This window comes from Neolamprologus brichardi, chromosome 7 (assembly GCF_056152115.1).
Source record: "Neolamprologus brichardi isolate AB-2024 chromosome 7, ASM5615211v1, whole genome shotgun sequence".
In the NCBI taxonomy this organism is placed as follows: domain Eukaryota; kingdom Metazoa; phylum Chordata; class Actinopteri; order Cichliformes; family Cichlidae; genus Neolamprologus; species Neolamprologus brichardi.
The window spans coordinates 44534848-44603529 of record NC_142110.1 but is presented as its reverse complement, the minus strand read 5'-3'; the positions used below and the strand labels follow the sequence as shown (position 1 = coordinate 44603529).

The 68682-nt window shown below is 40.4% G+C and overlaps 7 protein-coding genes across 13 annotated transcripts in view; 4 read left to right on the top strand and 3 right to left on the bottom strand.

The window, feature by feature from the left end:
- Positions 1-3417, top strand: part of snx24 (sorting nexin 24) — an 8210-nt gene extending 4793 nt beyond the window's left edge. Inside the window, exons 3-7 of the mRNA XM_006788805.3 lie at positions 707-811; positions 949-1043; positions 1159-1188; positions 1335-1399; positions 1516-3417. Coding sequence (XP_006788868.1) covers positions 707-811; positions 949-1043; positions 1159-1188; positions 1335-1399; positions 1516-1586 — 366 coding nt within the window. The 3' untranslated portion in view covers positions 1587-3417. The remainder of the gene's footprint in view (positions 1-706; positions 812-948; positions 1044-1158; positions 1189-1334; positions 1400-1515) is intronic.
- A 20-nt stretch (positions 3418-3437) lies between these two features.
- ggcx (gamma-glutamyl carboxylase) lies at positions 3438-10272 on the bottom strand. Its single transcript, XM_006788804.3, has 15 exons — positions 10084-10272; positions 9662-9865; positions 9418-9576; positions 7874-8039; positions 7710-7788; positions 7514-7620; positions 7273-7436; positions 6897-7198; positions 6514-6645; positions 6061-6212; positions 5809-5978; positions 5577-5707; positions 5348-5495; positions 4320-4524; positions 3438-4225 (listed from the first exon to the last, which is right to left on the bottom strand). Exons 1-15 carry the CDS (start codon positions 10106-10108, stop codon positions 4066-4068), a joined length of 2304 nt encoding a protein of 767 aa, XP_006788867.2. The 5' UTR covers positions 10109-10272; the 3' UTR covers positions 3438-4065.
- Positions 10273-16061: 5789 nt separating this feature from the next.
- Positions 16062-25411, top strand: gmcl1 (germ cell-less, spermatogenesis associated). 2 transcript variants are annotated; one of them, XM_006788803.3, is made up of 15 exons: positions 16062-16422; positions 17588-17765; positions 17872-17995; positions 18083-18179; positions 18263-18360; positions 18458-18570; positions 18673-18738; positions 19840-19924; positions 20009-20099; positions 20399-20539; positions 20648-20717; positions 20847-20922; positions 21003-21148; positions 22880-22967; positions 23049-25411. In XM_006788803.3, exons 2-15 carry the CDS (start codon positions 17590-17592, stop codon positions 23187-23189), a joined length of 1512 nt encoding a protein of 503 aa, XP_006788866.1. In that variant the 5' UTR covers positions 16062-16422; positions 17588-17589; the 3' UTR covers positions 23190-25411. The 2 variants fall into 2 exon arrangements, with proteins under 2 accessions (XP_006788866.1, XP_035762911.1); XM_035907018.2 differs by having other exon boundaries at positions 17583-17765.
- A 55-nt stretch (positions 25412-25466) lies between these two features.
- On the bottom strand, positions 25467-28185 carry timcc (TIM double twin CX3C motif chaperone). Its single transcript, XM_006788802.3, has 3 exons — positions 27775-28185; positions 27557-27697; positions 25467-26087 (listed from the first exon to the last, which is right to left on the bottom strand). Exons 1-3 carry the CDS (start codon positions 27859-27861, stop codon positions 25899-25901), a joined length of 417 nt encoding a protein of 138 aa, XP_006788865.1. The 5' UTR covers positions 27862-28185; the 3' UTR covers positions 25467-25898.
- Positions 28186-28489: 304 nt separating this feature from the next.
- pcyox1 (prenylcysteine oxidase 1) lies at positions 28490-35125 on the top strand. Its single transcript, XM_006788801.3, has 7 exons — positions 28490-28723; positions 28934-29078; positions 30172-30378; positions 30453-30627; positions 30714-30925; positions 31016-31168; positions 31267-35125. The coding sequence occupies exons 2-7, from the start codon at positions 28958-28960 to the stop codon at positions 31935-31937; spliced, it is 1539 nt and encodes a 512-aa protein (XP_006788864.1). The 5' UTR covers positions 28490-28723; positions 28934-28957; the 3' UTR covers positions 31938-35125.
- Positions 35126-37034: 1909 nt separating this feature from the next.
- LOC148102173 (uncharacterized) lies at positions 37035-40089 on the top strand. Of its 6 annotated transcripts, none has more exons than XM_087843650.1 (13): positions 37035-37167; positions 37319-37372; positions 37477-37503; positions 37704-37754; positions 37847-37882; positions 37966-37986; positions 38072-38107; positions 38213-38248; positions 38371-38403; positions 38495-38509; positions 38705-38743; positions 38837-38869; positions 39711-40089. In XM_087843650.1, the coding sequence occupies exons 1-13, from the start codon at positions 37113-37115 to the stop codon at positions 39722-39724; spliced, it is 450 nt and encodes a 149-aa protein (XP_087699776.1). In that variant the 5' UTR covers positions 37035-37112; the 3' UTR covers positions 39725-40089. The 6 variants fall into 6 exon arrangements, with proteins under 6 accessions (XP_087699776.1, XP_087699775.1, XP_087699778.1 ...); XM_087843649.1 differs by having other exon boundaries at positions 38210-38248; XM_087843652.1 differs by lacking the exon at positions 38495-38509.
- Positions 40090-41175: 1086 nt separating this feature from the next.
- slc20a1b (solute carrier family 20 member 1b) lies at positions 41176-52363 on the bottom strand. The gene is made up of 11 exons (XM_006788800.3): positions 52035-52363; positions 50297-51002; positions 49958-50098; positions 49253-49338; positions 48875-48971; positions 45456-45575; positions 43985-44242; positions 43223-43853; positions 42942-43127; positions 42727-42811; positions 41176-42541 (listed from the first exon to the last, which is right to left on the bottom strand). The coding sequence occupies exons 2-11, from the start codon at positions 50631-50633 to the stop codon at positions 42386-42388; spliced, it is 2097 nt and encodes a 698-aa protein (XP_006788863.1). The 5' UTR covers positions 50634-51002; positions 52035-52363; the 3' UTR covers positions 41176-42385.
- Positions 52364-68682: the final 16319 nt, after the last annotated feature.

The window sequence follows — 68682 nt, the reverse complement described above, 5'->3', positions numbered from 1 at the left end:
ATTTTTAAATGACTAATAATTACTTTATCATAGTAATAACCACACTATGGTCCCACTGTTTTGTTGGTGATTGTTCTATAATATCAGTAATCCAAAAAAGACATTTTTAAGGATTTTATTTTAAATTACTAAATATTTTCAGTTTTAAAATAACATGAAAAAGTCTAGCCACAAGTTTTCCCTTAACAAGTTGCCTTCAGCTCTGCCTTTATCTACAAACGATCAGAGGCTGATAAACCACAATAAGCCCAGGAAACACCCAAAAACGGTTGCATTTGCAGCTGCAAGGAGAGTAAGGAGTTGCAGAGAGGGCATAACATACAAAAGTTTATTAGCTGAAATGTTCCAAATCAGTTAACTATGAACAGCTTCTCAGAGCTAAACGTTTGTTCTTCTGTTTTCGGTGTGGTTTGTTTGGTGACCCCAAAAATATTTTGGCATTTTGAGTAATTTAAAATATGTGAAATCAATTAAATAAATGTCTAAACATCCGGCTTAAGTGCTTTTGCGTAAAGAAATGTTATACTAGCACTTTTGTTGAGCAAAATCCTCTGCAAAGGTAAATTTGTTAGGTGAGAGAGGGTATGTAGAAGGTCTTCTTATTTTTATTTCATTGAATGAGTTGACACTGCGTCAGACAGGAACTCTGTGAGAATAACTTTGAAGCAACTGTACACATTTGTGTAACACTTTTAAATCCCTCCAGCTGAAGAAGACCATAAAGCCACCCGAGATCCCCTCGAAGCATGTGAGAAACTGGGTTCCCAAGGTCCTGGAGCAGAGGAGACATGGCTTGGAGCTTTACCTGCAGGTATTTGGACTCACATTCCCTCCACTTGTCAGGGCTGTTTGTCTCAGATATAAAGAAGTTAAATGGATTCAAACTCGCCTCTAGAGTGCTTCGTTTTGGTGCTTCGTACACACTGAAATTTGCTTTTGTTCTGTTAGACTATAATTATGGAAAACGAGGTCCTTCCAAAGATATTCCTGGATTTCCTGAACATCCGCCATTTTCCTTCAGTGCCAAAAACAGAAAGTTGTGGGTGAGTGTAAACTGCTGGTTTACTTTAGAATAAAAGACCAGTTTGTGGCGTTTGTGCTTGTTCCCAGGGTCGTGGAGGGTTATGTGGCATAACTTTTATTTTTCTTTTCTTTAAGGTCGTTTGATACAGAATCACTGGAGTCGAGGTGAGTCGTTTTTTTCCTCCCATAGGTCACGTTCTTAATCTGCACTTTAACCAGTTAAAACATAAGTAACTATTTGCTCTACACTTGAACTTCACTCAGATTGATTGGCACAGACCTCCTGATTTCTCCTTCTTCCTCTCTTTTAGTAAACTTTCACATCAGCCGGTCATGCTGTTTCTGAGAGACCCCTACCTGCTGCCGGCTGGACACGGTGTGTTCAGGCCGCTTGCACATAACATTTTAAAAGGCTTTCCTTTCTTCTCCATTTAAAACAAAATGTACTCATTCTTTATTTGACCTATTTTTCTTTCTTCTGCGCCTTTTCAGATGAATTTTCTAACGTTGTGATCGAAGGCGTGGTGCACGGAGTTTACTACCCAGATCTTCAGCCAAGGTAGAGCCTCCAAGCCGAATCTGAGGGGACGTCACTACAAACGGGATGCTTCTTTTTTTTTTTCTGCACCATTTTAGGTGTGCTTCATGAAGAACATAACACGTTAGGACACACTGAGCCCTTCACATCTTCCAAAGCAAATAACAAGAGTCCATTCTTTTATTTTTGTAAGAAAGGATGCCAGGACTCAGCACATTTTAAAGCATAAACACTATATTATCCGTTTTCCACTAACAAACTCTCCACTGTAAAAATGAAGTGAAACTGTTTGACTGGTTACTAGGATGTGTTCAAGCACAAGCACATTTTCAGAAAAAATAGAGCTCGATACATTGTAACTAACTTTATTTTGTAAAAAAACATAACCAGCAAAATTAACAGGGAGGATCAACTGGAATTAGAAATGTGAGGCTCATAAGAGCAACGGACCTGATTGTATTCTTTTTTTGGTTTGTTTTAGTCACCCTACAGTGTATTCTGAATGACTCTTGCACTCTCATGAACTGAAAAAGGGTTAGTGTGCCAGACGCACAGCAGCATTTCTGGCATCTAAAGCACAGGGTTAGACTGAGGAGATTGATGGATCATGGCCTGCAAACAGGGAGGTGCCCTTCTCTAATTTATCTCCAGTGATGTGGTGTTTCTGTTTATTTCGAGCTGCCAAAAGGAGCCTGCTGTGGGAGTGCAGTGGGTGAATTTTGTTTTTTTAGGGACTGAAGAGGGTGTTTTTGCGTTTTGGTGGAGCCGACAGCGAGACGTTAGGGTGGAAATGATTGACTTTTTAAACAGACTCTGGCTGTGATATTGACGTCTTTCATGAAGTCTGTGAGAAGTACTGTAGTGTTGATATTCGTGCTAGTGAGCTCGCTATGATGAAGCGACAAAGATTGAAATATGTGCCACAGCTGACTGGTAGATGCAGATGGGAACGGTGCAATTACTTTGGCTTCACTTGCGTTTTCCGTTCCCTCAGCAGATCTTCCCACATTAAAAAAAAAAAAAAAACAAAAGAAAAAAAACAGGGAATCTCAGCCTTTTGAAATTAAGGGTTTGCTCTGTCGTCATCTTAAACGCACACCACCGACTTAGATGATAAGAGAGCCTCTAGTTCTCAACCCAGCAGAGAAAAAAATAAGAAATGTGTGTAAAAGCTGTAGGTACACGTAGATTTCTCACTTACTGTTTGTGCATGACTTTGCAGATCGTGTTCATTTGTTTTATGGGAACAATTTGTGACCCGTCTCTAACACTAACGCACTCGTATTAATGTTTAAATCACAAATATAATCGAGGGTCAGTTAAGTTGTGGTAACTGGTAACTGGAAGCATAGTTGGCGCCGCCGTGTAAAAGGGATGCAGAGTGTTTCATTTTACAGACAGATGGTGATTTAGCAGACTTACAGCCAGTAAAATAACAGTGCAATATGATATAAAACACAAAACTTTGTCTTTATCTTGCTGCCTGGAATTTATTTAAACTTTAAAATCTAACACCCTTCGATGACTGGTAGCTTTTGATGAAACTTTGTCACTGGACACTCTTCGGACAGCAATTAATAACCTAATAATTTTTTGGTTTCTTTTAACGTGACTGGACCTCCACTACACATTTATAGCCAAACAATGAATAATGAAGAGATTGTGATTGTGTGTCTTAGCAAATCATTGCCTGGAAATCCATGTTGTAGATTTATATGTATTTATATTGTGTGCCGTGTGTCATTCTGTGCCATAATGCCAGCCTACAGTGAACACTGGACGTCTGCTGTAGCACTTTATGAAGGGTAATGTGTACAATACTGACACCAATAAAAGGAAAAAGAATTCCCTATTTTCCGCAAGCTTGTCGTCAGACTTATTTCAATATCAAAATTTATTTTTATCAATAGATCTCCATAAGAAAAATGACAGAAAATACTTGCATCGTACCATAACTGGTTAGAACGTTAAACTGACTGAAGTATCATGAATATTTGTAAACGTAATTTATCTCAAATTGTTCTAATCTAGTTGGAGCTGGCAGATGAACAGAAAAGGAAGAGGAGCTTTTAATCACAAGGATCCTGTTTACTGAGATCTGTCCCTTTGAAACATAAAACCCTTCCTCCTTCAGTCACATGCTTCCACCTGCTTCACTTCTGTCATTCAAAACAGCATTAGCATTTTTGCACACACACATATGCTCCTCTAGCAAATAATGCCTGCTGTCTGTTTAAGCGCACTTATTTTTAAGAACAACCCTTTTTTTTTTAAACGCTCATCAACAAAAGCTCTAACCATGTAGTGACTTTACATTTGGACATAATCTGAAATGTTTCAGAAGTGAAAACGGAAAAAAAAAAGCGCTGTGATCTCCGGGCAGTGATGTCCCAGTGTAGTCCAGTAGTAATAGCGCGGACACACACACTCACTCACATTGATGGGAATGTGTGATTCAGCACCTACAGGCAGTTCACCGAGTATTTTTTTTGGCCTCAGTGGCATTAAAGTTCTGCATGACCGACTTCATCTTTGAGCCGTTCGTCTTGACTGGCTTCTGCTTGAGGTTCCTTCATGTTGGCGTAGGCAACTTCCCTCGTCAGCTGCTCGAGCGGAGGCAGACCCACCGCCAGGTTTCTCATTGCAATGGCTGTCATCAAGATTCTGGAAGACAAATGTGCAGAGTTCGCGTGTTTGTTTAGTTGGTTTTTCTACACTTTGTCTGCATCTGTGCGTTCTCAGAGAGCTCAGCACTCACCCTCTGCGTATTGTGTAATACTTCTTCACAGCAAAGCGCTGCAGTCGCTCCAGCATGCCGGCCTCCCTGCGTTTCTTAACTAACTTCATCCGTCGCTGCCTCTTCAGGAACAGTCGCACAATCGGGTCAGTGGCGTTGACCTCCGAACCCTCGTCATCATCTGCAGCCATGAGAGGCTGCAGCTCGGGAGGAAGTGGCTCAGTTTCTGTGGGGTGAGACGGACTCAAGTAAAGCAGGCACACCAGGGGAGAGCTGAATGGGATTTTTAGTGACATCCAGATCAGCCACCGACAGCTGAATGGAAATATATTGACTGTTTCATTAAAATGTAAAGTCACCTCGACTTTGTTATACACCACCAGGCTAAGCACACACCCCCACCCCACGAGTAGCATCATAAACTTTTATATATCTACTGTATTGTTTACAGTGTTGTCCTTCTTTACTGATTTTTTTTACTGCATTTTTTTTGTTTATGTATTGCTACATCCTGAATGAGCTAGAGAGGCCAGTTTGAGATAGTTTGGACATGAGAAGCTGTCAGGCACGAGGAACAGAGGAGTGTGAAGTGAAGGAGGACATGCAGAGGAGGAGGCAGATGATCTGCTATAGCGACCTCTAAAGGGAGCAGCTGAAAGAAAAAAAGAAGGCCTCCAGCACGTACAGACATCTGCGGTTGTAACTGGAGTAACAACTTTTGAAAGTATTCCAGCAGGAAGTTGTGTGCCTCACCACAAGGCAAAAACTACTCTGAAACGGCTCAGGGATCTAAGGGAACAACTTTAACTTGTGCCTCCAAATTCCAAAGATCCAAACCCAATTGAGCATCCATGGAAAGAAAGGGGAGAACAAAAGCAAGCCACAACCTAAAGAATCCTCTGCCCTGTTTTGTGGGTACATGGGTAACCTGCACAGCACTGAGCATGTAGGTTTTCAGATCTTTTTCAGGAACCTTACCACTATTCTGTAACCCCCTAAAATAATCCACTAAAAGCTAAGCAATGTGTTATTTTTGAAAGCATCTTCACCTGTTCCATTGCGAACACGCTCCTGGATTTCATACAGCTTGGTGAAGTTCTTCTGTAGTGCCGCCTCTGTGGTGTTTACATAGACGTACATGTAGCAAGAGGGGCCCTCGGACACTGTGTACACCTTATGATAAGCCCCGGCAGCTACCTACACAAAGCCACAGTAAGTTAAGTACTAAAACAAGATAAAGAGCAAAGCATGAACAGTGACAATGGTGAGCAGCTGTACCTTTATCTGCTCACCGGGCTGCAGAGTGTAGTTCTTCTTCTCCTCCACTATCTCTACATTCACCTGGCCCTGCAACACCTGGATGCTGGTGTTGCCCAAATCTTCACTTACAAAGTTTTCCAAATGGAGACCTAAAAAGGGAAGATAACAATAACACATAATGAGGAACAAAACAACACACATACATGGCTTTTTCATCCAAAAGAGAAATTGTAAAAGTGAGGTTTGTAACCTGGGAAATCTGCAATAAAGACGATTTCGGTCTGATTGTCCAAACTTCCCTCGATCTCCTGGAACTTGGTCCTCCAAGGCGAGAGGTCCACCAGCAGAGGCATGAGCCATTTGTTTGGTTTGAAAGGTGACCATTCAGCACTCACAATGTCCACACGAGGATCAAAGATCCTTAGAAAAGCATCCAGAGCAGATTTAAACCTCATCCTTTTACAATTCTGACTGAAGGCTAAAAAACAAAAAGCTCTCGTACCTTTGCTGGAAGCGTTCATTGATTGACACCCAGATGTCAAAGTAGATTTCAGGATCGGAGATGTTATAACGAGGCAGGTACTGATGGAGGCATGTAGCATACTGCTTCAGCATGTCTCCGTGGTCCTTCCAGCGACGGCTCTGTGTGAACACCTACAGCAGGCAGATTGTGAATTGGAAGAGCAAGAATTTAGGAAAGACTACAATCTAAAAAGGTCAAGGAAAAGCAGTTTTGTTTATTAAAGAAACATCCATATACAGATGGAGACACTGTCGGGTGAAATTAAAGGAATTCCAAACATCACAGATTACAGTTATAACTAATGCATAACATTAATAATAACAATATAGTCAAAGCACTTCTATAAGCACTAATTTTTGTTTTGTTTTGGGTTTTTTTTTAGCTCAGATAGCAAACGTTATCGAGTCTGACAGTGTTTCCCCTGTAACTCACCCCTGGGTTCAGATATCCAGTTTCACCCGTTTTCCTGTCTTTGTAGGTGATTTTAACGTGCTGATGGCTGCGAGAGTGAACCATCATGTCCCACGAATATCCGTACAGGCCATTAGTCCAGTTGTTATAACCCTTGACAAAAAAAAGAAGTTTAAGTAAAGTCATAAATCACATCACCATTTTCACACTTTCAATTCACCACTGAGTGTAGTGGGGACTTGTTGATGAGTAAGCTTTCAGCTCTCTGTTGACAACAGACGTCAGAGCTGCTCTTTGCTGTTGACTCTGATTGAGCAACCATTGGTCTCAGCAGATAACTCAACGAGGGCTTCATGGATGAATGTGTTATCTGTGCAAGCATTTCAAAACAAAGATCTTAGTACCTGTGTGATGAAGTGAGAGTAGGGCAAGAAGAACTGTTCCATTAAGTAAAGAACAGTAAAAATGGCTCCCAGCTTGTGTTTTAGTCTCAATTTGGATGATTTAGCAGCAGCTGGGGTTTGTCTTTGCTGAGTGCCACTGCCTTGGATTTCTTCGTAAACACAGGAAGGGCTGGGCTGGGACCCCGGTGAAGTGAGGGGCAGGACTGGCCTGAGGAATGATGGGAAATGGGCAAAAAAATTTCTTGGCCAGTCAGGGTAGCAGAAGAGAGGACTGGTGGCCAGCATTGCGTAGGGAAACATCCCTGTGGAGGATTAAGACGAAGGTAAAATGACAGCACAGAATTAAAAGTATTCCTTTAAAAAAAGAATAACTCACCAATGCTGAAGAGCTGCGAGTTCATACAGTGGAAGTAGCTGACAAAGAAAAATGCGTAAGGCCGAGTAATGTCAAAAAACAGCAGATAGCCAGCGGTCAAATCCAAAATGAGACCGCCTCCGTGCACCACCAACAGGCTTACTAACTCCACAGGAAGAATCAGTCTGATAAAGGAGGGGAAGGCATGATCAGAAACAAATTACTGGGATAATCACAGTTAAAGGCTTCAAAAAATACCTACTTGAAGGGGTCAAACAGCCAATGGTGAGCTAGGTATGACATTGAGTATCCTTCCACCCAATCAGCATCCAACTTCTTCACTCCGGCAATGAAGTATACTATAAATATCTTTGAGGAACAGCAGAGACGTCATTAGGTGACTTATGAATCCATAAGCTGAAAAACACGTATCATATGAATGAGCTAAATAAACAAACCTGAGCTCGCAGCAGTGTGTAATTCCACAGAGGCACATGAGCATTTCTTATAGAGGGTCTCCGCAGTCCATCAATAGACCTACAAAAACACACACACGGACATCAATGAAAGAAACAAACAAGCACAAACACACACTCAAGTAGATTACTAAACATCACCGTACCAGTATCTGTTGCCATCCATGAGTGTGAGCTGAAATCCAATGAGGCCATAGAGGTAGGAGTGATTGTTCCAGGCGGTTTTGTCCAGGAAGAAGATGTACCAGTACGTGGAGAGGAACATGAGGCAGGAGAGGCGGTAGAAGCAGCCGAGCATGATGCCCGAAGCACCTTAAGTCAAAAACAACAACCACAAAAATAAATAGATTCTTATAATGAGTTAATGAGTCTGTTTTTACACATCAATAGTATCTCCTAACTATCCTGACTCTATGGAAGCTTGTTTCCACCACTGAAAACAAAAATGCTTTTCATATCAGGTTATTTACTCAAAGTTTGAGTCAGTAAGTCAAGATTTCTGAGATAATAAGCTAAAATGTTGACTCATGGATGGCAAAACACTTTATTTTTCCAGTGGTGGAAACAAACTTTAAAACAACTCAGCTTGTGAAGACTTTTTTTAAAAGGGAACCTTTGAATTCACAGTGAAGCCATTGCAATTAACTTTGTTGTAAAGCGACATTTTGAATGGAAATGATTAGTTTAACTAGGCATCAAGGGTATAAAGATGCTAGTGTTGCATTATGGGAAATGTAGGGCCCAGCTTCTTTTTTTTAAACGGTAACTTTTGGCTTTTTACCAGACTGACCCACCGCTCAGTGACATCACAAGCAAACAGTGGATCGGACTGAATAACCGAGGGACACTGCAAGAGGCAACTTGTTAATGTCACAGTGTCGTGACTTTATCAAGACACTAATCATTAATAAAAGTCGTAAGTACAAAAGTGCATTAATGAAAAGTAATTTTATAAAAGTAAAAAGTTGTCAACACCACGTGTATACCCCGCTTTATCTTTCTTTGACTCTAATGGGATCATTCATCACTAAAAGAATATTATGTTGTATTTAGTAACTTAGTTACTTAAACTTATTTCTAAGTTATTAAATGGTTAAAAGCAGCAATGGCTGATGTTTTCTGATTTTCAGGATCTCATAACAGCAAAAACCCAAAAAATGCTCAACTCTGAGGGTGAGTGGTCAGGGTGCATGCTACGCAAATCTGGCCTCTAGTTTCATTCCTTTACTATCTCTCTCTCTGCAGCTTGTATCCAAACTCCTGGGTCCAAAAGAAACAGCCAACATTGAGCGACTACTCTGGGGGGAAAGAGGTCCAATTTTATAGAAATCTATGCAAAATTGCTCTTCCGCTCATTTAATCTAATAACTAGTAAACACTTTTAAACTTGTTGGTTATAGTGAAAAACATGTATAACTTTAATAAGGCTGATGTGTCCTAGCTTTGTATCTGCTGTCTGTTTGCTTTCTTGCTCAATCTTTAGTGAGCTCTACCTTTTCATTGATTTAAAACTTGCAAGAGTCGGCTGGCTTGGGGAGTAAAAATGTAAGTGGAAAAATGCAGGCATGTGTTTCCCACAGAGAGCACTTCCTATTTAAAAAAAGAGAGAGAGAGACTGCATCCACTCAGACTCAAAAACAGGTGTTCTCTCAAGTCGGGAATAAACCTGGAAACACTGAGCCTGACCCACCAAGGAACATCACCACGTACACCAGGTACATCCAGTCCAGCGGCAAGGGCTGTAAGAAGTTGAAGAGAGGAAAGCGACACACGGGGGCCCCATCTAGGTACTTGTAGTCCAGGTTACTGAGGCCACGTTCCTGTGTGATGTCTATGACCATCAGCAAACCTGCACAAAGTATCAAAAGCATCACAGCAGGTCTGAGACAGTCAGTATACCCAGCAGGCAGATTGTACAGGTGTGATTAGTTTACCAAACAAGCAGCGGAAGATGCCCAGAGATGCAGGATCCGTGGGGCGGTTCAGGAGAGCCACAAAGCTGTGCCAGGAAGTCAGGTCCTCCTTCTTGAAGCCAAATATTTGCTCCATCTTGCTTCTGGTGGGCGTTTGTTCACGTTTGGGAGCTTTGTGCTGGTCCTTTGCAGTTTCATCATCTCCCTGACGGCGCACAAAAGCGCCTGCAGGGCACAAATTAGAGTTTTTATGTACTAAACACAAAGTGAATTAACTCACTCACGCAGAGTCCCTGCGTGAGTTACAAACCTTCCAGCTCTCATTTAAACACTGAACACGACTCAGGCTTAGACGTTGTTTGCTACATGTTGGTCTAACTGGTTATTACGTTATTACATAAACAACAACCCCGCACGATGTGCCACTGCAACAATAACCTCACCTGCCGTAGCGTCTCTCGCCTCCATGTTAGAAAAATGCCGGGTTCTGGTTCGGGACAGGGGGGAGGAGGGTCTCTCTGCTCTCCCTGACCCAGGTGCGGGAGTTTTGTGCGGTCACGGACAAAGTTTACGTGTCACAGCTCCACACACAGTAGTGTGTCAGGCGGACAGGAGGAGCAGGAGGAGAGGAGGAGGATGGGACAGGAGCGATTGGAATGTTGTGAAAGAGGTGCTTTTCGTCTATTGGCTGATTCCCACTCTGGCCCCACCCACCAGAGGGCGTTTCTTAGACGTCACATCCTGGTTGAGACTCAGGAATTTCGACGTCCCTGAATTAGGTCAAATCTTGCTGTAGTACGTGACCGAGCCGAGCTACCTGAAAATGAGAAAACTCGGCGGTTACGTGTGTTAATGAAGTTACAAATTATAACATTTTCATGTTCTAATCTTTGCAAGGTACTAAATGTATGTATATAACTAAATGTATTTATTCAGGCAGACATGGTCAAGACCTGCTGAAGTTCAAATTGAGCATAAGAATGGACGAAAGATGATTCAAGTGACTGGTTATTTCAGAGACTGCTAGATTACTGGGCTTTTGCCACACAACTCTAGGGTTTACAGAGGATGGTCTGAAAATGAGAAAATATTCCACGAGCTGCAGTTCACTGGGTAAAAATGCTCTTGATGAAAGAGGTCAGAGGAGAACGGCCAGACTGCTTTGTTAGGAAAGCAACAGTAAGAGAAATAACAATTTGTTACATCAAAGGGGTGCAGAAGAGCATGTCTGAATGCACAATATGTCAAACCTTTAAGCAGATGGGTTACAGCAGCAAAAGAGCACACCAGGAGCCACTGCTGTCAGCTAAGAATGAGCCTCATTCTTAGCTGAAGCTAAAATTCAAATGGGCTTGTCAAAAATTAACAAGAGTGGATTGGGAAGACATTGCCTGCTCAGATTACTCTAAAATATGTGTACATGTGGATATTTTCATTTTGGGATGTGGCACCAATCCACATCCCAGAGTCTGGACTTGGGCCACTTCTCCAGCAATGTGGGCATTGTGGTGAAGCGAAAGCTGAACATGAAAGCAAAACCATCTATTTACTCTGGGGCAGAGTAAATAGATGTCTGTCCCCTGTGATGGACAGACAGGCAGGACTAACTTTGGGTTGTGGTGGAACAATAAATTCTCATCATGGATGTGCAGTCAACATTTCTGCACCAACTGTTTGATGCTATCATACCGATATAGACTAAATTATCTTGGGAATGTTTCCAGCACCTTATTGAATCTGTGCTGTCAAGCATTAAGACAGTTCTTAAAGCAAAAGGGGGTCCAGCCATTGACTGAAGAGGCCCGTGGCTTTATATTGTAGAGCTAAGTAGAAAGAGGGAGCTGCTGGTGATGGTGGGGAGAAGGGAGATATCTCTGGCAGACCCAAGCTTGGGGAGGGAGAGGCATCTCATCAAAGTGGAAAGCTAAGACAAGGGAAGACACCCCTGTAATTGTGCTTGCATTTTGTGCACTGGATCGCTTTAAATTCAAGTTCATCTAGGAAGGCTGTTCATCATAATCAATTCCATAAAACCTTATAGAAAGTTTTTATTTAAAAGTACTGTTAAGATAAACTTGTGTATGTAAATTTATCTCAGTATATTTAACACGTAATTTAGAACATGTAAATTACACGTAATAACACATTACACATCTTCCAGGAAACTGTACTCAGCTACACATAATAATAACTGCATTTGAAATGATTAAATCACAACGCGTCACTATTTCATTTACGTGTGTAATTCCGCCGTCTTACAGTAGATGGCGCCGTTGAGCTTAGCTGCTACATCAATGTGCTATATTGAACCGTTACCGTAAAACCGTTACTAGATACCACCGATAGACGAAGAAGAATAACAAAATGTACCCCTGGAATTTCATCCTGCCAGATAAAGTTAAAATAGGAAGCTTTCTGGTTAGAGTATATGTATCGCCGCCCCTCACGTGCTATAAATGCCAAAGATATGGGCACAACGCTGCAGTTTTCAAGGGGAAACAGAGGTGCCCCAAGTGTGGAGGTGAAAACAGATTTGAGGAATGTGGGGATGATGTACAGGATAAATGCAGTAATTGTGGGTGGCAGCATAGGGTAAGTTATGGGGGCTGTGAAGTCAGAAAGAAGGCCATGGAGGTCGAACAAGTCAAAGCAGCTCACAGCACAAGTTACGCAGAGACTGTCAAGAGGGTACAGAAGGCAAAGGATGGAACAGGACCGGTTTAACCAATGTCGACAGCAGATTTAGTACAGGCACATGGAACTCATACAGGACTGACAGTGGAGAAGATTATTTTGTTTATTGCCTATGTTATAAATTGCACAGATCAAGTGAAACACAAAACAGAGAAAATTAAAATAACTGTGAAAGGAGCAGAGAGGTTTTTTTGGTATTAAAGAATGTCTTGGGAACATATCCAATAAAAGACTTGGAGGGGAGGGGAAAGCAGGAGGACCAGGGGAGAGGGCAATATGATTATCTTACAGGGGAACACCAGAAGTTTGATTGCAAATGGACAAGAGTTTAAAGGATTCATCAAAAAATGCAAAAAGAAACCAGAAATAATCTGTATTCAGGTTATGATAGTGTCCGCAGAGACAGAAAGGAGGATAATGGAGGAGGATGTGCAACATTTGTGAAACAAGGGATCCAATATAGAGTTGTAGCTATAGAAACACAGTTAGAATATATTGTACTTGAAATCTGATCAAGAAATAGCAGCATCAGAGGGATCAATTTTTACAATCCGGCTAACAAACTGTTGTCAGTAGAGGAACTTGGCACATATTTAAAGGGAAACCTAATTTGGTGTGGGGACTTTAATGCACAAGGAACATTATGGGGTAATTATAATGATCGGAATGGAGCAGTGATTGAGGAATTGATAGAGCTAAAAAAGTATGATGGAATTGGTACAAGAGTTAATGTTAGAACAGGTGCAGAATCAGCAATTATCTCACATAGTGTCAGACTCGTTGGCAGGTATTTGTTCATGGCAGTTAAAAAAGAGACAACTGTAGGCAGTGAGCATTATCCTATAATGACTGAGATAGAGCTGAGTGTAGAGAACCAGGATATAGGTGTGTAGAAGTGGTGCTTCAGTAATGCTGATTGGGATACATTTAGAATCAGAATCAGAAAGGGTTTTATTGCCAAATGTTGAGCAGGTTTAAAACATTAGGTAATTGCTGCGGTACTTAGTGCAACACATCCTGTCAGACAACACTTAAATAAACATCAAAATACAAATTAAAAGTGCTAAGTAGATAGATATATACATGAATGCAGGTGGTGATCAGTGCGAAGATGGAATGATGCAGTGAACACAGTGTAGGGTCATGTGTTAGTGGTGCGAACAGTCATATGGTTATTGACTAGTATTAGAATAGTTAGTGATCAGGAAATGCAAAAGATGGATATGAATGCTGTGGTGGATGATTTCAATTATTCTATTTGTAAGGCAGTTTAGACGCAGCAAACTGGGAAATAAAGAAGAAAGAAGGTATAAGGAAAAGAAGGTCGTACCTTGGTGGACAAAGGAGTGTGATAAAGTGATTAAGCATCAAAATAAAGCTTTTAAGATATTACAGAGGAAACACAGTTTTCAGAATTTCATTGAATATAAAAGATTGCAAGCTGAGCTAAGAAGAACCATTCAAAATGCAAAGAGTGACTTCTGGAGGGGTTTTTGAAATTCAGTAGGGAGGGAGACAATAATACAGAGTGGTTGGTCAACGATTAGAAGGATGAATGGTATAAAAAGGGAGTATGGATATCCAATATTGAGGGATGGAGAAGCAACAGCTGTAAAAGATGAGGAAAAGGCAAATCTGTTCGCAAAACGTTTGTTAAAATCCATAGTTCAGGCAATGTTAGTGAAGAAGGGCAAAGAGGAAGAGAAACATAGAGAATAGGGAATTACTGAAACAGGAAGAAGATACAGACGATTTATTAAATATTCCTTTTACAAAGACAGAATTGAATTGAGTGCTTCAGAAATCCAAATGATCAGCACCGTGAAAAGATCAGGTTTGCTATAAACTATCAGTGAGTCAGCTAAAGATCTTTTATTAGAATTATATAACAGAGTTTGGGAGGGTGGGAAACTGCTGCAAAGCTGGGAGGAGGCAGTGGATGTGCCCATACGTAAACCAGGAAAGGATGATACAAATCCAGAAAGTTACAGGTTTTCGCTTTTTGCAGATGATGGTGTGATGTGGAAGAGAGGGAATAATGTAGAGTTCATTGTATTATTTATTGTATTGTATTGTAAAAAAAAAAAAAAAAAAAAAAAAAAAAAAAAACTGCAGAGAGCAACTGGAAAAGTTGAAGAGTGGTCATTTACGTGGGGTTTTAAATTTTCAGTTGATAAGACCAAGACCATGTTGTTTTTACAAGGAAAAGAATTGGTGAGGACGTCAAGCTTAGGTTATATGGTCAAGAATTAGAAAGAGTGAGTAAATTAAAGTTTCTTGGATTGTGGTTGAATGAAAGGGTAACATAGGCTGTACACATTCAGAAAATGGTGGATGAATGCAAAAATATATTAAATATAATGAGGTGGGGGGTTTGGGATGGATTGGGGAGCAGATAGAAAGTCTTTGAGGGCCATATACACTGGATTGGTCAGATCGGTGTTAGATTATGGATGTGTAGCATATAATTCAGCAGCAGACACGACTCTTTTGACGTTAGACTTCATTCAGTATCAGGCACTAAGACTCAGCACAGGTGCATTTAAAGCAACCCCAACAGCAACTTTACAGAGATGGGTGAGATGAGACTAGGAATCAGAAGAGAGCAGCTAACACTTAATTATTGGGCAAATCTGCAGGGCTGTGGACAGGATCACCCAACACAAGAGGTACTGAAACCTTGTTGGGAGAAAGAAAGGCAGGAAACAAAGAGCTTTGGGTGGATTGTGGGTATAAGAGCAATAGAACTTAAACTGGATCAGTTCAACATCAGTCAAAGAGTGCCGTTATCAGCAACACCACCATGGATACTTCCTGATGCCACAGTAGATTTTACATTATTAGAAAAGAAGAAGGGGATAGGGCAGTTAATTTAAACTCCCATACAGCACAGGCTTACATTGATCAGTATTATAATTATGTGCAAATATGGTTTAGCATTTGTCAACCTTATTTAAGGTCAACGTAGGGAAAGGCTCACTAATGGACTGTCAGCATACACTGGAGAAATGCTAGCAATACTGTTAGCTGTTCAATGGGTAGAAGACATGAGACCATTAAAAGCAGGAACTTGTTCAGACTCAAGCTGGTTATTGTTCAGTTTACAGTGTCGCCACTCAGAAAATAGAGCAGATATCCTAACAGAGGTTCAGCAAACACTTTACAGAATACACATGATGGGGCTTACAGTTGTGTTTTTATGGATTCCAGCTCATTACAAATTTCCCACGTGTGGGACTAATAAAGGTTACCTTTATCTTAACTTATCTTACTATGGAGTATAAGCAAATGAAATGGCAGATAGAGTTGCGAAGGAAGCCACAAAACATGGGGAATTTGACCTGGCTATTAGCTTCAGTCAGACAGAGATAAAGAGTATTGTAAGGCAAGAAATTAAGAAAAGATGGCAAAAACAGTGGGAGGAGGAAAGGAGGGGATGGTGGTTGTATAAAATTCAAAGGACAGGAGAAAGGGCAGGAGAAATGAGAAGCACAGGAAGGAGTAGGAGAATGAAGAAAATGAGAAAGAGAAAAATGAAACTAGATCTTATTGATTTACTGCAAAAGGGCCTTATTCCAGTTTTAAAAGAGAGTAAATTGCTTGGGAGGATTTGAATTTTTTGTTTATTTGTTTTTTGTTTTTTGAGAGACGTTCCAGTCACACTCCACACCAGTTGGTGGCGGTAATGCACCATTCAGTTGTTTGCAAACCGCCAATAAAATTTAGATGAAGAAGACGACGACGAAGAAGAAGAACAACAACAAAAAACAGCCTCAGAAAATTTTAGTTACACATCATCTGCTGTCTTTGACTTTACTTTCGCTATAATTTAGAAAAATGTAACTGGAAGCAGAGGCAGATGTGCTGTCTGAAGACCTGTACGGAGCAGCAGCCAGTCAGAATAAGCGCTGTTACTGTTTTTATACACGATTCTGGTCTGTGAATGTGGCGGCTAAGCTAGCTCTGAGGCTGGATCGCCTCTTATCTAGCTCGTCAACGTTTGAGCTGAGATAATCAGCCTGTGTTTACCGTCCACATTAACACGTCACACGTCTCCCTCTCAGTCTTCTCCCTGTCATAATCAGCAGGTGAGTCAGCCGAGTCGTTGTTTGGGTGATAAACATAACTCGCATCAGACTCTGTTGTGGACACTCTTAGCAAACATTCATTCAAGGCTTCGTTTTGTAAAATATTTTGTGCCTGTATTTTAAAATATAAAACAACAAGGCTACGTTTTGGGCTTATTTAAAATTAAGTCGAGATGTGATAGTGGCTTACTGTTAACCAAGGAGTGTGCCACTTGCTTTTTTCTGGATATCTAACTAGTTACATGAGGCCAATGTTGGTGAAAGCTACAAAGGCAAGTGTAGCACAAGGATAAGGAAAAGTGGTGTGGTGTATCAGTCTGTTGCTATCATAATAAATAATGATGTTCAAGCATGTGTATTCATTTCACTTCACAGTCATTCGAGTTATACAAGTTATGCGGGAAAGCGTTTCTTCCTTATTTGCCACAAAACCTGTTTTAGTTTCTACTTTTATTTAAGGTGATATTATTATTTATAATTTTATTTGTTGGGAATCTTTATTTTATTCACGTTTTTCTATTTAATTGAGCTCCTAGTCTTCAGGAATAGTTCTCCAGGCTTCTTGAAGGACATTCAAAGCTCTTCTTTGGATGTTGGCTGCTTACTTCAGTGATGTTGATGTCCGGGCTCTGGGGGGGCTGATCCATGACTGTGTGATTTTCTACCCAGGTATTTTTACTGCATTGACAGTGTGTTTCATTGTCATGCTGAAAAATGAAGCTGTTACCAGTCAGAAGCTTTTGAGATGGTATTGCATGGTGGATCAAAATCTGATGGTACTTTTCTGTGCTGGCATTTAATTTTCAGAAAACAGAACTTAGAAAGACATTTGTAAAGCCTGGAGAACTATTGCTCAGGACCACTTTAAAAATGCCGAGGTCGTCTGGCTCACTGAAAGCAAAGCATAAAGAAATGATGGTAGCTCAAGACTTTTGCACAGTACCATATCTGTGGATTTCTTTGAGTGTTGAGCAAAACAGGCAGTTTGTCTGGATGCAACCTGTGGTGTCTCGAAATTTAATGCGCTTGCACGACAATTAAACATTTACTTAATACAGTAGCTAAAGTACCACTCCAAAAGTATTGATTCTGATGAACTGTGAAACTACAGTATACATAACTGACTTGATATTTGTGATTGCTTTATGTCTCCTTGAAAGCACAGAAATGGGAATTCTGGGCAGCAGGTTTCAGCTGTCCTCTCAGGGACCAGAAGAGGCCACAGAGGGCACAAGTACCAACCGCAAACATAACTGCGAGTGTAAGAAGAGGAAACGAAATGCTCAGTGTGACTGTGACAGTGAGCAAGAGGAGGATGATGGCATACTCGATACACCTCGCAGGCAAGTCCAGCCAGTTCAGAATCAGATATCTTTAAGTTGTCTGTGTTTTGTCTTACTCTCGTTTTTTTCTGTTGTCTGGTTTTGTTTTTATGTTTTCCTTGAGCAGGAAGAAATTAAAAAGCACATCAAAGTACATTTATCAGACCTTGTTTCTGAATGGGGAAAACAGTGACATTCGTATCTGCGCTCTAGGACAGGAGTGGAACCTCCACAAAGTGTACCTCTGCCAGGTAAAACAAACACACACACCGAGGCATCTTCAAAGCAGCCAGTGTTACATTCTCTTGTATGAGTTATCATATTCCTGCACTTTACAGTCGGGGTATTTCTCCAGCATGTTCAGCGGATCCTGGAAGGAGTCCAGCATGATGGAAATCAACCTGGAGATCCCAGATCAGAACATTGATACTGAAGGTGAGAGTCACTGAAAACGGATGCTAACTGGCCTCCTTTGTACTTGTACTCATTGGCTGATGGCTTTGTACATCCCTGTGTAGCTCTACAAGTCGTGTTTGGGTCCCTGTACCGCGATGATGTTCTGATCAAACCCAGCAGAGTCGTCAGTATTCTTGCTGCTGCTTGTATGCTACAGCTGGTAAGTACGTGTAAAAACAAGTCACTGAAAGGTGAGACAGATATCTGTGTTTTAAATTATACTAAATCTTAATAAGTTTTATGGTCTGTGTTCACAGGATGATTTGATCCAGCAGTGTGGCGAAACCATGAAGGAAAACATCAGTGCAAAGACTGTGTGTGGCTACTATGCGTGTGCTAGCATCTATGGCCTGGATTCAGTCATTAAAAAGTGAGAATGTTGACATAATTGGGTTGTTTATGCCACATAAGAAAGTATGTACATGTTTGGAAATGTTTACATATGTGTGTATTTGTGTGTCTTTTTCTGCAGATGTCTCGAGTGGCTTCTAAACAACCTGATGACCCACCAAAATGTCGACCTGATGAAAGAACTTGGGTGTGTTTGACTGTCAGAGTAGCTTCTCTGTTCATGAAATAACAGAGTTAGATTTTAGAGTTAGATTTGTTTATGGAAACTATATTCAGAGTATTTAATGAATACTTGTAAATTTACCTTCATACTATACAAATTGTACCCGTTTCAGACTCTTTGATTACTTAAATATAAATTACTTAATCTAAGTACCAGATTTTACATCCTTTTTTTCCTGGCATTTTTTAGCCCTCATTACCAAGAACAGGTGATATCCACATGAAAAACACATTTAAGATTTGTTTGAAAACTGGAAACCCATCAATTTCACACCAGCTGGACGTGTTTTTACTGCCATTTTAAATATATTTCGGTACAGAACTTTAAAGTCACAGACAAAAGAGATTATAAAGAGGGAGATTTGCAACAATTTGAAAACATAAGACTATGTGGGGGGGGGACCCACTTGACAATGTCTTGGCTTCCGGTTTCGACTTCTTCTCTTCCTACATCAGCGCTGATGTGGCAGTATTGTCTGAGTGACGACACCTATCATTCAGGAGAACTGGCCTGCTCCAATGAATACCTGCACCTTAATGGCGAGCATAAAGAAAAGTGACTTTGTGATGATGTTGCAGCGGTGTGTTAAGTGACCAGTATAGAGGGTATACTAGCAATTTAAATGTCACAGTCTAAAGTTAAAAGCTAGTTTTGTCCAAGCTGATCTTAGTCTATTATCAGCTTGAAGCGTCAGTATCATGGGGTAAAAACTCCAATTGTAGCATGTATGATATGGAGAAATAGAAGCAAGTGTTGGTGCCCTGATGTTTAGTTTAATTTCTGTTGATTAAGTAGGGAAATCTTCAATATGTGCTTTTTGGGTTAACTTTCAAGGGTCATATCAACATGCAGGATAGGTGGCTGGTATGTGAAAGGTCCACTGTAACAGTAGTCACAGTTACTCATGGCTTCTCTCTGCACAAACACAGCCAGATGACAGTTCATGTAGTGGTCAAGCTTTTATTCAGTTTGCCACAAACTGTATGTGGACCTTGACTGTGCCTTTGGAAGTTTTTGCTCATTTCACTGTTTGCAATACATAAACTTGTTGCCATCTGTTTACAGGGTGGAGGTCATGGAGCAACTCATCCAGTCCTCTGACTTGTTTGTCATGCAGGTGGAGATGGACGTTTACACTGCTCTGAAAAAGGTAAAAGCACAGTCGTAGACATTTTTCCTGTCACAGTCACTGCACTCTGATGTGTATTTTAAGCGTTCTCACCTCTTTCTGCAGTGGATGTTTCTGCAGCTCAATCCACTGTGGGACGGCCCCATCAAGCAGCTTCTGGCTGATGCCGACGCCTGGCTTTGCAAGCGCAGGACAGGTACTGTAATGCACATTGGGTGAAATCACCAAGGTTATTATAGCTAAAATTAAATTACAAACCAAAAGAAACACTTTAGTTAAGTATTTGCCCACTTGATGAGGCTTGTTTGTTGAGGCCACTGTCACAAAGTGTTTTCACAGTAATGCTAATTTTTAGCTTTTTATATCTTGCTCCTATAAATAAACCCTATATCACAATAAAAGGCTAAAATGAACAATTAAACGAATGGAAATTAAAGCTAGTTAGATTAGCTGTGTTAATCACAGTCTGTCTTTCTAATTAACCTTTATCAACAGACCTTTGTGAGAAGGAACCCTTCTTGAACACAGATGAGGGCGTTCCTTTTCGGTCAGTGTTCAACTTTGTGCGCCTGCAGTACATCATCAATGACCTCGCGTCTGCACGCATCTTGGAGAGGGACAACATTTTGCCTCCTGGTAATTTATGGCTCCGGCTGATGCCATTTCGTCATAAATGTGCATCTTTTTTTTCGTGTGTGGTTATTTTAACATCTGTTTCTTGTGTTTATGTACTTTATGTTCCAGACTGGTTGACGTCCGTGTATAAAAACCAGTGGTTCGCCATGCTCCGGACAGAGTTTGAGAATGATAACGGGTAAGAACCTGAAACTTCAAACGAGTCAGTAGATTGAATTTGGACTGATTTAGTGGTGCTTTATGCTGCACATGGATCACATGCATTGCTTTTAATGCTGTTGTGATGACAAACACTTCTGTTTATTAGTCCTCAGGAGCCCAACAAAGACGAGTTTGAGCAGAGCAGCATGAGGTGTGGCAGGAAGCTCATTAAAGATGGAGATGTGAGTTTGTTTCCATACAGTTATTGTTTATGGATTCATTTCTCCAAAGGGAAAACACTGTGATATTCCCCTTTTCTCAGTACTGCTGGAGGTGGACGGGCTTTAACTTTGGTTTCGACCTGCTGGTGACCTACACAAATCGCTTCATCGTCTTCAAGAGGAATACTCTGAGTCAGCCATGTGGGGGCGCTGTCAGTCTACAAGCACGAAGACACTTGGCATACAGGTCAGTGGTGCAGGCAAACAGACTGTATGATCCCGCTTTAATTGTAGGATCTTTACCTTGAAAAATGCCTCAAGGTGACAGTTGTTGTGATTTGGTGCGATATAAATAAAATTTCATTGAATAGAAAAAAATTTAAATAGAGAAACTAAAATCATTATATTGAGATAAATGTGCAAACACATTCTTGAGCTAAGAAATATTTGCTCATGAAGCGTTTGCTAAAGTTGATTTATATACAGAGTGAAGTTCAGCATTTAAAATGATTAGTTGCTATACTTCTCAGTTGGCTATAGTTATTTTATTAGGATACAGTGATGAAGTTGTGGGCCAGCACTGACTGTGAACATGTGACTGATCAACATTGATCACTGTAATTGGTAGGTGTTATCATATTTGGCAATAGGCTGTCATTTACCCTTTTGACTGTTTAATTTTATACAGTAATGTAAAAAGGAAAGTAAACCTAAAATCTGTCGAGAGCTGATGTAAAGAGAGACAAGAGATAACTCTTTATTGTCATTGCAGTCATACCTGGTACAATAGTACAATGAAACTGTCCCACGTCGGCACCAAGCACAACACAATACAAACGAGACAACACAGTAACTTAACGTAATAAATAAAAAGAATGAGTGTATGTGTGTTTTTAAAGGGAGTGTCATGAGTTTGCGTTCCAGAATTTGTTAATAGTCTGGACCGCCGCATTTTTTAAAGTTTATAGACGGACAAAGAGATGATTTGTCCATGCCGGTAAATGGGGCATTGCAGTAATCACAATATGAATAAACACGATAACACAAGTGCATAAATGATCATTTCCAGCTTAGCTAAGGGGACTGTATGTCGCAATTTATCAAATTGTTCCTTAAATTAATGAAACGGGGACAAAGATTTTACTTGCAGGTCGAAGCCCAGAAAATAATCAAATATTACACCAACATTTCAAATGCTGGACTTAAAAGTTGAACAAAAATAAGGAAGAGCCCAGCTGATTTTAGGATATTCAAAAGTAGCTTTAATCATGATCTCAGTCATAGGACGATCCGGAGCACAGCAGCAAATTTACAATGGAGCAGAATCGATGTGTCGCAATAGTCCAGACAAAGTCCAGACCTCAACCTGAAGAAATGAAAGTTGTGTATAAATAAATGTCTGCAAACCTCAATGAACTGAAGCAAAGTTACAAAGACAAGTGGGTCAAAATTTCTCCACAACCATGTGAGACACTAATAAAGTCACACAGAAAAGGATTACTTGGTTATTGCTGCTAAAGTTGCTTCTACAAACTACTTTGCTTTTCACGTGACTTTGTCTGCATTTGTTGTGTTGTGTTAACCTACTTTAAACTTGGTAATGACTGGATCATTTTTATTATAGGGTGTATACTCTACTCTTTGACACGGATGTCTCATGTCTACTTCTATACATGTTTTTGTTATATATACTTTAATACATTATACCTAAATTGTGTATGTATACAAATTTACAATAGAAACTGATGTATAGTTTATAGTGTTCAGCTGATAATGTATTGACCCTGTGACAGTTACAGGTTACCTTTGTTTCCATCAATGTTTAGGCTTAGCTGTGTGCTAGTGGTGCCCTCATGTTTAAATTAGAGGCATGTGAATGCTGTTAAACTTCCTGTCACCTCTTTGCAACAGATTGAACTAACATGGTGGCAAGCTGTTGAAATGTTTGAAAGCTTTCTTCAAACATCTTTGTCTCCAGGTTACGTCTTGCCTCCTTTGACAGTCGTGGAAAGCTGGTCTGCAGTCGCTCAACAGGTTACCAGCTGCTCACTCTAGAGAAAGACCAGGTCAGTGAATACTCACTAGTCACCATTTCTAAAAGGAAATTGTAAACTTGGTATCATGCTTCAATTCCTTCAATCCTACAGGAGTATGTGGTGATGAATCTGGACAGCCGGTTGTTATCATTCCCCCTCTACGTGTGCTGTAACTTCCTGTATACATCACCTCAGTCAGATCACCGTCCAGACTCCTCAGACAAAGACAGGTCTGCTCACAGTGTGTCTTGATACCTGCTCACCAGCCATTAGCTGCTGCCATTCTTCTGTTACTGCAGAGACACTTGACACAAGCTTGTATGTACAATCTATGGCCTCATTTAACACATTTTGACACTGGACATACCGTCTGCATGCTCTCTAAACTCAGCGAGATGTTCTTGGGGAAAAAATGTTTTGTATATATGTCTACATGGGGTTTACAGTATAATGAAGCCCTATGCTAGTGGTCAAGAGGGATCAGACCACCTTTTGCTCTCAGAGAAGCTTCTCTCCACCTTGTACCTCTGCTGTTAACCATCTGCACTGGGATGCTGGACCATTCTTAAAGATGGGAAACCTCCAGGTGTTTGGAGAAGCTCATAGTCTGCTCGTGACTTATCACTTATGAACTTGTGGTCATTAAGCAGACTTTGTAGGGCTTGACTTTACACTTTGTTTTTTCACTGTGTACAGGACATCATCATCGGGAGCACAAACAAACAGTGAAACTGAATAGTTTCATCACATTTCAGAGCTTCTGACAATTTCCTAAGAGGAAACACACATCTGTTCTTAGAAGGAGAAATTGTGCATTAAGTAAGGACAAGAGTAAACTCACCTTTGAGTTGCTGCTGCATAAGAAGCCACACACTTGCTCAGTGCAATGTACGGCTGCTGGTCATAACAGTAGACAAAAAGATGAAGCGACAAATGCAGAGGCACAAAAAAAGCAGGATTTTATCAGCCTGTAGCTTCCATGGGTCACTCTGAGTTGGTCATTTCCACCACCTTGTATAAAATTCATAATCCACGATGTCCACCAGCATCACAAGTTTAAGACTCAGTAACCCTCCCCAGTTAAAGCTGAGGTTGCAGTAAATACTTGTGCTATCTGGTGCTCTCAGCATAATCTTATTTTTTTGGCTCACAAAATAAAAAAATTCCAGATTTCCTTTCTGCAGTTATTATCAGCTACACTCCCCACTGTGTGTTTGCTGGTATTAAGGCAGTCACCTGCTCACTCTTCTTTTACAGTGCAGCTGCTTCTTGTTTGGCACTCTACCATCTATACTCTAAGTCCCATTTCTGTTTTTGAATACTTATCATATTAATTTGGGAAATATTTGTTTGGCGGTTTTCTTAATCTGTTGTTACCTCATGTGGTTTTGATATCTAATGGAGGTGAAAGCTTTTATTTGGCCATTATTTATTATTTTGTACTTCATTTTTATTCGTATCGATGTACTTTTGAAAACAATTTCTCCACTGCCAATAAAATTGCCCTCTGACACGGGCTGTGGTGCTATCACGAAATCTCTGTATCTAGTGAAGGTCTTTATTGCAGCTGCAAGGTTATGTTTTAACTACAGATGATAGATAGGCATGTTATCAGTTTCATATGGCCAATTCAATAACGTAAGAAACTTGAAGCCTGATCAGTTGCTGTTTGTTTCTCTCTTTAGTCAAAAGGTTCAAAGGTCAGTGTGCTGTTGGCATATCTTTTGTTTTAGTTGGCTCATCTTCAGAGTCTGTTCTGGTCTCTGCAGTAATAAATGAATTTAAGGCTCAGAAGATAACGGCTAATAAGAGCCTGGCTCACCAAAGAGATTTTTATCTAATCTGGGTTCTCTTATCTCTCTGTTGTCAGCGTGCCTAATCTAGTGCTGAACACAGTCATTGTAATGGGGGAAAAAAGTGAAATTCTCAGAGGCAGGCCACATAAGGAGAAATTACCCCCAACTTCTGCTAACTAATGGTCGGTTCTCAGCCCTGTAGAAATATGGGCGGGTTCTCATGAGGTACCGAGGTAGAGCCAGCACCACATCACTGAAAGAAAGAGTTTAGAGAACACTCGTTTCCCAGCTGTACATTTATATGACGTAAGGACCAAAAGTAAGAGTCTTGTAAGTTGTGAGGTCACAAACACACAGTTACTCGTCGTCTCCTACCTGCTGACTACTTCTCGGGTTTGACTCGCTGTGCATTTTCCGGTCATTTGTACAAAAATGAGTTCATTTCCATTCTACCAGATAGGCTGCATAATTAGACGTGTGCAATTTAAACATTTTTTAAATAAACATATTAGATTTCAAGTAGTAAAATTATCTGTGTGGTTTACATCAGGTCTGCAGTGTGTTTATTGCTCCTTTTATATCATTTACTCAGGCTGAAAAGCTGACAGTGTTGCCTTTGTTGTACCACCATGTGTGTATATAAGAGTATACTCCACTGTTGTCATTAAAATATATGCAAAAGTGTTATTTGCTATCACTTTTTTTCAGTGTTGCTGGAGTAATGCATCCAAAGAAGGTTTGGGTTCTTTTTATTCAGATATATAAATTCACAATTGAATGTGAAACGAGAAAAAAAAATGAGGGATCATGATTTTAAGGAGTTTCATCAAGAATAAAAAAAAATCCTTCACGTGGATTACACAGGTTGGTTTTCTTTACATGTTGAAATGCAACACACAGATGTGCATTAAATACATTAACAGTGTTTAACAAATGCACACCTTAAGACTCCTTGTGCATTACTGGATTTCTTTCTCGCTGCAGGTAAAGTTGGATCTAACAGGCCAGAAACTTTCATTTCAAAGTTGAAATCTCTACACATCAGCATTAATAATCACAGTCTTTGAACTCTCCCTCCGCACTTCCAGCACTTCACTCCTTAGATGAATAAACTCAATGCCCCCGAGCTTTCCTCTGGATGGACTGCAGTCTTTTATCCTGCCCCTCACTGCCATATAGAGTCCAAGTTCTCTTTTAGTCGTCGGGTCATGCTGGGGATCAGGTTAACGTGGTCATCCACACAACTGCCCACGCAGCGGTCCATCAGCGATCGAACAGCTGGCTCCTTGGCGCCGGAGTCAAAGAGATCCTTTGCTTTATCGTTGCAGGTCATCGTACATCTAGTTAGACGGTCCTGAAGGTGGGCCAGGAAGGATTGGACATGGATTTTTTTAAAATGTTATTCATTTATTTATTTTTACAGATATCTACTGCAAATCTAACCAGCTGTAGATGTACTTTTTAAATATTAGGTATATTCTAGTTCATTATTACTAGAGATGGGTCACATGAGCCAAACATTACAACAACCAGAGTCATGAAGATCTTCAGCCACACTAAAAATGAGTTGAGCAACTGAGAGACTTAAAGGAGAGCAAAAAGTAATATTGTGGATTTAAGCAAGCCCTAAACCCACCGGACTTTAACAGCTTATCTGACTAGTGCTTTGAAAGGGTGTGCAAGTATAGCTTGAGAGACTGACATTTTAAACTGCTGTACTTTATTTTAAAATCAGTTACAAAGAGGTCAATTAAGGGTTCCAAACTGGAGATTGTATAGGAATGTCTTTCATTTAGGTATTAATCACATTATTTTATTGTATTAACATGTCTGACACTCATACTGTAAGACAAATGGTGGGGGGTCTAGTAAGGAAGCAGACAACTCCACAAGAAAGAGTCTTTTGTCTCTTCCAGGACTCTGGGAGGTAGCAAGGGAGTGTGAATCTTAAGGTGTGAAACAGCTGTGTACTGCCTTTTGTTCCTGGAGAAGGTATTTAACTGAGAGCCATGTTAGACTCATGGAGACTCTGCTGACCGTCTGCCCCGTGGTCATGCAGGCTCTCCATCAAGCTTGGTTGTATGTTCTTTGTGTGTTTGGATTAAAGAATGTTAGCTACCGCTCACCGCTCGTCTGCAGGCTTTATTTAAAGTGGAAAACTTCCACAACAAGATCCAACATGTCTTGCTTTATTTCCTATTACCTAAAGACCAATATCAAAAAGACTTAAATGAAAAGACAAACGGCACCACAGTTTCAGTTAGGAATATCAAAATAGTAAGCCATCTTCTTTACCACCAATGTAAAGGTGTAGTTTTTTTTTTTTTTGCCTAGACACCAAAACCCAGTACCCACAAGTCTATACATTATTTATGCTCAGTTAACACCCAAGTACCCTGTAACAGACATTTGATTTGTAACACTTGGAGAATAAATGGGGAAACTGCAAAAATATAAAAACATGCCCACTTATTTTTGCCTAGGATATAATTTACTACATCTATTCTTTAAGTTAAATATTCACTTATATTAATTTTATGTTTATACCATATGTCAGAATATAGGTTACATGTTGGATCACATGCTTCCATCTGTCCTTATCCCTTGCATCCTCCCTTTCACAACTCTCTTGATGTCCTCCCTCATTACATCCATGTGCCTCCCCGCCTGCCAGCTCCATCTTTAACATCCTTTGTCCAGTAAGCCCACTATCCCTCCTTTGCACATGTCCAAGTTATCTCAGCCTTGCCTTTCTAACTTTTCCAATCTTAGTTACCTGGCACAGACGAAGTGATGACAGGTGTTTGTTGCACGGTGATTTACCTGAAACTTCTCCAGCTCTGAAGTGACCAGGCCCTGAGCTTTGGCCAGGGGAGTGTGACACGTCTCGATGCACTGATGCACCTGAGCCATGCTGTCTGTGGAGCGATCGCAGCACTCTGCGCTGCACCTGAACATGCGCCCCTGCAGCGAGAACAAACAACCGGTTACCACCCGGACTCGAACCTGCATACACCACCGAGAACCCGCAGACACCCTACCTGCATTTTACGGATGTGGTCCTTCTCCAGGCTTTGGACCATGTCTTCGATCACATTCTGCACGCGTGCCTGATGAGCCTCTGCCATTTCTGCTCACTCTGGAAACACCTTCAAGGTCCGCTTAGATATTCACCACAAGTTTATTACACCCGGACCGGACTCACCTGCCCGCGGGGTCCCCAACTTTCTTTACTTTACAATTTGGTAAGTAAGTAAGTAAGTAAGGTCACCTCCATTCAAGCATGGTTCAAGAGGAGAAGTAATTGCATCACTTCCGATTTTCTTCCGTACTTGAAAAAATACGTTTTGTTACTTCAGAATTAGGGAACGGGGTTGAAAAGTGTCAACACTTTTAAATAAACACAAAAATTATTTTTAACTAACTCGTCTTTATCTATATTTATTTTGCCGTGATTAAGTAAATAACTACTTCCGCTGGTCTCTTTAAAAAAGGACATTTGAGCCCATTTCCTGTTCATACATCTTTCAAAATAAAACAAAATAAGTGTAGCGCAAGGACGCTAAAAAGCTGAGAAAACTATATGGATAACAATTGTGTTAGCTATTAGTCATTATTACAGACAAGATAAATCCTACAGTAGGCAGCTTTAAAATGTTTCGAAATTTCTGCGCACACATTTCTCATTAATCGCTTGAAACTAATTTCCTATGCTTTTATTATGACATTCATAGCAACCGTGCCCGGAAGTGTGTCTCAATAATTAGCGACGTTCAGGGTGGGCAGACGTGATTCAACCGTTAAACTAGTTTAGTTAGTTTTCGTGTGGGTTTTACAGGGGCCTCTGTGAATAGCTCAGTCTTGTATTTAAGCAGTCTGACAAAAGTTTTAGTGAGCTTTAAAACGAGTTTTTACACTTGTTTTGAAGCTTGACACCCTGAAGGCTACTTGTGGACCAACAGTAGTTCCCCACCATTGACTTCTGAAATTGTAAGTCCTCGAAAGGGCCCTGTACCCCTTAGTAATTTCTCTTTTAGGTTTAAAACGTTAAGTCGGGTGCGTGTGTTAATGCTAGTTTCACTTGTGTAAAAAGCTGCGCCATTATTTCCTTTGCTGTTCTATTTTTGAGGCCCTGAATGCAACCTTTGACCAAGGCTGATAGGCACTTTAAGTATCTCACGTTTTCGCCCTCCTTTGCAGATGCTTCTTAGTGCAGAGCTGTAGATGCCCACAATGAGACTACAAACCCTGTCACTGAGAGCGCTGCTATTCCTGGGGCTTTGGCACACAGGAAGGAGAAGTCTAGCCTCAGCCCCAGAGCTGCAGGAACAGCCTAAGAAGATAGGTAAGGCAATAAGGCAAAAAATAAATAAAAATAAACTCGTGCTTTCTGTCACTCTTCAGCTTCTTTAGAGGGCAGAGAAGTACTTTCATTCTGTCAGCCCTCTTAAACTTATCTTTGTGGCAGGTTTGTTGGTTGTTTCATCATCAGTTAGTTCCACGACTAACTGAACAATAATTTTGCCCCTGTATACCAGCACAGTGTTTTTTTTTTGTTTGTTTGTTTTTTGTTTTTGTTTTTTTTTTATCAAACAGTCAGGATATGATCTTTAATTTAAGGGGTTTAACAAACATATTTCATCTGCTGTTCACAAACAACAGCCAGTTTAATGCATAGTCATAGGATGTGAATGTGTTAATAAAAAGCTATGATAAAACTGCCTTTTTCTCTGTAATTACTAATCAAAAAATGCATTGGTCTACAATACACTGTATGCCACAGTGAGGTTATATTTATTTATAAGTCAAATATTCAAGGATTAGATTTAACTGCAAGGCTTACCCACCTCCTCCACATATTTTAAACTTGTTGACTTGTTTTTTAACATTGCATTCTAATCAACAGAAGACTAATCATAATATGTTTTACTATACCTTGATGGAACAAAATAAATATTGCAAAGATCTTTTGCAATAGACTGAAAGGTGACTCTTAATGACAGCATAATGATTCACTGCACTAGTGTTAGTGTACGTGCGCTTTCTTGTTAAATACATTGCACCCTTATCTGTCACTCTCTCCTCGTCTACATTTGAGACGAGGCTTCAAACTTCTCTTTTTTTTTGGTAAAGCTTGTAGTTAGGCCTGAATCAGGTGACCCTGAAGTATAACTTAGTTATGCTGTTATACTTACTTCAAGTTATTATTACTTACATTGTATACTCAGCCTACATTTGTTATGACACTTTTTCCACTACAGACAGTCAGAACGTGGATTATCCCTCTCCACTCTTTTTAGCTGTTGTACTTCTCATCTCTTCCAGCGCTGGTAGAACGGGAGGAGAAATAAACTTTCTGATTGTCCTCGAGCCCTCAATCTGAAAGATGTGCAGGTTAATTCATGTTAGCTCACGTTCCTGTCACTTCTCTTTTAAAGCTGTGGTTGGAGCAGGAATTGGCGGTGCAGCGACAGCATATTACCTGAGGCAAGAGTTTGGACCTGGGGTCAAGATTGACGTGTTCGAAGACGGCAGTGTTGGCGGGCGACTTGCGACGGTGAAGATTGGAGATTATGAATACGAAACGGGAGGCTCAGTTATCCATCCTCTGAACCTACATATGAAGCACTTTGTTGATAAATTAGGTAAATTTACCATCCCCTGAACCGCCTGGATTAAAGATAAGAAGTGCGTAAATTGTAGCTTTATGTTTTCACAGGTATTCCTCAGAGAAAAGACGTCCCCTCTAAAATGGCAATCTTTGATGGAAAGCACATCCTGTTCGAAGAGAGCGACTGGTTCATAGTAAATTTCTTCTGCATGCTCTGGCGATACGGGTTGAACTTTCTTCGAATGCAGATGTGGGTGGAGACTGTTCTGGATAAATTTATGAGGTGAGGATGCTGTTTTCTTTTTGGTGGCTTCTAAATTTCACTGCTGTTAGGTTGCCTTAATTATCTTTAAATCCTTTTCTGAACAGAATCTACCAGTACCAGCAGTTTGGCTACTCATTCTCCACCGTAGAGAGGCTGTTGCATGCCATGGGAGGTGATAGTTTCCTCACTCTGATGAATCAGACCCTGGAGGAAGCCATGATGGGAGAAGGATTTTCTCAGGTCTTCATCAATGACATTGTTGCACCGATCACACGTGTCAACTATGGGCAGAGTGTCCGCATCAATGGCTTTGTGGGTATGTTACAAAACCTGTGATTTAGCACAGATCTCACTGTTTTTTTTGGTTGTTGGTTGATGAAATGGAGTGGGCATGTCCTGTTTTTAGGGGCGGTGTCATTAGCAGGGGCAGATTCAGGCCTATGGGCAGTGGATGGAGGCAATAAGAAAGTTTGCTCTGGACTTCTTTACAACAGCAAAAGTGAGCTTATCCCTGCTAGAGTCACTTCCATTTCAGTGAAAGTTCGACCATCCAAGAGAGGTACTATTAACGTTCCTTCCTGTCATATAGATCCGGCCTTTATCTCTTTCTTGATTCTTCATATTTCATCCTGATATCCCTTCATGTCCCACTTTCAGGCACCCCTGTCAGTTTATACGAGATTAACTATGTTGACCAATCAGGAGCTGCACATTCCCTTTATGATATTGTGATAGTAGCAACGCCTCTTCACCGGGGGAAATCTGACGTCACATTTTCAGGCTTTTCCCCTCCAATCCCTTCTCACTACCCCGGGCACTACCACCAGACGGTCGCCACTCTTGTCCACGGCTTGCTCAACGTGTCTTACCTGGGGACCACTGAAGCTGCCTCAGAGTTCACCGTGTCTGATGTCCTCACCACAGACTCAAACGGTTCCATCATCAACAGCCTGAGCTCTCTGGATCCTGTGCACATCCCCAAAGGTTACAAGCGCCCCCCTGCTAGCCAAGCTAATGTCTGGAAGGTGTTCTCTAAAAAGCCACTGTCCCAGGAGCAGCTGGAGAACATGTTCCTCTCCTATGATTCGGTGTCTGAGACCAAATGGCTGGCATACCCCGCGTACCATCCGCCGCACCGCAAGACCCCTCCGTTCATCCTGCACAACCGGCTGTACTACCTTAATGCTGTGGAGTGGGCAGCAAGTGCCATGGAGATGAGCGCCATCGCTGCCAGGAACGTGGCCCTGCTGGCACACCACCACTGGCACGAACAAAAAAGCAAAATCGACCAGGAAGACCTGCACACGCGCCTGAGAGGAGAACTCTGAAAAGTGAGAACTACTTGAGAGTAGAATCAGAAGCAATAAAATAAGATCAATCGAGCCCATTTTTATATGTTAGATAACATCGTAGTCGCCAGAGGAAATGCTGATCTGTGGGAGCATGGTGACACTAAAGCTGCAACTTTAGTTGATCAGTGTTTCAGCTTTTCTAGTTTGGGAAATATTTGTCTTACATTATTGAAAAATTTTATACCTGTCTGTGTGGACAAATGAGGCATTTGATTATGCCAGTCTTTTTTTAAATTAATGTTTATATTTTGGATATATTTTATGCATGGGATCCCCAAAAAGATTCAGACACAGTAAAGTTTGGCACTGCAGTTGCTCCAATCCCCAGACATACACCTACCAATGGATAAACAGTGGACAAGATAGATGAAGCACACATACATACAGCGAGTCCTTCATTTATAGCGAGATACCAGTAGCAATTGATTAATATTGGCAATGGCAATTTCATTTATAAAGGACATTTCATTACACAATTCAATGCATTTAAGATAAAAAATAAAAAGCAGTGCAAGTCTACAGTGCCTTAAGGCAAAAACCCCCAACAAAACAAACTTTACAAAGAAATAAAATACAAGTTGACACACAGTCATTAAGTGTAAGTCTGTGAGACTAAAAAGGTTTTGAGTATAGACACAGTTGTAGTTGACCTCAGGTCAGCAGGCAGCTGTGAATGCTGTGCTGAGGTTGGAAGCACCCCCAGCACTCTTGGATCTAATTCAGTTAAAAGATCCACCACTGGTGACCTGAGAGGTCTGACTGGGTTATACACACTGAAGAAGTCAGACACGTACTGGGAGACCAAACCACTGTAAGCATTATGATCTATTGAAGAAAAAAGTTACTTCAGTACTGGACTAATATGTTTAAATTTCCACATGCATCTAAGGACACTGGCGGTCTGACTCTAGAAAGTAACATTTTCCTGCTTATGATTTGGATAATCCTGCAAATGTGGTGTTACAGTCTAACATGCTTGTTATGAATGCACAGACCAATTTCTTAAGTAATTTTGAAATAATTTTCTAAAATATTGAAAATAATCTTTAGTTGCAGGTAACATTGTCTAACAAAATCTGACAATAAACATGGAGTTAAACAAGCCAGCAGTTTACCCACATCACAATTCTATCATTATTTTAATCACTTATTGCACATGGATGATGTAACTACTTCAGATAATTGTAGGTTGGTATGGTATAACAAAGATGTTTTTACAAGATCTATTTACAGGCAGTCATAGAGTTCTCATTTGGTTTTCAAATTAGTTTACAAAAAAGGAAGAACAGTAGCTCTGGTAGAAGGACAAAAAAGCAAAATCTAGGGGTTTGCCTCTTTAGTTCAGTGTGCTCCACTGAACTGCTCGGCAACCACAGACTGGTAACTACATGCAACATGGCTGGAGAGCAGCGGTCCAGGTTTGAGTTTGACCCGTGGCCCTTGAAATGCAAAATCCAGGAAACTGTTACAATTATGTTATGTATACTTTATTGAAATTCCTCCCTGCATTTAACCCATTCACTCAGTGAAGCAGTGGGCAGCCATTGGGCACCCGGGGAGCAGTGTGTAGGGACGGTACCTTGCTCAGGGGTACCTCAGGGTAGCCGTTCAATGGATTCAAACCCCCGACCGATAATGGGGCCACCACTCTTACCTACTTAGCTATCCCTGTCCCTATATGGTGCTAGCATAGCCACAGAAACAAGTGAAGCACTCTGTCCTTAGGTAATGTGAATATATTCATGGTCTTAATCACTTATATCCAGTTCAGGGATGCAGGGAGCCAGCTTACATACAAACCTATGACCAATTTAGAATTGCCACTTAACCTAACATACAAACACACTATTACACAGAAGTAAGTGTAAAACTACTATAAAACTACTACCTGCAGTGTGATCTCTAACCCACAGGGGGCGTTAAAACTGAAAATGCAAACTCCACACATGCTAAAATTACTAAAAGGAAAATACTCAAAGAAAAGAAAAGCAGGACAAAATTATTGAAAATAACATCCATAAACAAAATATGAAATAAAAAATCTCTAAATTTTTTAATTTTCCTTTTAAAAATACTTCTTCAGATGCTTTCTGGCTGTTTTGACTACTTTTTTTTTTTTTTTTTTTTTTTTTAATGCGATGCTTTCCCAGATCACAGAAGTTAACTTGGGCAGTACACTGTTCTCATCACTGATGGGGGGGTGGGCAGAGAAAGAAAGAAAGATCAACTGCATCACAAGCCACAGGCATCACTAGCAACACAACACAAATCACATTAAATGTTAAAACAAAACTGCACTGTGCTGAATTGTGCAATCACTGTGAACCATGCTGCACTGCTGGCCAGACACACAAGTGTTTCTCTGTCATTTTCTTTAGTGTGTTGCTCCTGTTCTGTGTACTGTACAGAGAAAGAAGTCAGCTTGTCATTTCCCTTTAGCCAAATTCTTGCACTTGTTTGTTTACTAACATGCTGATGTCCCTTTGCTGATCTGTTTGTATGTCCTCGGATGGATTTCCAGTCTTTCTACCTCCTCAGCAGACTACTGTATGTTTTTTAGTGGGTACTGGCAGCTGTCAGCAACAAATGTGCCACCAAGACACTTTCTTTGTAGTAAATCACATTGATGTCAGTTGTGACTCATTGTTAGTCCCACAGTGACTACAATCGAACTGTCTAAACCCATTACACACTAGATAACGTGTGTAAGAATTAATCTAAACTATGATTGTGCCTTAAGCAGGGTAATTGGCGTATGTGTTTATTAAATTTTAGTTGCAGTTTAAGAGATGATTTGGTTCTTCCTGTGTGTTTTTAATGATTCTCTACCTGTGATTTGTAGGATGTCATGTTGTTTAGAAATACTGTATCTGCCTACGGCGCTTTCATGTTCTTTAACTACTTTGCGACAAAAAAAATGTAGTTTGCTAATTGTTTCCTAAGAACCTTTAGAGGCAAGTAGTTGAAATATTATTAGTATTATGCACTTTAACTGATTAAAAGAATTTTCTACTTTTATTTCAACAGTGCTGAAAACTCTCAAACTGAAACTGTATTTCTCTAAAGTGTTTCCAATGACGGTAAAGTGATCAGTGCGACTGGTACTGTTTTTGTGTGTGTGTGTGTTTGCTCTTCGGCTTCAAAATAAAAGTCTAATTAAATTATGTTTGTAGTATTTCTCAATAAATCTGTTTGTAAATACAAAGAAAGTTGGGGTGCTCTGAATATTGATGATAAAACACGTGGCAATGAGTTGGCTATCATTTAAATTTAAGTTGAAAAAAGTACAAAGTCAACATGTCATGCCACTTTATTAGCTAGATCTTGCTTGTTGGACCCCTTTTATATTCAGAAATTCTTTAATTCAGATTCAGAAACATTCCTCAGATTTTTCTAAGTGACCCTAAAAGTGTGAACAAAATATCTTCCATGTTACCAGCAGCAGCCTGACCTATTAATACAAGATGGATCCATGCTTTCTTGTTATTTATGCCAAATTCTGACCCTGCTATCTGAATGTCAGAGTAGAAATCGAGACTCATCAGACCAGGCAGCAATTTACTATTGCTAAGGTATAATGTGAGCTGCATTCAAAAATGCTCTTCTGCACATCTTGGGTTTAACAAGTTGTTATTTGAATTGGTGTTTCCTTCCTATCATCTTGAAGCAGTCTTTCTCCTCTGATCTCTGCCATAAACAAGGCATTTTCACTCAGAGCTCTGACCCTCACTGGCTATTTTCTCTTTTTCGGACCATTCTCCGTAAACCCTAGAGATGGTTATGCGGGAAAATCCCAGCAGATCGGAAAATCCCAGCAGATCAGCTGTTTCTAAAATACTCAGACAAGCTCATCTGGCACCAGCAAGTGTTTATTTCATTTTAAAAATGACTAGCTTATTTAGGTCAAAGACTGTTGATGCACTAATAAAGGTCATCTTTATCTGTTATTAGAAACTCAGAGTAAATAAAGGAACTTTGTTGGGCTGCTGGTGTAAAAGGAGCAGTAAATTCTTCCCCTTTTTCAGGGAATAGATTAGGCTGCACTTTGCTTTCATCCGCCACTACAATCATATGTCCTAACTGCCCGTAAACAAGTGAGTCATATAAAAACTATTAGAGGTGTGGTGCATTTCCAACGTGATGCTCGTGTAACACGATCTCTCCTGCCTGTCCCCATTTCATTAACTGCAGTGAGTGAGCACAGCAGCACATGCAGAGTGAGCTACAACGGGTAAACAAAAAGAGCGCCATCCCACCTGTCAGCATAAACTGTGTCTCCCTTGATTTCCTGTGATATGATAACCATCATTCTCTGTATTTGCTTAATCTTTTCTCCCGTTATTATTTATAAATATAATTATTGTTGCTTTTTGATCCACTTAAAGAAGCAACCCCTTCCCATCTTTACTTACAAAGAATCAGATTAGTTTTTTCACACCCAATCCCATTTGCACATCTTAGCTAATATTAATAGTATATTTTAAAATTGGCTTTGTCTTGTTTGCTATTTTCAGTTAAATGCAGGGTTTAAATAAGTAATTATAATTGTGTATGTCTTCCAACTTATTTTTGCTCTTATAAATCTTTAAAATTCATCATTTAAAATTCAGCTTTTCCTCTGATCTCGAGGTTTTGAAGAGCAGCTCATTTTTTTATGACAGATTAAGGATTAAAATGTTTAAAAGCTGCATCAGTTTGCATTGTAATCATGAGATTGGGATCGCTTTGATCTGTGTGAGATTAATTGAGGGATTGTCTTGCCGGGCTACATTGTGACCCATCATTTGTAAGCCAAGTATTCTCGATGAAATCATTTCCATTCGTAAAAAGGGAAACGAACATTGTTGTCAGCTCGGATACACGGAGTCCCTATATTTTTCCCCCTCGAACATCCCAAATAAAGGTCCGTGTGACTGAAGGGCCAACAATGGGTGGCATTGACGGACGGAATAAGGATACGTCTGTGCTGAGATGTGCCACCCAGCTGTCCCCTCAGGTAGGGAGGGACAATGGTACCAGAGCCGCCTGTCCAAGCGCAACATGTGATGGCACTGAAGATATAAAAGACTGCAAAGTGGCAACAACCCCATATACGATATTTGGAGTGACAAGCCCCCCTAAAAATCTTTCACAACCAGAGCAAAAAACAAGATGAGATTTCCAGTGCCGCTGTTTGTTTTCCTTGCTGTGGCAGCATTTCACACGGGTAAGAGGAATAAAGCGTTAAGATGCAGTTTTGTGTTATCATGTTTTTCTTAGATTTCATACTTGTATGTGTGAATGTGGCTCTTCAGAAACCTGAAGTTGCTGATGTTTATTAAGAGAGCAGATATCTGAAATGTTGTGATGGCTTCTAGTGCTCTCAGCATCTCTGGAGTCTGCAGAGAAAGAAGAAAAAGCTGCAAAGTATGGTGAGGGATTCATAATAAGAATAAGAATAATGATAATGATAACCAGTAAAGATGATGTTGGTAGCATATGCATTGCTGCAAACTTTTCTTGTCTTTTCATGCAGATGGGCTAGCTGAGCTGCAGAAAATAGGTACAGTATCCATAGAGCACCTCTGTGTTCACAGTGGACACTTGGTCATTAAAAGTGGCTTAAAAGTAATTAAGATCATGTAGTATATTCCACTAAATAACCCAGACTGGCTTGCCCTTGTCTTAGTTAACTGTTAATACGTTTCTGTGTGATGTTTCTCGGCTCTTACTTTTGTAATTTTGATTACTTCATGTCTTAAGATCAGATGGAGTTTGAGGCTGCTCAGAAAAACCAGGAAGCTCACATGAATGGTAAGTTTAATACAAAAAGTTGGCCTTGATGAATAAATGAGGAAATATTTATTCCCACTGTGATTACTCATTTTTCGCCTTTTTCCATCAAGCTACTGAAGATCAGAGTGGAGATTCCCGCTACCTCGGTGAGGGCAGACTAAAAATATTTAACTTAAACCTTTTAATGAGTGATCCAGTTCCAGGTGGTAATGCTGTCTTTCATTCTCAGAGGCCACTCAGGATCACTCTGGTAAGCTCCAGTTAATTACACAACGAACACCTGAACTGACCGCTAAGTTAAACGCCTTCATCACCTGTTAACATGTTTCCATCAGTGGAGGAGCGCGTGGACTCTCAGGATGCCAACGCAGGTGTGTAAAAAAAAACAACAACAACAAAAAGCACATCAAGCAGGTGATTCTTCTTTACCTGAGGGTCAACAAGCAGTACTTAACTGTGAAATCCTCCTCCAGCAGAAGGTGGTGGAAATTCTGATGCTGCCGGTCAAGGAGGTAAGAGAGGATTTACAGTTCAATCGTGAGCCTGCGGGTGGCAGCAAAGCAGAGGGCAGGCCTCCAGCTCAAAGCACAGTGACATGCAACACATAATTCAATCCCTGTCCCCTTTCACACAGAGGCAGAGTCTGAGTCCTCTGAGGACGCAGATGGTGAGTCTGTGACATATTTTTTTTTAGGCAGTGTAATTTAAGCTCCTGTCCTTACACTAGTGTTAAAGTCTGCTTTTATTAATGTGGACAGGGCCACAAAGGCAGGGTAAGTGTTGTAAATCTTTATTACACCACAACAGTTTGCACAAATACACTTTGAGCCTGGAGCTAATGAGTAGCTTGTGACTTTTCCACAAAGCCAAGACAATTTGTGTGCTTTTAGTGTCTTTTTAAAATGTATTTAAAGCTTGTTTAGAGGTAAATAAAAACAGGAAGTGTTTTTATTTGAATATTTTCCTAGAACACCATGAGGTTGTAACTGAGGCTGTGACCAGTTTGGGTAAGATCAAACTCAAAAGACTGAAAATTCGTTTGAATTAAACACCCCGACTACCTTCAGTCAATCTCCAATCCTGCTTTTTATCCTCTGTAGATGAAAACACTCAGGATTCAACCAAGGAGCAAGGTAACAGTGTGTAAAATGAATCACACAAAACAGTGAAAGTATCCTGAGCTGTTTAATGTTTATCATGCAGTAAATTGAGCCTGACTCAAAGACTATGAGCAACATTTTTTCTTCTTCTTTTGATTCAAAAGTACCTGCTGAGGCAAGATGTGGTAAACTGCTGTGTGCAACTTTAAATTTAAATTGCAGGTTGTGCAATAGAGTGGCGAGTGCAAAAACAAAGCCAGACAGAGCCAGTCTCAGCTGGATTTAAACAGTGTCACATAAAAAAAAAAACCCCAACCCTCCATAGATGTTTGTGCAACAACAGTTAAAAATGCCTCAAGTGCAATTACAAGTTTACAGCCTGGCAGTTTGGGGAAACTCTTTTTTTTAACAGTTTACAAAGTGTCTGAAGAGGTATGTGAGTCACAACAGAGACGGGTTTACTGCTCGACCTCAAAAATAAGATGCTAGGATTGTTTGTTTGAACAGAGTCCTCCTTGTATGTGATAAATCTGGGACAAGAATCCGGGCCACTCGGAGACGTCTGTCCCCAGACATCTGCTTATTGTGCTTGATTTATACTTGTGGATATTTTAGGACCAAGGATGCATTGTCCCTGTCCTGAAAGTGTGCTAAAATGACTGTTTTAAAATTGATCCAGTTATTTAGGTGTAAGGTTCTCTAATAAGGGTGATCTCTCCAGCCACTGGTCTGAAAAGACTGAGTGTAGTAGAGGGGAGAGCAGGCCTCATGATTGGTATCCTCATGTCGATAGGCCTGGAAAACTACTAAATTGCAGTGTTTGCAGTGTAAAGCTGGCGTAAAGGAATCTCTTCTGTCTGTTCCTGTGTCGCAGATGCACTGGAGTGAGAGGGCACAGCAGCACGTGGATACCAGCACTGGCTCATCATGCAGTGTGCAAACTACCCCAAGCTTACAGTAAATTTAAAAAAAAAAGGGACCCATCCTACCTGTCTGTATAACCTGTCCGTCTCCTTGTTTCCTGTTTCCTGTTTTGCAACACAAAGTGCTTTTCAAGACTGCAGCTCAGAAAATGCTGCGTCATTTTACCTTCAGGCTGAAATTTGACTCCTTAATCAACACAGTGTACTTAACATGTGTCAAAATTCAGAGAGCCAAGCACATAATAAAAGGACACATTGTATGTGATCATAAATAAAGAACAATGTACAAGAGTAGCTGCGGATAAATAAATATAACCTTTTAAAATGAAATGGGTGTAGCCTTGTAGCTTTTCAGTATTTAGATTCAGTTTTTGTTTTTTCCAAGTTCAGTGAGAATAAGGACTACAGCTCACGCCACAATGTCCTGTGACCTGATGTGTGAGCGATAAAATTAAGAATACATGCTGCAATCTGATCATCACTGAGGCGAAGGAGGACTGGATCATCCAGATGGTCCAGGCCCTTACATTTTTGGGGTTGAACATGGTCAGTTTACTGTAGGCCTTCCAACAGCTTATCACGTCTGGAATTAGAAATGCTGTTAATGTTGTTCGAAATGTGTTTGAAAACAAGACATGAAACAGGTGATTGATAGAGTTAAAGGTACTACAAGCCCATACTGAAGGCCTTGTGATGTGAGGAAGTGCAAAATTTGATATAAAAGTGACACAACGAGTAGAAAAATTAGTTAAAAAAAAGTATGTGCAAAAGAGAATTCTAGAATGCCAACGGCATTAATAAACAACATGCACACTATCAATTTAAGAGGTGTGCTCACCTGTCACAGGACAGCTGTTGGACAGGTTTCTGTTTATTTTGTGCAGAGACTGGCAGGAATGATTTCCTCAAACATTATCTATAGCAGTGGGGTTGGATAAGAAGAATGAACCCTGCTGCCTCTAGTGCAGAATGGAGCAGGTGCGATGGGTTGTCTATGACAGACTGCAGTTTGTTCAAACCTTCTGTCCCTCAGCGACTCAAACACCCCTGGATTCTGGCCAACTTTTCGATTAGTTTGTTGATCCTACTGGCAGCAAAGTAAATGGCTGCCATTACCACAGTCTGGTATATCTCTGACATCTTGCTGCACACACCGGAAGCACCTAATCTCAGAAAATACTGAGCAGATATTTGTTTGTTGTTACCAATTGTCAAAATGCGGTTAAAAAGGAGTTGGAAGGGGGTATATTTTAAAGGTGTTGAAGGCCATCCAGAGATGTTCACAAGAGGGGAAATTTATTAAAAATAAAATAATCTGTACAGACATCAGTAGCTGTATGCCGTGTTTGTATTGATACACATTGCAGTAATGTCCCCTTCATTGTAGATCATCAACAAAGACAAGTTCAACAAGTATTCTGTTTTTCAATTTTTATTTCCATTTTTCCTTCCACGAATGTGGAGTAGTACATCTTGATATGCCTTAAAAACAAAAACTCTTTGGTACCTAATGGAAAATAAAACAATTAAGGCAGCTACAGCATCTAGGTTGTGAAATGCATTCATTACTGCAGTCAATCACACACTGGGCACACAATAAACTTCCAGTTTTCAAGTTCCTGCTCCTCATCACGTATCATCCAGAGGAAGGGCGGGAAAACCTAGTTGTCCAGGCAAAGTGAATTAAAGTGTATCTTAATGTGGACTACAAAAACAAGGCTGAAGCCGACCTAGAGCGCTTAAACCATTAGGGACGATTCAATCAAGTTTTAACAGACTTAAGGTAATGTTTGGGAACATGTTGTTGCACTAGCTGATGTTGAAATGACATTTCTCAACAGATCTGTTATTTCCGCACTGATCAAGAACAGAAAGTCCCAACCTGGAGATGCAGAGCGATAACTCACCAACTACCAATTTGGGCTGTGCCATTTCTTACTAGTGTGATGGCTTATGTCAATTACGTAGTATTCCTCATAATGTTCAGCTGTAGTCATCCAGCACGGTAGAAAAACATGCTCAAACAGGTGAAAAACATTTTGATCTCTTAACAACAAAAGGGTCCTAATTTGTCAGCTGAAAGAAAACCGGCTGTAAACTCTACTCTAAAACAGCGAAACACTTTCACCTAAATACTGCCCTCTTATTTTTCTTGAACCAGTCTCCAGCATGTATGATGACTCGAGTGTTACATCTGTAATAGGCTAATACTGCATTTTAAGTTGTTCTTTCCTGCCTAATGTATAAAAAAAAATGGCTGTACATAATAATCATACATAACCGCAAAGTAAAAAGAACATGAATTATTACAAACAGTTGATTTAAGATTAACTCTTTACAGAATGATGAGATATGAAAAAGAAAGCCAAAAGAAATAAAAAAGGTCGTAACTACAAGTTATGTGACCCAAATGGAACAGATAGCAAGTTATAGTCTGAAAATGATGCAGCCAAGAACCACAGGCACATGTCACCAAACCCTTTCTAACTTTTTTTTCCCTTTTTCTTATAAAGTTGTTGGCCAGAGGTAAGCGATATATTTTGGCCTTCAAACTTCACTCTTTTCTCTCCGGGTGCCCGTCGGAGCATTTTTTTCTCCTCCCCCTGCTTGGGGTGCAGCTGAATGCTCACAGGATGACGTGGACGAAGATAGCCATGATAGCAGCACTGATCAGACCAGAGATGGGAACCGTCACAAACCACGCCATGAAGATGTTCCTGAACAGACGCCAGTCTACTGCCTTCTTTGAGCGCAGCCAACCTACTGCCACCACAGAGCCCACCTATTTCAGATAAATAACAGTCAAATGATCTTTGTGCATGCATATGCTTTACATTTTATTGAGGAGAAACTTGCTCCACATGTGGAACTTCTACCAGACTGTTTACTCAAGCCTCCCTCTTATGAAACAGTCTCTTCCCTCATCTCTCGTTTGAGTTCCCAGACCACAGTGTTTGACCAGCTTACCTTGCAGTGGGTGGTGGAGACAGGCAGGCCAATGTTAGAAGCAACCACGACAGTCAAGGCTGAGGCCAGTTCGATGCTAAAACCACTGCAGGAGGAGAAAGAAAAAACTCATGTGGATGTGTCTGAGCAGCTCAAATGTAAGGAGCAGTAATGTCTGTGGAGGATGTGGTTCTGGTGACTTGAAGAAACAACTTATGAACTGTCTGAGTCTTTACCTTGAGGGGGTGATGGGGGTGAGGTCTTTCCCCATTGTCTGTATCACCCGGCGACCCCATACCCAGAGTCCAGCGCAGATACCCACGCCACCATACAGCAGTAACCAAATGGGTGTATGTGCATTTGAGAACACGCTGCTTGTTTCGTAAACCAACCACAGAGCTACCAAAGGTCCAATGGCATTACTGCAGAGTGGAGAAATTGTTTTGTTGTTATTAACAATCTGGCAAAGAAACACAGGTCACCACACACTTGTCTGATATGATATCATTAACCATACCTAACATCATTTCCTCCATGGGCAAAGGATCCAAAGCAAGCAGTGAGAATTTGAAGGAACTGGAACAAGACTGAGACTTCTGGTTTGTCTTTTTCAGGCCTTTCATCATCCAGGGAATTCTGGCTGCTACCTGCATCCTTGATCTCCATGTCTAGCCTCACATCACCCTCTACCAGACCTTCAGGAGTTGTGTGCTCTGCCACAGCATTGCAGTAGCTGGTGTAGCTATCCATACGCAGTCGCTTTCTCTCCTGACTGCCTGATCCTGGAGCCTTGTTGCCATCCTCACAAGCACGGAAGTCCCCTTCTTTATGCTTGTCATGCATGCCAATGATGGTCATGGTGTAGGCGGTGTAGCTATTGTTGCGCCGGATAGGTCTGTCGCCTCCCTCTCCCATGCAGTCGCTCATTTTGGCCAGGTGGAGCTTGTGCAGTAGGTCTTTGTAGAGGGCTGAGTCTGTGTGGACTGTGTGGTACTGGCTATAACCGTTACTTGGTGGCTGTGGAGGTCTGTTGTTGAACTGAACATGATTTTTGAATTGAACCTGATTCTGTGCATTTGTGGAGGCACCATTGCTTTGGGCTTGGTTACTAAAATGGACATGACTGTTTGATTGAACCTGTGCGGGGGCTGCAGAAAAAAAGAAATGTCATAAAATCATCTGCAAGTTAATCATAAAATTATTATGAAATATCTATAGCAACGGTCATTTTAAGATGACAAAGAGATTTTTAAAACGTATTGTATTTTGGCATATTTACCATCATTTGAATTGCTGTAGTCTGTGTCATCAGAATCTCCGATGTCAAAGGCCACCCTGTGTTCCTTATTGCTGTCGGCTTCATCTGAATCTCCGATGTCAAAGGCCACCCTGCGCTCCTCAGGGGCAGGAAGAGGGTCAGCAGAGTTGTAATTGGCAGCTGGTGTGGTAGATGCCTGCTTCAGGATTGGACAGTGGGCTTCTTTAAGCTCCTTCTTTTCCATCAGAGGGCTTTCAGTGGGACTGGACTTGATATCTCCTATTAGGGCAAGAGTTGGATAGAGAATATTTGGATCGCATCCAAACATATACTTAGCATAGCAGAGACATCCTAACCCAGCATGTTTTCCCTTCAACTTCAGCTGTAGGGAGTCCAAGTGTTGCATAACCTTAAAGTCAGAAAACCCTTTGTACTGTAAATATAAAGATCTCTGTGTCCAAGGGTGGACTCCGGTGTTCACAGGATCAGATTAACAGGATTACAAAGGACATATTCATATTACCACTATTATGTTGTCTTAAGAGAGACAATAAACTAAATGTCCGAGGCTCACATGACATTTTTTGTAGCTTTAAAGTGAACTAGATACTCAGTGCCATTATTTTTTGTTCAATAAATCTAAGTGTGTCCTGGTGAGATTGCATCATCCAAACTGGTCATTGCTGGATCTGAAGCAATAGGTCCCCCTCAAACACACCTCCCAATGCCACGTCAACACAAAGTCAGTGCAGGCTTATTTTTAGTCGAGGAGGTAAAGACCAATTAGTGAATCCTTATGACCCAATTAGTCAGCCTGTCTACTGAATCAAGGCAGTTTATGCCTTGTCAGATAGACCTGCTGCTCCAAGAGAGAAGTGACGAATAAAGGATCTGTCAAATACATTTTAAAAAAAAGAGAGCGAACCCTCTCTTCAAAAAAAGTTATTACTCATTTTAGGAGACACAATTTTCCCCAAATATGTCATTAACGAACCATTTAGAGTTCTATTAAGTAATAAAAGGCAATATTTGTGAACCTAAGTCATAGGTTGTATCAGACACAGCTTTTCTGTAATCAACCTGAAAAGATAACTTATGCCAGGAGAGACTAAACCTATGAGTCATTAAAGAGAAGAACTGCATTGTAGATAACAGAGTGAGCCAAAAATACATTCATGGAGGTTAAAACGAATGGTTATGTCTTAACACCAAATCACACTACTCGGATGCAAATGCATCAGAGTTTACTCTGGTTTTTAATTCTATAATCCTGGATTAAAGCAAAGACAATATTTTCACGTTATTTTCATTAGAGCGAATCCATTGTGAAAAATATATCCCTGAACTCCATTTTCTGGATTAATATAATCCCACACTCGATAGGCGGAGTTGCAGTGCAACGCTCCAGTCATGATTTGTCCAATGGCTTAAGTAAGGAAACTGAGTCACATGGAGTTGAACAGTGAGTCAGATTGGCAAAAATGGGACTTACGTTCAATCTTCTTCTTTAGGCGAGGGCAGACAATAAACCAAACCACAATGGAGGTCAGCAGACCACAGGCCAATGAGATGAGCAGGATGCCCCACCAAGGTATCATGTCAAATCCCAGCACTGGAGGATCGCCAAGTGCCACGCAGATATAAACAAAAGCAAATAACAGAAAGGCACATTTAAAAAGCAAAACAACTAGGCAGCAGGAGCTACCTTTTCTAGCAGACCACACAAAGTAATACACCAACATTAAAATATAATATAGAACAGCAGTTTTATAAATATGTAAAAACATAAGCCCCTCTAGAAGAGGTCCTATGAGGGCAATGAAGTTTCATTTTCATTCATTAATGGCACTTATGTTTGAAAGTACTCTGCAACAACTTCAGTGACTGCATAGCTTCATTGTGCCACGTAGTTAAAAATGGAAAGCATGTGTACCCCTAGACATGAACAGTTATGCAGCACCAATGTCACCATGACCTTAAAGTGCCCAGCTAACAATTACACAGAAACAATGAGTTCCTCAAAAGGAGACATAACTTGGGTAGCATAAAAGAAAAGCAAAAGGGGGGGGGGGGGGCTTGTACTAGGGCACTTTGCTGTAAAAAAATGAAGGCACCCTCTTGCCAACACTGCAGCAAACCTGGTGCAGCACAAAGATGTAGCGCAATGCATGCTGGCAGAAAGTTACCATTTACATTTCCCTGGAGAAGCAGTTATCCATATCATACACAAAGTCAGCAGTTTCATGGGGACAAAAACAAATTGTGGATAAAAATAAATAAAAAAAAAAAAAAACAACAAAAACTAAAAATCTACCACCTTGTTTGAATGTCCGGACATGACCTTGGCCATAAACGCCACACTTCCACTAAGATATGGATTGTTTAGGAAGTGTAAGAGAAGAAAAGGAAATGAGGGCCAAGGGGAGGTGATAAGTGTCTCAGTTACTGTGTTTGTATGAGGGCACAGTCCACACAGTGCACTGAGTCACGCTGCAGCATGAGACTGCGGAGCACCTAACTCATGTTTATTTAGTTACGCAATGGAAGCTCACTCCCTTTGGGACAGGAGAGGCATAAGGAAAAAGTGGACATTGACTCTTAACAGTTAAGTCTTGTCTAGGACTGAGTACACTGACTCACTACTAGAGACATCCAAACACATGTGGTACTGCCATGCATTATTAAACAGGAACTCATCTGATATCAAACAGGATTTTAAAACTACAGAATAAAGATGGAAATTATCCACCCGGATGGTAATTTTTTTTTTTAAAGGAAAAAGTAGTATAGATTAAAAAGCTGGGCTGCATTTTGTAGTCTGATTAACACTCTTACAGAAAGAAGTGACTTTATACCACAAGCATGCAGTGGGATGACTGAAACTGGACAGTAAATGAAATTTAACCACAGCTGTGTTCCAAAACCCTTGCAGAAACCTATATTCCATGGCCTGCATTACACAACAACAAGGTTTGTTTTTTTTCCTCCCCTCCCAGTACTGTACATGCAGTACACCACCAACCTCAATTACAATGACAGTTAAAGGAGGAGTTTGAGTCACTTGGCAAGAACCCTTTTGGTTATCTGTCCTTAGGGCACTAAGGACTAATGACATTTGTAACTCCTCATAATGAATTAAAATCTGTTACACAAGAGTTGACTATAGCAATCGCTTAAAAGTTGTTTCAGGATCATGGCTCAGGTTGAAACAAGTCATCCGTGCTGTGATGCCAATTGTTTAGTGCCCCCATGGTAACTAAATCCAGTGACTGTTTTTCAGTGGGTTATCGAGGCAGAAAATTTGTGCCCTGCTACAAAAGATGGAAGTTTATCAATTGAGGCTGGTATGAGGGGTCCAGATATCCTGTCACTCTGACACTTTAAATACATAAATAATAATTTAAAAAAAAAAAGAAGCCACGGTTCTGTTTAGACTTGTGTATAAAGCAGGTGCGAACAATTGAGTGACGTGCAGCAACGAGGACAAAATTTAGGGCAGATTCAGCAAACGTCATAAACAGGGAATTGCGTTCAGCATCTGTGCTCTGAAGGCTTAACAGTACTTTACCTGAACTTCATTTGTCTTCATGACTGAATGGCATGAAGTTGGCTTTTAGGGTACGTCTCCCTTTTACAATGTATGGGGCTGCAATGCAGTGACAGCAGCTGAATGATTTATGAAGGAATGAAGTCACACTGAGCCTCATCTGTACAGGACAGTCAGCTGACCCTTAAATTCTCTGGCCCAAATGCTGACTTGAGGTCTCTGGCACTGGTGTTTATATTGAGCATAGGAATGTGCTGTGGGGTGTCTGGTATCCAACTTCACCACTAAGCTAGCATAAAGATCAGGGAATGTCACAGGAAACCAAACACACTTGACTCAGTTAGCTGCAGATACTGTTGCTGCATTAAGATGCATTCATCAGCAATAATGCGCTGCTGTCGTCCTGGGTGCCAGAGCAGTATAGTAACCAAAGCCAAGCCTGGACTATAGGTCTGAAAACCTAAATGTTTTTTTTGGTTTGTTTGTTAATTATAAATGCAGTGATGAATTTGTGTTACTGGGCCAATGACAAACAACTGAGGAGAGTAGAGTAAAACCTGGTCTACTTGACTTTTACAATGAGCCAAAGTTTGTATTATGACCTCTGTCTTTGTGTACAACATGTGGAGTATATGAATGCTAGTTTGTCTTGTGAATATATTTCAAAACAAAATCAAACATAATCTACAGACATTACAGAAATTGCAGATGGCAATTTCACGTGTGGTGAACTTGATATGACTGTACTGTTGTGCCTGACTAACCAGGGGTTTACTGTCTATGTGGGAAGTGCAAGTGTTCTCTTCTTAGTGTGCTGATGTGCATTCACACATCAGCTCACCAGATCTGGTCAAACTCTGGCCTGTAGCCGTCATTTAAATGGCCCAGGCCAGCTAAGATCTGGAACTGTTAGGCCCTGCAGAGAGAAGAAAACAAAAGGAGCGAAAATGGCTCATTTAATAAAGAGTTTCTGGTAAACCAAAAACCAGCAAATATTAAGAGCATTGCCACACAGATTCAGAGCAATAATACAACTACTAGCAGCAGACAACTTTGACAGCACACTCTTTACTTCTCTTTTCCTCCTGCATGCCTGAAGTGATGTCAGGAGTTAAATGAAATCTTATTTCCATCTCCCTGTTGTGCTCCACTCTAAAACTTCATGCCAGCTATGACCCACATAGAACCACAAAGCAAGAGAGCTTCAAAAAAACATGTTAAAATAAACACGGCTTCTGTGAAAATGGTAAACAGTCTGGTTCAGGCTGGAATATGTGTGGGCATCCGGCTGTCTGAGGGAGCAGCTTATTTTAAGCTGTGGCTGTGGGCAGGCATGCAGAGCAAAATGAAACAATGATACTCACCCGGAGCACCAGTGAACATGATGGAGAACAAGTTGATTGCCATTGTCATCGCATAGAAGACAGGCAGGGCCTTCAAGCCATTGGGTACTGGGTCTTCCTACAGGAAGAAAATAGAAAGTTCAGAAATCCAAGTTGCCTCATCTTGCTGTCAGGTTACATTTCAAGGCACAACAAGCACAGTGGAAATCTGAACCATGTGTTCCTATAAGGAACTGCTTCAAAGCACGGTAGCTTATTTCCTGCCATGTAATAAACATTTTCCCAATTGCATTTTGGGGGTGGACCAGTACAGTGTTGAAACAGCCTTAAACCACAACTTCACTCTTCTAATGTTACATTAACCGAGCGTATCCACAATTTTGATAAAAGGAGACTTACTTTCTGTAAGATGAACCTGCGCACAAAATAGAAGACAACGGCTGACATTATTCCAGACAACAGGGGACTCAGGAACCAGGAAGCAACTGCACAAATAAATAAATAAATAAATAAATAGATAAATAAATCCAAACACAAATGGGAGCATTACAAAGCAGTGGAAAAGTAATGAGAGAATTTGTCAAAGAACAGTAGAAAAAAAAAAAAATCCTAAATTCATTTAACTCCTACTATACAGCTTATTTTTAATAAAGAATGTGTTTATTTAAATAGAGTTACATGAGCATGATTCATAGAAACTAAAAACTAAAGGTAGAAGGAAGAAAGAAAGACACCCACCCCACAGGCAACAAACTGAACTCTAGAACAACCCTTTAAAACTGCCTATTGTTCTCCAAGTCATCATACGACCTTATCAAATAACACTCCCTATTTGTACTGCCTCCTCCCAAAGTCCAACATAAAGTGGTGGAAATCACTATTGATTTGTAAAATGAATGCTTCCCATGTCTGAATGTGGATTTAGCTGAAATGCTGGACCTGCCATTCATGAACATACTTGATTACTGACCTGGATTTGGGATGGTATTATCACACTGTAAGAGTCTTCACACGCCGCCATTAATAAAATATACTTAAAATGCCTGTGATGAAATTCAGCTAACCATTAAAGGGAATTTCTATGTCAGTTGACTGGTTACATACCAATACGTAGGAGTTCAAGCCACTTGACGCCCTGCTGCCCTTTGGCAACCAGCGAGAAGCCGATAGTAGCACCAACAATGCAATGTGTTCCAGAGATGGGGAGCTTAAGGAAGGAAGCAGCCAGCTGCCACACAGCAGAACCTAACCAGAATACATTCATGACATTAGTTGCATGGTGTCATAATTTCAGCTTTTATACAGTTAAGACTGGTACCAAAAATATTCTACAACCAGATTCACCACTACTCCAATGCATTTTGACATCTTTAATTTCTACAAGCAATGCTCTGTCCACAGGGTTCATTGACCGACAGTTCAAATTACATGAAAGATACTCACCAACCATTGCACTGACAGATCCAGCCATCAAGACATGTTCAGAGCCGTTGTACATGCCCACATCAATGATTCCCTTGCGAATAGTTTCACTCACTTTGGCCCCAAGAAGCACAGACCCCAGGGTCTCAAACACTGTTGCTAGAATACATGCCTGACGCAAAGTGACCACTCCAGAGCCCACGGCTGTACCAAATGAGTTAGCAACATCATTGGCACCGACAGAAAAGGCTAAGATGAAGGCAATGATAAAGCCAACAACCAGCAACCACACATACTCAGTCAGAGGTGTGTAGGCTACCATGGCAGTGGTCAGCACTGTTGCAGTTGTTGAAAACATTTTTTGTAAGTTTTAAGGGAACTGATTCACAATCTTAAAGGAATAAATGCCAGATAAAATAGGTTTTTATATAAATCTTTCTAAACAGCAGCTAGTAAAATAAAGAGGTAAATAGAGGTAAATAAATAATTAGCTTTATTTTTAGGCCCACCTGTCTTAACAGAATTTGTGGGATTCAGCAGTGCAAACTTGTAATGGGTTTATCTGGATCTAACCAGAAAACAATTAGTAAACTAGAGGTACAGTGAAAAACTATTGCTATCCTAAAATTTTGGTGGATCTGTTATTGTCCTTTGGGTGCCGAGAGATTAAGCAGAAAGAAAAGCCAGCCATTGTGCCACTGTGACTGCAGATGAGCAAGGGTACATCCTGAAAAGACAACACACACAAAAAAAGACAAGGCATCCTTCAATAACACTAACGTGAAAACACAGGCAACAACGCTTTTACATAAGGAATAGACCTTTACATCACGAATAAGATATACGAGTAGAAAACCGACAGTAACTGTGGACCGGAAGAAGGACCTCTGGTTGCTGCCCTTCCTTAAAACGGAGGCCATTTTTAGTAAATGGCGCATAAAAGACCGCAACTATATTACACCAATGTCCATTATTTTGACTCAGGATAGTCGCATTTAAAATGTTAATTGCTGTACGGTGGATGATAAGCGACCATGATGGGAAGCTCGAGATACGTCGAGCCGTTTTATGTGGAAGACATTTTAACTTTCCCTACTCGCACACGTGTCGTCATTCATTCACGGAACACGAGCGCCGTCTGTTCGTACAGCTTCACGCTCTGAGCTACAGAAGTGGCTGGCCCAATCTTAAAAAACAAAAAACATTTGGACCGATCTCAAATTTGGCGTTTTAATCCACCATAATAGTGGCTGCGTCCATAAACAGCGTTTTACTAGTGTTTGACGTGTTTATTTTCCGTAACAGGGGGACGCAACCGGATATGACTCAGTTTGGGAACACAACTCAATGCGGCACCGGTTCGTTGTGTCGCGTGTGTCGACCCGGTTTAAAGGTCTATAAAAAGTGCAAACCAGATATAATTCTTGCTGCCTATATTCGCTTAGCATTAACATTAAGAACAGCAATTACATCGGCGTCATACACTGATACAAACTTAACATTGTATGGGCCAACTGCTAACGGACTCCCACACATAACAGTCTTAATCAATTCAAAGTCAAGAAAAGTATTTAATCCATATTAAATGTATTTTTTCTACCGAGTAAATACGCTAGCCACCATCTGGATCGAATGTATAATACAATGGCTAGGGTTAGCATCAGCGCGCACTTTGACGTACGCATTAATTACAAAATTCGTAAAATGAACGACTGAGCTTTTCATTAAAAAGGTATAAAATGTTAAATATAAAACTTACCACACACTGCAGTTATCAGTCCCGTAGAGTAGTGCTCACTAGCCGTTAAGCTAATTAGCGCGCGCACACAGACCTTAAGACAGCGCGGGCGGGATAAAGAAAAACTTAAACGGATTATGAAATGTAACCCGTTCAAAAAATCTGCCCTTAATTTTTTTTTTTAAAATAACGCGACTAAAGAAAAATGATAATTGCGACAAAGTGAGTCAATATTGAGAGAAAAAAACGCCTTATGGAATCGAGAAACTTCTCAGTTTAAATGAATGCCTGACAGACTCCAGAGGAACTCGCTTATACCGGTGAACAGAGCTGGGGGTGGCATCTGTTGTACAAGCCCCACCCGCCAACTGGGCGGGAGTAACTTCCTGTTTTCACGTGAAGGGTGCGTGGTCGTGCTTGCTCGTGTGTGCCCACTGGGAGCGTTTCCCCTCATTGTAAAATCTTATTTAATAAATTTGCAGTTCGCGCCATTGTCTTACTGTCTGGTGAGCTGACTACCGACAAACACATAAAAAACTGTTAGATTCCGTCACAAAAATGTTGCAGGTTTAGATGCTTTTCAGAAGAAATAATTTTATGAAAAGAACGAAACAACTGCGCGTTCTCACGGGGGAATATAGCATACATAGACATAAACCATAATCGTCTATTTCAGAGAAGCTGTCGCCTGGAAACAGTGCATGAAAACAGTCAGTGTTTACGTTAACCGCATAACAGAAGACCTGCCGCTCATTGAAGTGCATTGTCCGGAAATAACAACATTCACAGTCAACAAAAGTCGTTTTCTCTGGTCGCTCTTCTTTTATTATGTTTATCAAGAGAGACGTGATATCCTGGACAGAAGAAGTTTTCAAAAAGCATGACAAAACATATTGTGCGCTGAGATGCGATAGGTTTATAGTAATTTAGGCAAATAATCTATAGCCTACTAGTATGACAACGAGTAGGGATTGGATTACACACGTTACACTAAACAATGTAGTAAATAGCGTAATTTTATAAAATATACATTATTGCATTATTTTATTATACGATGGCCTTGTTAATGTCGTTATTGTCTCTGGCTCTGTGACGTCACTTATTTGAGGCGCATGGAAATTTTCGACGACTCCAGTAATTATGATTGCTGTCGTTGAGCTTGAAGGAGAGGCGACGTCAAAACACAAGTTTCAAGAATTCCTACCATAACCGCTAACGACATAATTTGCACCTTCTCTAACTCCCACCTCAGCCCAGAAAGCCTTGTTTACTCCCAGAGGCTGCAGACACAGAAATGTGACCTTACCGTGGCCGTATAGAGGAACTGCCAATGTCAGAATATTTAGAGTTTGTTTAATTGCTTCAACTCAAGGAAATCAATATGGTATACAAACCAGATTAAAAATTGCGCATCCTGAGGTTATAGTTAAACTTCTGTGGTCTAAACCGCTATTAGTACTGACAAGTAATTATAACCCCACCCTCTTTGTAAGGACTTGGGGAGAACAATTTTCAAATAAAAAAAATTACATTATTATGATAACACAGGGTTAGGGTTAGATTTTCAGGCTACTTTCTGTTCACTGCTCAAAAGTCAGAGTCACAGAGGAGCATCTGATGGGATAAAATAACCACTTTTATTTGACTACATATGCAAATTGTAGCAAGTCTGATACCTAAAGCAGCCTAGAAACAAATGGTTGTGTTGAATTCTTCTTTTTTTGTCTTAGAGATAAGTTAAGCTAAACAACAGGTTCTGAAAAAAACACTTAGCCTGGCCTTTTGATAATACTGAAGTCCACAGCTTTCATGAGCAACAAACACATGACCTTAAAGAAGTGAGCGAGCTGAGCCTAAAAAAAAAGAGACCTGCTGTATTAGTACAGTATTTTATCACCCCTGTTTATTGCTTGCAAAGGTCTTAGGCTACATAGAATAACTGAATGAAAATCTAATGAATGGCAGGTAATTCAGATTAACCTGTACTGAAACCTTACATTCTGCTTGGTTAAACAGCGCCATCTGGAGTACATGGGCCCGTATATTTACAAGGCTTCCTTGTAGCAAGAGTAGCTCCCAGTGATCAAATTCTTAGAAATGTTTTCACCTTTAAGTTAGGATTGTTCACAAATGACATGAGCCCATAGCTCCTCAGCAGAAAACTTGTTAGGCGAGGGGAAGAGGACCTTTAAGAGTCTTAAAATCTTTAGAAAAAATACAGTTGTAAAACCCATTGATATGCAGGTTAATTAATTATTTTAAGTTTGACAGGGAACACCATCAGTGTGATGCACAAAAAAGCCAAACAAAAAACAAAAAATCAAACAATCTGAATGGACATGCTGCAAGCTTGCAAGAAAGAGTCTGCTGTAAAGATAGAAGGCAGGCCTCACCATTTATACAGTGTCTTATGGCAACCGGAGGAATTTCTGCATTTATTGAAGCATCACACATTTGGATCATGCAGAAGAGTCATCTGTGGGCTTCAGTAACCTACAAAGAGGAGGGAGAAACAAAGGATGAATAACAGTGAGCTAATTAAAAGCAGCAGGTTAGATCCCTTGGAGCACTTTCACAGTTTCACGGTGCACTTAGTGTTACTGATAAAAGCTGAACATTTTCTCTGTGAATTTCAAAGACACAAATATTAGCAGTAAATATAACTATCGACAAATTAAATCGAACAAGAAACAGCACATTTAGGCCTGTTTTTCCAAACATTTTATCAGCCTGTGGATGTTTTTAAAATAATTGACACATTATTTATAACAATACCATATCTAAACCGTAAATTAATGAAATCTGCTATTATCGGCTTCTGGTTGTTTCAGAACCAAAGACTTATTGTTCCTGCCCTAAAACTATGGTCAAATCTGTATTTCAAAACTAATCTATTAATATTTATGGTTTGTGTTTGTGAAAGCATCAATAGACAGGTCAAATTCAATAGAGGAAATTCTTCAGGCTCTGATGTAAAGAAAGAACCAACCAGCATTAGTAAATTCTGACCCTTTAAGGGATAAAGTCTCATATGTTGTTTTTATCACTACCTGTACCCATGCAAATCATATATAACCTTAGAGACATGACACGTATCTAGAACTGTCGGGGTTTGAAGCTTGTAGTGGCAATACTTCTATCTTCCCAAGAATTGCAGCTGCAATGAAGTGATAAAACAAACTAAACATGGAGACCACTATCGTTCCGCCGTGAACCACACCTTAAAACAGGGACAACCTGTCTGTACTACCTGTGTGTCTCTTTGTTTTGTAATAACATTTCTAAAAAATATATGCTTTTAAGTAGGTTAATGCGATCTAGATCACCACCACTCGGGTAGCGATAAAAAGAGAAGATAAAAAGGAACATAACATAGTTTACAAACACAATATTATATTTTATTTTATTACCAAAGACCTTTTTGCTGAAAATGTTGCATATCTCAGCATGCTGCACCTGGCAGGGCGGAGGCTTGCTGTGGTGGGGTTGCTGCTGTGGAATTTATGTAGGAGCTGCATATTTACATCTGCTATGTTGTCTTCTCTTGGTGGGTGTGGTCCTAGATGTTGGGGATGGTGGGTAATGGCTCCTGCTGGCTTGCCTTTGTGGAGTTTTATGCTGGGTGACATGTAGTTGGTGGGCAAATGGAAAGGTATTTCTTTCTGGACCCTTGTCTGGGCACAATGTCTCCCCTTCCCTGCCTTGGGTGGCCTGGTTCAGTACAGAAATGCATGGGCCTCTCCTGCCCGCTTTCTCCTTCCTTTCTCTTTCCCTTGGTCTGCTCCCTGTGCTGCGCTGGGCCGCGTGATACAAACTTGGAGTCTTTCTGCAGGACGGGTGCCTGGTCCCCGCACCCAGCCCTCTGGGATGGGGTGGTCTGTTGTGGAGTGGTGGTGCTGGTGTCCACTGTGGCTTGGTCTTCACTGTCAGTTGTAGTCACTTGGGTTTTCTAGGCTCATGTGGATTCCTATTACCTCCCTGGGTTGTGAATTTGGATTCTGGTGATTCAGGTGACCGATGGGAGTGGGGGTGTGCTCACAACATAAATCACCACACTCCTTGTTATTGTTTCTGCTTGTTTCTTTATCCTTGCTTGAGCGTTTTGATCCTGGGTTTCATTGTCGTGTATTTGGCTCTCTTTGAAGGGAAATGAATATAAGAATAGTAACAATAGGATACTGGGGAAGATAATGCGCACGTTCACAAGGAAAGAAGGGTCAATTTCAAATTCAATAAAGGGTGCTTTCACCCCTGTTACAAAGAAATTCAACCAGCATTACCACCTGTACCCAAGTATGTAATACAGATCTTTAGAGACATAATTGCGGAGCTTTGAAGCAAGTTGTGGAAATACTTCTGTCTTTCCCAGAATCAAAGATGTACTGGAGTGAGCAAAACATGGAAACTAGCACCATTGTGCAGTGAGCCACACCTTAAAACAGGGACAAGCTGTCTGTATTGCCTGCGTGTGTCCTTTGGTTTCCTAACCTTTGTACTCAGAAAAGATTTCACAACTACTTATGAGTAATGCTATTCAGTTAACCAGACAGGCAGTGGCTTTTGATTTGCTGAAACTTATAACGACAATGTGCCAAAGATGAGGATGTTAACAAAGTGTTTGCATAAAATGTTGATCTATTTGCCAGTCTTTCACAGAGTGGATAACTCTTTGGATCTGTACTTAATTTAGAAAGACTCAACATCACCTCTTTCTATGCCCAGTCATCCTGAAAGTGCTACTGATGTGTTACAAGTTTTAATAGGTATGCAGTACTGTGCAAAAGTTTAAGTTTACCCCACATTTACCCCACAAGACATTCATAGAGTTTTTAAAGTGGTCTTTAGGTCACCAGGTTTTCTGAAGGTCTTTCAACCTTTCTTCTTTGCATATGGTTTGGCATGACTGTTGTGTTTTTTAAGCAAATTAACAATAATCTATGAACCATTCAAGGATTTAAAAAAGCACCTAAATCACGGGATAAGCCAGTGTTGTTTCTACACATACCAGACAACCTAGCAAAGAGCCAATTTAAAAGACTGAGCTCCAACAGGGAGATCAGTTTGAGAACAGAAAAAAACACTTCAGCACATAGCACATGAATCATCACATCTCACAACATAGACGACATAGCTTCGAAAGTGTTTGGAGGGGGTGGGGGGCGGGGGTGAGTGCAGGTCTGTGTCAGTGTACATGCGTATGTGTGCGCGCGTGTGTGTTCCGTGTTCAACCGAGAGAAAGTGTCTCTTCACCCGGTTAAGTAAAAGTCAACAATCTTCAATCAACGCGGATGGCCTTGAAGGATTTTCAGTGTTTTCTTTATTAATTTATACATTACACATTAAATACATTGCTGAGTTAGGATTTTGCCATCAGAATTTAGGTTGCTCATGTTGGTTTGCTAGTTTTTAAAAGCTTTAGCTTGGATAGTGCTAATGGAATAGGGATCCTGGACCAACACTATTATGGTGATGTAGGAACAACATAACCACTTCCACATGTTTTGTGTTATGAATTTATTTATTAGTCTTCTACGTAAAGCAGTAAGAAAAATAATTGTGTGATTATGAGATTTTTTAATTTTTATTTTGTGGATGATTGGAGCACAAGGTTCTTCAAAAACATCTTGGCTGGTCTTATGATACTAAAGCCTCTGGGCAGCTTTCATTATTGTGATGAAAAGAGCATGCAGGGCCTTAATAATGTATTTGAACAGTTTAGCAGTGATGATTGAGATCTGTCATTTTATAAGCTAAAGGATGTTTTCGAGTTTATTTAGATATTATTCAAAAATGCAGCATATATAAACTCAAAATTGATAGAGTCTACTGTTATCTTCTTCTATTGCCTTGCTTGAATATTTTAGGACCAGGCATGCCTTTTCCTGGGCTAAAAATGCACTGAAAGGGTTGTTTTCAAGTCGATCCAGTTTTTTTTTTAGGGCTAAGGTTGTTGATGCACTGATAAATGTGATATTTAACTGTGTAAAAAAAAAACAAAAAACAAAAAAGTTAAATTCAGCACAGGAATCTCTTTATGCACTTGTACTTGTAGTAAACTCTGATCTTTTACGGGATAGAGAAGGCCTTGCTTTGTGCTTTCATGCACCAGTGCAGTCATCTTTTGTCTCTGTACCCAAATCGATCATAAAAACCTGAACATGATTCATATCAGGGATTGTGGAGGTTTCATACTTAAAGCTAGTACCAGGAATTCTTCTGTGTGTAGTGTCACAGATGAAAGGAGGTGATGAACTACAAATGAATACCAGCGTCATCAGTCAGCATGTAAATAATAAAGGGACCATGCTTGCATAACCTCCTTTAGATTCTTGTTTTCACAATCTGTTCAGACCATGTGGTTCAAAAGTTTCACTTTCACAATTTCATGGTTTGGTAGTGTTAATGTTAAGAGCTGAATGAACACATAAAACAGCCAGTATACGACAAAATTAGCAATAAACATAAGAAGTAAATGAACTTTGGATCATTAAATTGGTTGGAGTGAAGAATGAAGTGTGCAACTCATCCTGTCTTTCTTCCTTTATTAGTTCTGTTTTCTTTTTAAATGTGAATATTTTATGGCGCCACTAACACCACTGTGCTCCTGGTCAGCACATCCAAACTTGGACATTCCAAAATAAAAGTCTTCTGTTATTGGATCTTTGTTTTGTTAGTGCACCTGAAGGCATCATTGCAGCAATATGGGAGAAATGATTTCAAAACTCAGAAAATGTTCATCGTTTCCTCCATTAGCCAAAGGCTGCAGACACAGAAATGTTAGAACTGTCAGTGTCAGAATATTTAGAGTTTGTTTATTGCTTCGACTCAAGGGAGTCAGAATGAGTTCAGAATGACTGTTTCTGGTTACAGTTAATTTGTGAGGTCTAAATCACCATCAGTAATGATAAGTAACCCTAACCCATTATGATTAGCAAGACTTGGGAGTACATATTTCAAAACCCCAAAATGACTGTCCCAGCATCCCGACAATAAGGCTGTTCACTGATCAAATATCAAAATCACAGAGAGACACCTAATGGGATAAAACAACATCCCATTACATTAATATTCTTTTCCTCTTTTTGCCCAGACTTATCACTTTATTGACCAAGATTTGTAAAAGCCTAATTGACTTTTTGTTGTAATTTTAGCTGCAAAAAAAAAAAAAAAAGTCTCCTTGCAAAAAGGACTAAGGTAATGTGAAGCACACAAAATCTAGTTAGAGCTGATTCTTTCTGTCTGACTTCAGACAGCAGTACCTTGTGAATGTCTTGTGCAACCATGATATATTGAATATCTCTGTAAAGCTTGTCTTGGCTTTTTTCTGAAACCCTTCTAATTTTGTCTTTAGCACAATGGAGTTGTGGTTATTTAAAAAGAGCTTGAGGAATGGGCCCGCCATGGTATATACCATGAGGCAGAGGTTCCTAAAGTGTGGGGCGCACCCCCTAGGGGTGCTGTAAGAATTTAAAAAAATGAAACAAAAAAATGCTTGGACACTGCTTGCATAATTGAAAGGTTTATGACTGTGCTTCCACACAAACGCAAAGCAGAAGCTGAAGCACCGTCAAATATGTTTCCAAACCGACTTCCCTCCAAGCCAAATACTAGAAAATATGATGAAGGATATCTTCCCTTTGGCTTCACCTGAACAAGTGCCAAGGTAGGTATCCCCGGCAGAATTAGCTTCCCCTGTGTCGGGAGCACGCGCTGGCCTGTCCAAATCACAAACAAACAGTATCCAACTTTCTTGATTTTTAGTTTACAAACACTTCTTCTAATGGCCTGCATTTGTATAGCGCTTTACCCAGTCCCTAAGGACCCCAAAGCACTTTACACTACATTCAGTCATTCACCCATTCACACACACATTCACACACTGGTGACAGCAAGCTACATTGTAGTCACAGCTGCCCTGGGGCGCACTGACAGAGGCGAGGCTGCCGGACACTGGCGCCACCGGGCCCTCTGACCACCAGTAGTAGTAGTATCTTGCCCAAGGATATTTGGCATGCAGCTAGGAGGCAGCCTGGGATCGACCTTCTGGTTAGTGGCTGACCTGCTCTGCCACCTGAGCTACAGCCACCCTTCTTCTAATGACTAACTACTCCTGACATTTTGGAGATGTTAGCTCTTTATACAGTAAAGTTACAGTGGGATCCAAATAACATCAGGCTGATCCTACCACAATTTGTTCCCCCTGTCCAAATCACGGACAAACAGTATCCCACAGTTGTTTATGTTTTTTAGCCCATTTTGCACAGAGAGGCATTTTTTGAAAAATGTATTGATAGCAATCTTGAATATTATTACACAGGAAAAAAAACAACTACATGCAAAATAATTACACCGTGACGCCTCTGCCTTTCTAAATGGAGGAACAGTAACTGTGTGTGTATGTAAGCGTGTAAAACCTGAAGCTAGCAAGACTAACAGTACCATTATTTTGTCTCTATCCGCCATTGTAGAAATTCATCTCATGTAAACAATAAAGTGGCGCACAGCGTGACGTGAAAGGCGCATACCGAACTCCATATTCCTCGTCCACACGTAAACATAAAAGTTGAGTTTTCGAAAATCTCCAACCTGACATGAGTTTTTAAAAATCTCCATTTTCCGTCGTTTACATGTGGACGAAAGGTGTGAAGGTGTGGACGTAGGTGTGGAAGCTGCGTTTTCCAAAATAATGGTCTGGGTGTGGACAAGGCATAAAAAAATTACTACCGTAGTTTATTTTATTGCTGCCTGTAATTTATTGCAGTTTACTTTTAATTGTGTAATTGTTTATTAAATGTATGTGAAATAAACAGCAATGGAGTTTGAAAACAAAATATGGGTGTGTGGTTGGAGAATGTGTTTGTGTGTGTGTGTGTGGGGGGGGGGGGGGGGGGGGGGGGGGGATTTTCTTGTAGAACAAAGGGGGGCCTAGCAAAAAAAGTATGGTAACCACTGCCATAAGGGTTAAGACACAAAAGTCCTTCACAGCTTTAATGAGCAACAAACACACAAGATTTTAAAGAATGTGATGAACTGAGCATGCGGTATATTTAATCTGCCTCACCCTCATCATCAGCACTTTTGGAAGAAAAAGACATGCTGTGGTAAAGTCTTTTATTTTATTACCCTGACCTGTGTTGCTGTCACTGATGGTGGGCTCCACGAAGGGAGACACGATATTAACCTTTCTCTGGGATACTGAGATACTACAGAGTTTTGTTTTAGTTATAAGTCTGTAAAATTCAGACTACCAGAATTGTGTGGTGCACCCAATTTACAGCTTGATCTTTAACTATAAAAAAATAATTCACATAGACCATGTCTGGACGAACAGATATGCGTGGTGCAACAGCGCCACCTGGTGTATATTATTATTATTATTCTATTTGTTCTGCACGAATTTGCACAGCTCCCTAGTGCTAAGAGTAACTCATGAAAACAGACTAAATCCTTCCATAGAAACGTTATTAATACCTTTAATTTGATTATGCATTGTTCAAGTTTAATTCTGTTATTTTATGCATACTGTGATTTTGGTATTTAATTGCTTGTAAGTGCCTTAAAAGGTGCCTATAAATAAAATGTATAATTATTATTATTATAAATGAAAACTAACAGTGCCACCTGCTGCACATTATTATTACCATTATTTTATAGAAAATCCCATTCTGGTATTCACAAAGCTTACTAGTATGAAGAGTAGCTCCTCGTGGAAATGAAAAAAATCCCCTGAAAGTTGGGAGTAAATCCTGGCAAAAAAACAAACAAAAACTAAAAAAGTTTCTAAGGTGAAAATCTGGAAAGTGCATAACAGCGCTGTCATGCACTGCCTGATGATGCTGGTATCCATGTGCTCATTTGCTTATTCACTTTAGTAAATCTGTGAAACTGGGATTTCCCCTTCTTGGTACACATATACCAAAAACTTTGACTCTGGTATGGTTTTCTGTCTTACTTGTGCACAGGTACTGATAAAATATGATTTTAGTGGTGTGAGGAAACACAAAGCAATGCTTACTGTATCCTTTAATGGGCCAGAATTTACTGTGACTGGTATCAGTTTTTAAAAGAGATTTTTATTATCAGTGCATAAAGAGGTTCCATTATAGATTTAACTTGTCTCACCACAGTTGGTCACAACCCTTGGTCCAGTTAAGTTGGTCAATTTGTAAACAATCATTTTAGCAGTTTTCAGAGAAGAATGAATGATCTGTGGTCCTAAAAGATCCAGAAGCAGATGATAGCAGACCTAATAAATTTACTGTTTAGACATGGTGAAGTTATAGATGTCTAACTAAACTGGAAACATACTTTAGCTCACAAAATGTTTAAAAACACAGACGTGCACGGGTAGTTTCTTATTTCCATGCTGATAGTATGCCTTGCATTTATTTACCATTGTGATATTTTTATTGGTATATTTTATTTAATTGATATAAATAAGGGGAAATTCAGCTCTCTAATCGACTGCCTCACTTCTGCCTAGACACTGAATTAAATCATATCAATAAAACAATTCAAAGCAGTTGCATCACAAATGAAGTCATGTGATTTTTTTCCAGTGATACAAAGATGTATGTTTACTTTAAAATCTGCTGTTTTGCAATTTGACTAATTTGTGCTCTGCTCTGTGTCCACTTGCTGGCGCAGTTTCTGCAGTACTTTGTGAATGTCTTGTGCAACCATGATATATCGAATATTTCTGTAAAGCTTGTCTTGGCTTTTTTCTGAAACCATTCTAATTTTGTCTTTAGCACAATGGAGTTATGGTTATTTAAAAAGAGTTTGAGAAATGGGCCCGCCATGAGGCAGAGGTTTGTACAAGTTGCCATGTTACCCTAGCATCCTGAATACAGTGGCCGTAATGGCAATTACTGTTCTACAGATTCCTATTTTACATACCGTTAGGTCCATTTATATTTGGAGTGATACAAGTTTTGTTTTTTTTACCTGTTCATTGAAACATATCCTAATTATAGTTATTTTTGTAGCTTCACAAATGAGGAATATAGTCACTTCTTGTTTACTGAACCTTGTGTCACACGTTACAGGCACAGCTTTGTACATCTACCTAACTAAGAACCCACTCTTCTTCTACAGTCTTACATGATGTTCCCTTCTAGCACAGCCTCAATACTCCCCCTGCTGGCATCACTGGTACTGCAACACAAAAAAGAAGATTTTAACATATTTAAACCTTGCGGTTAATGAATGGTGAAATAAAAAAAAATGTCATATAGGCTTTTACGAGTCAAAAAGTGAAAAAAAAATAACTTAAAAACCTCTGGAATTAAATAATGGTACAGAAATAGGGCCTCATCCGTATAAGAAAAATTACCAGTACCAGGAAGGTACGAGGGAAATTTCTTTGGCAGTTTGCCTGAGAAATAGTTCGTCCAGAAAAATAACATGAACTTAAGTTGACGGTATATATACATATATATATATATACACATATACATATATATATACACATATACATAGTTTCTTTGCTAAGTGTCTGAGTGCAACAAGTGTCTGAGTGCAACAAGTGAGTTCACTTGTTGCACCTACAACAACTAACAATCAGCAACTAACTTCCAGAAGTTTGCACTGCTGAATCCAGCAAAAAGACAAATGGGCCTAAAAATTAAGCTAATTATTTATTTACATCTCTGTACCTCTTTATTTTACTAGCTGCTGTTTAGAAACAGATTTATATAAAAACCTAATTTGTCAGACATTTATTCCTTGTTGGCTTCATCATTGCCTTTTCCCTCTTTGCCAATGATGTTGCTAACTCATTTGGCAGAGCCGTGGACTCACTTTGCGTCAGGCATGTATTCTAGCGACGGTGTTTGAGACCCTGGGGTCTGTGCTTCTTGGGGCCAAAGTGAGTGACTGAGTGGACATGTACAACGGCTCTGAGCACTGATGGCTTGATATTTCAGCTCAAGCCATCTGCTGGAAGGAAGTTGTTTGGAAACATATTTGGCAATGCTTCATCTTCTGCTTTGCGCAGTGTTGGGAGGGTTACTTTCAAAATGTATTCCACTACAGATTACAGAATACATGCCCCAAAATGTATTTTGTAATGTTTTCCATTACATTACGCAATGAGAGTAACGTATTCTGAATACTTTGGATTACTTAATATATTATCAAGCTTTTTAGAACTACATAACTGTACTATAATTGCTGTGTGATTTATTACTATTACTGAAGGTTACTTGCCATACCAATACCAACTAGATTTTTAAATCTTAATATAAAATGAGTAACAGTAGGTTGACATTATGTAAGGCTGCACTTTAAGCTCCGATCTCGTATAGAAAACTATTCCCATCGCATATAAAACAGGTGTGGGTTCGAAACGTAGTGAAGGGGCGAATATGTCGGGTTCTGTGTCGGGCTTGTAGCCAACTAGCTTTACTTTGTTGGCTTTGCTAGTAAGAGACAGAGAGAAGCGTTGAAAGGCTGCTCCAATGGAACTTATTATTTCGGAGGAAAACACGAACAGTGTACAGTCGAGTCTTTATAGCTTACTTACAACTGGGCTACACTTCCCATGAGGCTACATTCTTTGACTATGCCTGTAACACTCTGCCTATTGCCTTTATATTAAATAATTTTTTGAACAATAATTTTTAAAAATATTTCTTCACGTCATTATGCGGGCCGCAAGTAAGGGTGACATGGGCCACAAGATTGAGACACAGGCATTAGAGCCTCTTAATGAGTGTTTTGTTTGGGTTTCCACCGGCGTGGAATTACCAAAAATAGAGAGGGCATAGCCTAACATGTGAAACAGAAAAGTACCGCTGTGTAATCCATTTATTTTAACAAAGTAACTGTATTCTGAATACTACCTGTTTAAACGGTAACTGTAACGGAATACAGTTACTCATATTTTGTATTTTAAATACGTAACGCCGGTACATGTATTCCGTTACTTCCCAACACTGGCTTTGCGTTTGTGTGGGAACCTCTGCATTAGCACAAGGCGCTGAGAATCAAGTGGAACCTGATGATACCCCCGCACAGCCTGAAACAGCTTCAACAAGCGAGTGGAAAGCTATACTCACAAGTTCTGAGCTACTGTTCATGTGGAACACTGAAAAATTCAAGCCAAAACCTGCGGCTATGCACAAGCAACCTTCAACAGTCACAGCACAGCAGACAGAAGACTGCAGAGACCTCTGCAGAAACTGCACCAGTGTCTGAACTTCCAGGTGTAAGTGAAGAACTTGTGTCTGCATCAAATGATCTTCACACTCCTGTAGATCCCAGACCAGGAGAATGTGAAAGAGGATGAGAACTTTGCAGACGGTTTCATGACCAGAGTCACTAATTTATAGCAGCAAATGAAAGACTCAGAAAACACCCAAAAAGAAATCTGTGAGACGTGCCTCCTATAATCTTTTCCACCTGCAAACATGAATGACTGAATAAATAAAACGTGCGTGCAAAAAATTTATTCCAGTGTTTGCTATTATCCACACACACACAATAGCAGCCCCTCGCCCTCAGTTTTTGCATTTGCACTTGCTCGCAATGTGTTGCTTGCGGTCTCAACATTTCTGCCCGTGCGCGTTCAACTCTTTCTGTACACCATTATATTTGTGCCACAAAACCAACCAATCACAAACTTGGATGCAAAAAATCTGATTGGCTGTTTTGATTTGATTTGATATACCTTTATTAGTCCCACAAGGGGAAATTTCAAAAGGCTGCCGATCTATTGCACGCAATGGCGGCGCCATCGTACCCTCTGACCATACATACGTTACACAAAACATCACATGGGGAAGACAGGTCAGAGTCTTCCCCAGTGGTGGAAAATGCACCACATGAGGAAAGATAGGAGAGAAAAAAATAACTCCCCCCAGACTGAGCTCCAACAGACTGAGCTCCAACAGGGAGATCAGTTTGAGAACAGAAAAAAAAACACCTCTGCACATAGCACATGAAAAAAACTCTTAATACACCAAAGAAACACATGACAAGCAACAGGTGTGGGTAAAGGGTGAGAGACAGCCGAATTAGACAGTACATCCGGGCCTGCGTGCGCTGGTCTCCATGATCCCCGTCAGCATCGGAAGGGAACAAGCGTCGAAGGCGTTTGGAAAGGGAGGGGGGATGAGTGTGTGCATATCAGTGTATATGTATGTTTGTGCGTGTCCAGAGTTCAGCTGAGACAGTGTCCTTCGCCCTGCTAGGCTAGGTAAACAGTCTTCCAGCCAACCCAGGTGGCCTTGCATGGAATGGGAAGGAACAGACTAAACACAGTCGTTATCAAGGTGTTGTTGTTCGGCTCCAGCCTTGTGACTGCAGCTGGCGCCAAAGGGGTATCCGCATAAGTGATGGTGTTTTTACTTTAGTGCGAACAGCTCATATGAATTTCAAAGCAGTTCTACAGTCCAACACTGGTCTCTCAATCTCCCGTTGGAGAGCTGCGAGCTTCGCCATACTTGCGTTCTGTGATGTTGTCATTCTTGTGCTCAAGGAGCCGATTTCTGAGAACTCACGGCAGTGTGCCTCCCAGAGATGTTATTCCGGGCTAGCCCTTCCGAGATGTATCCAGTCTGCAGTCAGAGATCTTATTCTGAGTATTCAAAGCAGCCGTAGCCTCTCCAAGATCTTATCCGTGCTGCACTCAATGAGCCCATTTTGAGAAACTCACGCCTCTCCCATCGTTCCAATCCCAGCGGGCAGCCTTATGGGGGTTTGAATAGCCGGTTCCGCTTTCTTAATTCTTCGATAAGTCAGGGCCAAGCCAGCTCCGATCAGCCAGAACCCTGTTACCATGGTTCCGAATAGGTAGATATCTTCAGCCCTCAGGCTCACCCAAGCCCAAACTTCTCGTTGAGAAAGGGGTGTCAATTGCATTTAGGGACCAGTTGATCCAATCCATAATTCCTCTTTTAGGTTTTAGAGAACAGACTGTGAGAGAATGTTCCAGGGAAAAGTAATACAAAAAACACGAGACTAGACAAGGACATAAGAGGCTAAGCAGGGAAGCTAAGGGAGAGGAGGAGGAGGAGGAGGAGGAGAGGAGAAAAGTGCGACCGCCTTCGTCAAGAGCAAGAGCAGAGAGGTCTCCAATCAGTCTCCAATCAGCTCGAAATGATGAAATGCAATATCCCAGAATACATTTTGTCCAAAACTCAAACAAGGCAGTGGTGGAGGAACACATTGTGGCGGAGTTTGAAATAGTACGCTTTCTGATCACAAAATAAACTTTTAAAATATTTCAGGCAAGAATGGTGCTGTGTAAACTTTAAATATCTGCTCGATTTATCAAGACATCACATATTTGCAAAAGTGCTCTAACGTTTTCGGAGATGCCTGTTGAGAAATGTTGCGTGTCCCAAAAATGTAGGACGCGGCCTACATTTTGGGACACAGCTTACGTGGTATGTGCACTCAAAACCGGATCGCTACAAATTGGCACTTTCGAGAGTACGTTTGCTAATAGTAACGGCATGTGATTCAGCTAATAACACAAGGATTTCATCATTTGTGAAGCCACACTGAAAATAATCAGCAATTTGTGCATTCATGACTGGCTATAATGCTGGTAGCTTAGCTGTAGCATTTGCAGCTGAGGGCTTCAGCTTCCGGGTAACAAGGAAATTACATCATTCACTTAGATTACTGACTGGCAGCGCTAATTCGAAATTTTGAGTTATTAACTCAAAATTTTGAGAAAAGTAAGTCAACATTTTAGAACTACTAATAAGTCAAAATTTCGAGAAAGACAGCTTGAAATTTCGAGTTATTGATACTTTTTTTTTTAGTGGCGGAAACGGGCTTCCATACTTAATAGTTTGTTTGTATTTTAGGCCACTTAGAAATCATTCAAAATATCTAACTAAAAGGATGAACCATTTCTGTGTCTGTAGATAACAGACAACATAGCAAGAAGAAAAGCGGTTGTATCAAATATTGATTTTCAAGCTCGTTAGAATTAAACTTTTTTTCCCTTTCTATATTATATTTTCATGTATGACTGCACATTATTTTTAATTTCTTTCACCTATTCTATTTTTTTCCTAGCATAATAGAAAGAAATGATGGGTGGCTTAAGACTTTTCAAATTAATGTGTACATTTATTAAAATTTAATGACGAGGCGGTCCCCAACCCCCGGGCCTCGGACCGGTACCGGTCCGTAAGTCGTTTGGTACCGGGCCGCGAGAGTTGAGGCTCAGGTGTAAAATGTATAGTTTTCAGGGTTTTTATCGGTTTTCAGCGTTATTTTGTTATCGTTTTTATCGTTTACTCGGTTTTCCTTGGTCTTTTCACGTGTGTTATGAATAAATTTTCTTTTTTTCGGTACCGGTACGAGTTTTATTTTGTTGTATTTGTGTACGACACCTTAAAGGCTGATCCATGAAAATATTGTCGGGCATAAACCGGTCCATGGCGCAAAAAAGGTTGGGGACCGCTGCCCTATAATCAACTTACCTATGTCACTATACTTAAATATGTAGAATTCTAATACCTGGGAATACCTTAAAGCTAGCTGTGGAATGCACAGGGTTCTCAGGGAGAGCAATATTGAGAGACCTGTAGCTTGCTACTGTCAACAACCTTCTACTACATAGCAGCATTTCTTATTTAGCTTTCTGTTTTTCTTCTTTTTTTCCACATATAGTGTACATACAGTGTAATGACTGTGAATGCTTGGT

Bases quoted from the DNA above. Each gene is read 5' to 3' on its own strand.
- timcc (XM_006788802.3), bottom strand. From the start codon at position 27,861: ATGGCAGAGGCTCATCAGGCACGCGTGCAGAATGTGATCGAAGACATG. The intron at 27,698-27,774 runs GTAGGGTGTCTG...TTCTCGCTGCAG, and splicing joins ACCACATCCGTAAAATGCAG to GGGCGCATGTTCAGGTGCAG. The intron at 26,088-27,556 runs GTAAATCACCGT...GCCCACCTTCAG, and splicing joins CAGAGCTGGAGAAGTTTCAG to GACCGTCTAACTAGATGTAC.
- slc20a1b (XM_006788800.3), bottom strand. From the start codon at position 50,633: ATGTTTTCAACAACTGCAACAGTGCTGACCACTGCCATGGTAGCCTAC. The intron at 50,099-50,296 runs GTGAGTATCTTT...TATTCTGGTTAG, and splicing joins ATCTGTCAGTGCAATGGTTG to GTTCTGCTGTGTGGCAGCTG. The intron at 48,972-49,252 runs GTAAGTCTCCTT...TTCTTCCTGTAG, and splicing joins GCAGGTTCATCTTACAGAAA to GAAGACCCAGTACCCAATGG.
- gmcl1 (XM_006788803.3), top strand. From the start codon at position 17,590: ATGGGAATTCTGGGCAGCAGGTTTCAGCTGTCCTCTCAGGGACCAGAA. The intron at 18,361-18,457 runs GTAAGTACGTGT...CTGTGTTCACAG, and splicing joins CTGCTTGTATGCTACAGCTG to GATGATTTGATCCAGCAGTG. The intron at 20,718-20,846 runs GTAAGAACCTGA...TCTGTTTATTAG, and splicing joins GAGTTTGAGAATGATAACGG to TCCTCAGGAGCCCAACAAAG.
- pcyox1 (XM_006788801.3), top strand. From the start codon at position 28,958: ATGCCCACAATGAGACTACAAACCCTGTCACTGAGAGCGCTGCTATTC. The intron at 30,379-30,452 runs GTAAATTTACCA...ATGTTTTCACAG, and splicing joins GCACTTTGTTGATAAATTAG to GTATTCCTCAGAGAAAAGAC. The intron at 30,628-30,713 runs GTGAGGATGCTG...TTTTCTGAACAG, and splicing joins GTTCTGGATAAATTTATGAG to AATCTACCAGTACCAGCAGT.
- ggcx (XM_006788804.3), bottom strand. From the start codon at position 10,108: ATGGAGGCGAGAGACGCTACGGCAG. The intron at 9,866-10,083 runs GTGAGGTTATTG...TGTGCCCTGCAG, and splicing joins GGCGAGAGACGCTACGGCAG to GCGCTTTTGTGCGCCGTCAG. The intron at 6,213-6,513 runs GTGAGTTACAGG...TGCCTGCTGTAG, and splicing joins CTGGATATCTGAACCCAGGG to GTGTTCACACAGAGCCGTCG.
- LOC148102173 (XM_087843649.1), top strand. From the start codon at position 37,113: ATGAGATTTCCAGTGCCGCTGTTTGTTTTCCTTGCTGTGGCAGCATTT. The intron at 37,373-37,476 runs GTGAGGGATTCA...CTTTTCATGCAG, and splicing joins AGAAAAAGCTGCAAAGTATG to ATGGGCTAGCTGAGCTGCAG. The intron at 37,987-38,071 runs GTAAGCTCCAGT...TGTTTCCATCAG, and splicing joins GGCCACTCAGGATCACTCTG to TGGAGGAGCGCGTGGACTCT.